Below are 56,551 nucleotides of genomic sequence, written 5' to 3'. Positions count from 1 at the left end.
CCTATTTTCATGGCAAGAAACCAAATGTCCTTCTGCACCCTGACCTTCATTGTGTAGGGAAGGAGGGAGCTACTGAGAAAACGTGATAAGGATTGCCAGCACAGCCTGGGCTTGACACCGGCACCGGGTTTGGTGCCAGCACGTGCAATGAGCTTGTTTGTGCTCAGCAGCAGGGGAGCGGCGAGCGGTGGGTGCTACGGCAGCGGGAACGGCAGCAACGGAGCCAGCAGGATTGCAGCAGGGAGAAGGGCTGGAGGAGAAGGGATCTCCTGGCTGGTGCCCCAGCAGCAGGCATGGTATCCAAAGAAAACAGACCTCGCTGGAGGAGTCAGAACGGGAGAGCTGAAGGGGAAGGTGCTGCTCTGGGGAGCTGCTCCGGGGGAAGTCTGCAGCGGCTCTTCCCTGTTCCCAAACTGGAGGTGCCTGAGCAGTTCAGAGTGGGAAATCACCCCCTGGGGGCTTCTCTCACATAGGACCCTGCCCCATCCCTTGCCAATGGGGTGCAGTGCTGGATTTGGGGGGGGGGTCAGACCCACTTGCAGCACTAGGGTTGGCAGGGAGGGGAGTCCAGGAGCCCTTTCCACACCCCGAGGGCTGGGGGGGACAGTGTGCTGTGCTGTCGCCCGCTCCAGCGTGACAAACGGTGCAATTAGGACCGAGGCTTAACTGAGTGTGCTAATTTGACATCTGGCGATTTGATGGGGCTAAAGAAACTGTTTACATTCACCTTCCACTATGTTTGGTTTGCGATAGGAGCAGAACAGAAGGCGATGCTGAGGGTGTCCTGTTCTCAGCGGTTTTGTGGGGGTTTCCTATGAGAAAAGCAGCGATAGGGCTGAGCCCTGGCAGCTGCCTATCCAGCCCTTCTTTCCCTGATTTCTTTCCCCCCCTATGTTTAGCCTTTACCTCATCTCAAATAAAAAGAGTGATTTAAAACTCTTTGCAATAAAGCAATTCAGACAGAAGTCAGTCTACAGCACTGTATAATGAGGGAGAGGACTCATGTTATTTGCTTAATTACAGGCTTTGTTTGTCGAGTACTCGTGAGTGAATTGTTTGCAAATAACAGGTGAGTTTATTCATGCTCAGAGGTCTGAGCCTTGAGATCAGAGCTGGGCTGGGAGATCAGAGGCTGGAGGGTGCTCAGGTCTGTGGGTGACCTCTGGGAAGTCCCTGCTGCTTTGTCCTGGAGGGCTCAAGGGACCTGGGATCAGGGTGCTGGTCCCTCCAGCTGAGCTGCCCACAGAGAGCCACAGGGATGTGATACTGCTTTGTTGGAGCTGGGTGTCTTGTGCAGTATGGTCTTAATCATGTGCAGTTTATTATTTTATAAATTGCAGATAAGGATTAACTACTTTATGGAGTCCCTGTGTGAAATGTAGTCCATTAATGGGAGCAGATGGAGGCTGCCTCAGCTTTGGGAAGCCTAGATCCAGCAGGTCAATCTGGGCCACTCACACCCAGGTGGCTCCTCACCTTCTGTTTGTCCACAGGAGATAACATCTCTCCCTAGGACTTCTTCCCCAATTTTGATGCAGATAAAGGCATTTTGGGGTGCTGGAAGGAGAAATGCCTCCAGGTGCTCTGCTGATGCAATGGTGAGAGTGGGTGTACTCAAGCTTGGAGGTGTCATATGTTCACAGAGTTGGATGGATATGGGATCTGTGTGACCACAGCTGGTCTTGGCCATTTTTGGGCCATCCTGCTGCTAATGATGTCCCACCATGGGAGCACGGGTATCTCCAGACTGATGGAAACAGCAGCTGCCCTGCATGCGTAGAGCAGGGAAGTGACACCAGGCAGGGGGACGTGGCCCCAGCCAGAAAAAACAATGTGCAGGAGGCAAAACATGTCCCTGCAGCCACCCACCTCCCTCTCCAAGGGCTGCAGAGAGCAGAGGTCCAGCGTACAGATGGGGAAGTGTTCCCAAAGCTCAGCTCAAGCAAAGAAATCCAATGTTTACAGCCTTCACACCAAGGAAGGGGCGCACCTAAAATTGTGACTGTACTTCTAGGGCTGTGTCTGAGCTCTGAAATGGAGACTGAGGCTGAAGTGATGAGGAATAGGTGAACAGGCAGCAGCCACACTTCCACCTCACCCAAGATCTGCCCTGGACCCTGCTCGGTCAAGCCCACATGAGCCCCGCAGCAGTGTCCAAGGTGGGGGAGAGGGGGCAGGAGGCAGCCGCCCGCCCGGTGCCGGGCGCAGGTGTTGAACTGCGATCAGAGGGACGGCTGAGCTGGCGCGGCCGTGACTCAGGGCCAAGTCATGCAGCACCCACTTCACCCCACGGCTCTCTTCAATTGCTGCTTCGCCTAAGTCTGCACTTGCACGTAGTGCTGGGGGTGATCCGGAGCCGGCACGGAGCCACGGGTGATCCCTAGCCATGATCTGGAGTGTGGGAAAAGTGCAATCGCTGCAAACAATCAGAGGCAAAGCCGGCAGCAGCACGCAGCGAGCCAGCCAGGAATTCGGAGGCACATTCCAGCGGGGATGACAGAGGAGGGGCTGGGAGTGCAAAAAAAAACATGCTCCGATTTGTTTTGGTTTTGCTCCCTCTCGGCAGAGCTGTCCCGCCCCGCCTGGCTTTCGAGTAAAGCCGCTGGGTGCTGCGAGCGGGTGGCACGGCAGGGAGCTGGGACACAGGGAGCTGCCCTGCTGCCAGAGGGGACCTGCTGGCGCCGGGGTCAAGGGCAGCTCTGCCTTCCCCTCCCACACCCCAGCCGTGCTCCCCACCAGTGGAATCTGGGCCACAGGGACCTGGTTCCACTGACTGTGCGTGGCCATGTCTTTGGCACCAGCTGCCACCCGGAGGGCGCTCAGGGCCACGGCCAGCAGTCCATGTGCCAGAGGCACCCATGCAGCTCAGCACCCATCCAGCAGCAGGTACAGCAGTGCTGGCATGTTCTCCTCCAACCACGGCTGCTGACTTTGGGCAAGCTGCTTCCCTGCTCTGTGCCTCAGCTTCTCTAGTGCAAAGAAAACACATCTCTGCACCTCAGGGGCCAACACGACTTTGCCTCGGAAGGGGTCAGCTTTGGGCACGGGGACATGCCCACGTGCATCCCATGACCACTGCAGGCAGTGTAGACAGGAATGCTTGCCACGCAGGAGCTGTAGTGGCCACCAGCTTGATGTCACCCCTGCACGTGCTGCAGAGGGGCTGCAACACAGCCTGCGACCTTGCTGCTCCCTCCCGCCCCTCCCAGCAGCTTCTCCTGGCTCTTCCTGATCCACTTTCTACATCACACAATTAAAGAAAAGCAAAATGGAGCAGGAGGAGGGGACGCCAGCAAGGCCACCAGCGCATTGTGTGGTGACCGGCAGCACAGCCCGCTGGCATGGGGCAGGACACGGGTGCTGGGTGCTGTTCAGGCTCAGAGACCTGGGGCTGTAGGGTCTTCTCTTGCCCACAGCCCTGTGTAGGACTCATCTGGGGCTGTGGCTGCCCCAGACAGCCCTGCGCACTAGCAGTCACCAACAGCCCCATTCCTGTTGCTGGTGTCCACTAAGCCTCCTGGGGAGGGAAGGTGTGGGGCAGAGCTGGAAGGCCAAGAGGGGACGGGAGTTTGGAGGGAGCTCTCAGCCCCTCCAGCTCACAAATTCACAGCCACATCTGCATCCTTACTGCCTGTCTTCATCCCACCCCACCAGCATCCTCCTCCTTTGCATGGGGTCCCGGTGGGCAGAGGCTCCTTCAGAAGCACAAGTGAGGGATAATTGCTAGAGTGTGCGGGGTGCCCTGTGCCATATTTCACTCATTGCTTCAGGCAGAGCAGCCATCCGGGAGCTAAAAGCATTCAATTGTTCACTGATGCTTTTCTTTGAAGCCCTCATTCATCCTCCAAGGTCTGTATTGATTGGGGACTCCAGGAAAGCATCTGCCCTTCTCTGCCTTCATCAATGACTTTCCCACATTAATCCACCTCTTCCCTTGATAACCACACTAATTACTCTCAGCTAAGTTGACTCTGGCAGGTCACTGGAGGCTGGGAAGAGCAACCTGCTCCATGATCTGACTGTGCCTTAAAGCTGCAGATCTGTCCAGTAACAGGCCACAGTGCTGAAGGGAACTGGCCATACTGGGAAAATGAAAACTGACATGACTGTGGGGCAGCACAGGATTTTGGCAGGGGCCATGCTGGGGATGTGTACTGCTGAGAGAGTTGTTTGTTTTCCATTTCTGAGGCTTGTGTACCTTCTAGGGAATCACTGATGATTCTGTCTGGATGGGGATCCCAGGTCTTTGCCCCAGTGGAGGGCATATCCACAATCCCCGCCTGCATCTGCCTAAGCTTGGGGTTCAGCTCTGTGAAGGACATACCTCTGTTGTGCCCACCATGGGAGGTTCACACCCTTCAACCCAGGGTGGTCTAGGCGTGAAGTGAGAACTTGTCCACTTTTCCACCTGGGTTTCTTTGGTGGGGGGTAAAGGGAGGGATGCAGCTCTCAGACCTCCTTGCTGCTGTCAGCCGTGGTCAGGTTGTGATGTGGCTCAGGAGCATCCTCACAGGAAGGGGCTGCACAAGGGGAAGCCAGGATGGATTTTGAGGGGCTGATGGCTGTAGGACACAAGCTTAATGTCATGCTGGAGGAATTCCAGGGTTACACTATTCCCAGGAGGGTGAAAGCTGTCTCACTGCTGCTGCTGCCTCAGACTTCACTGGGTGAGGTGTTTCATGGCTTCTTTCACTCCTGGGTAATTGCAACATGGGCTCCCCTTCCCTGTCCCAGTGTGCCATCTGCTGTCCTGGCTGATGGCACTAACACTCCATCCCTGGGTAAGTACCCACGGGTGGCATCTCATGTGGGCAGGAAAGCGGTGCCAGACTGACGGGTCCCACAGACACCCCGCTGACCCACTTCATCCCCCGCGGGGCTGCAGGGCCCAGGTGAGCCATGCCCCAGGTGAGCCATGCCCCAGGTGAGCCATGCCCCCTCAGCCTGCCCCGGCCCTTCCCACGAGGACAATGGCGGCGAAGAGGCCCCAGGCCAGCCACAGTCACCCCTTTGTCTCCCTGGCAAGATGGTGTTTGCCAGACCCCTTTGCTCCTGGCTCTGCCTGGGCAGCAGCAGGGCTGGGGGGCAGCAGCAGGGCTGGGGGGCAGCTGCAGGGCTGGGGGGCAGCTGCAGGGCCTGGGGAGGGTGCGTGGTTTCCAGGCCACCACCCTTCATGGCTCTGCCACCCCACGAGCCTCCGGCCACGGCCCCTGGCGAAGCCCTCCTCGTCTGGCTCCTGCTGTGCACCCAGGCTGGGCTGGGAGTCGGGGCCCCGCTGGGCAGGATGGCCCCGGAGCTTCTCCTCCTCTCCTCCCTCCCCTGGGGCCCCTGTGCTCTCCCAGGACTCCCGCCCCCGCCTCATCCCGGCTCCTTCCCCACAGGCTCCTTCCCCACGGCGGGAAAGCGCCCGCGCCTCACGCAGCCCCCGCGGCCCCTCCTGCGGGAGACGCTGTGTGCGGGGGGTGGGGGGGCTGCCCTGGGCACCCCCAGCCCTCCTGCGGGGCCCCCCAGGCTCCCCTGTGGCTCCAGGGCTCCCCCGGGCCGAGCCCCGGCAGCCGTTTCTGAGCCGGTGCCGCCATCTAGTGACCCGCAGCCCGGCTGCCCCGCTCCCCGCGGGGGACGACGAGGGGCTGGGGGCGAAGGCAGAGCCGGCTGGGGGGGGGGGCACGGGCTGCCCGCCCCGCCGGTTCTTGTGGGGTGAGGCCGGGCAGAAACACCGGCACTGCAAACCGGGGTTGGTTTATTCTCTTTCCCCCCAAAAAAGGCTGAATCCCTCAGATTTGTGAGGAGAACCCGCCCCAACCCGAGCGCCTGGCTGCAGGAACGAGCCGTTCCTTTTCCCCGGGGTAAACCAGAACGCCAGACCCTGCCTGGCTCGCGTTTCCTGGGGAGCCTCATGTCTGTGGACCCTGAATCTCAGCCCTGAATACATTTGTAAGCAGGACGGGACCAGCACAGAGCATCACTTCCATGCAGATGCCCAAAGCGAGGGGCTCGGCCCCATCCCTGCACCCAGGGCCACCTTTACCACATGCAGGACCATCATTATATCTTTAACCCCTCTGCAATGTTCTCTTTCTGCCTCCATCTCTGAAAACCGAACAAAAGCACCCGCTGTCCCGCCGGCTGCAGGAGGGGCCACAGGCCGGCCCGTCTCTTGTCCTCCCTCCATTTTCCTCCCGCTGGCTGCTGAGAAAAGGGATTCAGCCGTGCCCACCACATGTGAAAAGCCCCCGCCTGCCTTGTGTTTTATGAAGGAAAATCTCCTTGGGAGAGCAGCCGAACGTTCCCAGCCTCCTGCTGGGTGTTTCAGACGGGCGCGCTGGAGGATGCGAGGGCACGGCGCTCCTGTGGGTCTGGGGGGAGAGCAGGGGGACAGGGAGGGGAGCTGCTGGGCTCTGCAAAAGCCACCGGCAGATTGTGGAGGATGAGACAAGGCGGTCACTCCCTTGCTAGGGTGGCCAGAGCCTGTCCTGTCTCTGCTGCCTCAAGGGAGGGAGTTTCACCGTCTGGCTGGGGGTGCTGAACATCCCTGGGTAAAGGATGTGGAAAGATGGGGTCCAGCTGCATCTGCTGTGGCCTCGGTGCTGGCTGTGCCACTGTGGGCAGCATCCCGTGTCCCTGCCATAAGACCAGCTCTGCAGTGCTGGGGCAGCCCTGAGTCTGCTGATCCCTCTTCTATCTGGATTTTCTTCTTTATTTTCCCCACACCTCTCCTCTCTGTTTCCTTTCTCTTTCTGATCTCCCCACATACAGCCCAACACCTCTCCCAGACCACACAGCCCCTACGCATTAGAGACCCTTCAGACCCAGCAACTATTTCAAAAGCAACCAAGAAACCCCCAGGGCTCCAACCCACCAAATCAAACTCGAATTTGCAGCTTATATGCAACCATAATGTATCTGGACGTAGGAGCGAGCTCTGCTGGCACACAGAGCAAATAAACAGAAACACATGGGTGAGCCTGGAAGAGCAGTAACCTCAGCTGCAGCTGAGAGCGGGGGTTTCTGGAAGGCTCTTAACCAGCAGCACCTGAAGTGAATTAATTACACCTGACTGTAGCTCCAACAGGCACCACCTGGCCATGAGGGCTGCACTTCAGGGCTCATGAAGAGAAGCTGGGGGGAAGTGGATGTTTTGACTCTGTAGCTGAAACAAAAACCACAAGGACAGAGTCAGGCTCCGACCCAAAGAGAGAGTCTCTGCTGTGTTTCCTTTTCTGGTTCATTCTGCAAATGTTGCGCTCGACATTAAATTAAAACCTCCCTTTCTTTCTTGGGGGCCATTAATATCCTTTAAAGACGTTTTCTTTTTAGGCTGGGGCCAATTTCTCAGGGAAAATGCTGCTTCCCAGAAGCACGTTTCATGTCTGAAATGGTGAAACAAAACATTTAGCAGCTCCAGAATTAAACTTTTTATTGGCAAGCCCTGGTGCAAAGTGTTTCAATGTTTTTATTGCATCCACCCCCCCTTCCCTTTTCTCTTAAGAAGCTGCCGCCTTAATTTCACCCACGTAAGCAGACAGCTTTACTCATTTTTAAACTTTGAACCTCTTATTTGTAAAAAACAGGGAAACCTCTGCTCTTAAATCGCCCACCTCCTGCTAGCATGGCTCTCCCACTCCACCTTCCTGTCACCCAGAGATGCTGCTCCTCCTTGCCTTATGCAGTTTCATTTTTTCTAAGGTTTAAAAACAATGTGTAAAAAAGCCTCTGGACCTCCAGCAGCTCCTGCCTGCTGCCCTTTGCAGCCCAGACACTGTGGTGAGGGACCCCGAAGTGGGGACCCATCTGTGCAGCGGTGGCAGAGGTTGAGCAGCAGCTCATGACATTTCTTGGAGAGCCATGTCCTGCCTGTCTGGAAAGGCAATGGGAGACACTGATTTTCCTGCACAAAATCACACCCCATTTCCAAACTCTTTCACCCCTCCGAAGGGCACACGGTGAAGGAGGGAAAACCTCCTCCCAGCAGCCATCTCCTTTCTTCCCTGCTGCCTCTCCCTTTGGAGAGCAGGGGCACCTGAAGGGCAGCTCCCAGCCCCTGTGGGGTTTTCCTGCTGGAAAATCCCGGAGTCCCCTGGGTGATTTGCATCAGGAATTGAGACTGCTGCTGTCCCACTGGAGATGACTGGTGCAAACAGCCCTCACCAGTGCACGAGCAGCCACGGTGGGGTGTGCTTTTCCTTCCTAAGCGTGCTGGGAGCGAGCGAGGGCAGGCAGATGCAGGCAGCATGTACAGGCAGCTCCTCTCTGCCCAAGGAACTGCACGCGTGTCTCGCCTCATCCCGACTCCTGCTTCCTCCTCCTCATCACATAATGGTCTATATTTAGTCCCAGACTTCAAACCCTTTTGCACGACTCCCGGACAGTGCCTGGCAGGCTCAGGGCTGGGATTACTTATGGTAATTCTTTGGGCTGGGAACACCCCGTCCAGTATTAATAACAAATAATGAGGGCAGTTTCTGGAGCACAAGATAATTATCCCTACCACGCTGGGGGCTTCATTAAAGGTTTCCCTCCATGTGAACAGGCAGGCTTTCGCCCGCACAGCCGATGAGAACGATCCAAGGCAAACCTCCCAGGGCCACCGGAGGGGGGCAGGAGGAGGCAGGGGGATCGGGGCCCCTTGGAGCCTCCTCTGATCAGCCTGTGTGTCCCAGCTCTGTGTCTGAGCTCCTGCGTGGCCCTGGGGACGCGGCTGGTCTGGGCTGACAGGGGGGTGCTCTCAGCTGTCACGTAGAGCTTCCCCGTGCACAGCTCGCAGAGGGCTGGGGCTGCAACCTCTGCCCCCTTGTCCTGTGGCTCTGGGGTACCCGGCTCCCTGCCCAGCCCCTTCTTTCCAGGGATGACCTTTGGAAAGTGCATTTTCCCAGACCACTCACTCACACCAGGGGCAGAAGAGAAGGGAGATAAGAGGTTGCACGGGGTGGCTCCCTTTCCCCTCCACATCAAAGCCCAGTGTTTATCACCAGGTCCTGGCTGGGTGCAGGGCTGCTCACTGGCCCCTTTTAGACAGGTTGGGGTCAGGGTCTGTCTCACTTAGTGACTTGGCCGAGGTCTGTGGTTTAACCACAGAGCAGCACTGCCTGCAGCCCTGTCATAGCTGCTCTGCCCCCCGTGTCCCCTGGAGTGACCCAGCCTCGGCACGCAGACAGCCAAGGACACGCTGCCGGGTTGTGGGTCCAGGCAAGGTTGTGGTTGTGAGTGAAGCTCTTTCCTCCTTGATATAAGATGGACTCATGGGAGGACCTGGGGGCCTCCAGCTCCAGTGGCCCCTCCAGCAGCAGGGAGATGGATGGGTTCAGCGCAGAGGGGAGGCAGCTGGGGAGTGTTCAGCACCTTTAGGAGGAGGATGAAACACAGCAGGGGGTTAAAAGTCAGCCTCTTTCCCCCTTCAAGCTCCTACAGGTCAGAGGAAACTTTCCAAGGTTATCAGCTGGGATCAACTGCTGGGAGGAAGGCAATGAGGGGCTGGGGGGCCTGGGGTGCCAGGGTGGCAAGAGCCACCCTCCTGACCTGGCTGCTGCCTGCAATGGTGCAAGGCCAGACAACGGCCTGACCTTGGGGTACAGATACCATAACAGACATCCTTATGCTGCTCCCCAATAGCCTCCTGGGAAAGGGCACACACAAGTTCATGGATATAGAAATACCAAGGGGGGAACTAAACCTCCCAGCTGGAGCAGGGAGGACGCAGGGCTCTGTGCAGACTGTCCTGCCAGTGGGTTCTTTGGTGGATGGGGCCCTGGCCCCCTTGTGCACAATGTTGTACAAATGCCATCAAGGCACAACTTGTGCCTTGAGTCCTTTTGCATCCTGCCCAAGTTTTTGCACTGCAGCCGATCAGCCCAACTCCAGGGGAAGCTCTGCAGAGCCCTCTTGGCTCTGCGGGTGTGAGATGAGGCCCAGACTCTGCTGCAGTTGCCCCGTTTTGATGTTGTTAATGTGACAAGTTGAATTAATTAAGTGCATTTGGAGAAGGCTCTGGCATTCCTCCCCTTCCAAGGGTTTTTACTTCAAAGGAAGGCAAGCAATGAGAGCATCTCCCTCCCTGAAGTGCCTCAGCATATTATGTCAAGGCAGCCTGTCTCAGCTGACCCTGGCCTGGGATATGTCCTGCCCTTCCAATGGCCACAGACAAACAGCCACAGCAGAGCCACAAGTTCTCCCATCAGTGTGCTAGGGGCTGGCTCGGGCCCTGCACAGCTCACAGCCCAGGGAAGATGCTCCAGGATCTACAGAAACTTCAGAAACATCAACACTCTTTCTATGTGGGAAGCTACTAAATCTGAGGTCTGCCTCACAACGGCCATGTCAGAAACATGCCTGAGGCTTGTCTTCTTCCCACACGGGTGCTCCACATTGCGCAGTGGACCTGCTGTCCCCCCACCTCTGCCCCAACACAGCCAGCAAAACACAGCCCTGTGCCAGTGACCAGCTTCTGACTCACTTTCTCCAAAGAGCTTGACCCATTGGCTGTGACATGCAAGTCTGGAAACTTCAGGAGAACAAACTGGGTTTCTTTAAGGGCCCCAAGAGGCTGAAGAGATGTTTCACACTCTTGCTGGGTTTGTACTCACAATGTTTTGGAGTGTTTGGTAGCAAAACAAGGCTGTTACAGGGCTCCCTTTGCATCTGTTTCCTTTGCCTGTGTATCTTTCAGAGTCTCTTGCCCCAGCTTGCTGATTTTGTGACCATGGCCTTCAAAGCCCCTCTGAACAGGCCAGCAGCTGTGAGAGGAGCACTCATTTGTATTGGCAAAGGGTGAAAGGATTTCAGAGCTGGGGGAAGTGCTACTCTTTATATCCAAACAGCACCTGGGAACATTGTCCCATGGCCAGGGAGAGAGCCCTGCCCCAAGGAGCCTCCAGTCTCCCCAGGCAAAGGCAGATCATAGCTCACCTGGAGACACAGAGGTGTGCAGCAGGGATAAGTGCCCTCACTGCTCCCTCCATCAGCCTCTTGCATGTTGGGGATGATGAGTTACCAAATCACTGCCCTCCTTGGTGCCTCAGGATGGACAAGAGTGGCTTATCTGTGGCATTTCAACAGCAGCTGTTTCATGTGTGCTGGCAGGTCACTTAAAATGCATGGAGGCAGCAGCAGGTACGGGTGGAAGCTGGTGGGGCTGCCATGCAGCATCCCTTCAGCAGGGCCTGCACGCTGGCAGCACTGTGTAGGAGGTTTGATTGATATTAAAGGTAAAGAAAAGTAAAAAGCAGAAGCAGGAACAGTGAGCAAAACCTCTCCCCTCCCTTCCCCAGGGAGCTCACTCCTTATCTATCCCCACTCCTGTTTCCTTCTGGGATAAACCAGGAACGGGTGGATTTGGTTTCCTTCACTTTGCAGTCGGTGTGGCCAACCCAGACCTCCCTGCAGCACTGCAGCCCCGGGCAGATGGGGAAGAGCCTCCAAATCTTCTGCCTGGGGTGGTTTGAGAATCAGCTGCCACTGTGGCACAGGAATGCTCTGGAAAATTCACTTACCAGGGCCTCTTCATCTAAAGAAAAGTGGAGGCACTGGGGGTCCAATTACAATGTATTTAACATTTCTGAGCTCAGTGGGGCCTCGCTGTCTCACAACTGGGTCATGCAATCAGCCCAAAGCTGCAATGTCAAACTGGCTCAAGGATTAAGTGTGTTGTAACTGGAGCCGTGAGCTGGGCGGGGGGGGGACTTTCATCTGGCTGTGATTGCAGGGTGGGAGCAGGGGCTGCTCTGCCGACCCGCGCTTTGCCAAGCGCGCAGCCCTGTGTGCTCGGACGACATCTCCGAGGGCTGCACTTGTGTGGCAGCGTGTCCTCACGTCTACGTTGTGGGAGCTGAGCTCTTTTGCAGAGCTTTGGATGATGTCTCTGAAGGATGGTCTGGTGCTGCTGGGTGGTCTGCCTGAGCAATGTTGGGTTAAAAGAAAATCTGTGCTTGCAAAGCTGCCCTTCAGCCCCGAAAGAACTGATTGTCGTGGGCCCTCTCACAAGTGCTGGGTCTGTTTGGTGCTGACTCAAGAGTGGTACCCACTGCCCTGCTACATTCCCTATGCCGGAGCCCTGCTCACATTTCTTGCTTTCTGGCTTGTCCTTGTTGCAGTAACGTCTGTGTGGGGAGTTTCCTCTTCTGCAGCCAGCTGGGAGAGAACTGTCAGAATTGTCTGGGGAGGGATTTCTGACTCTTGACATTCCCGTAGTAGATGGAAAATGAAACAAAACCAGCACTGAAATGTCACGTTAACCCAAGAGAGTGAAAAAACACGAGCTGATCAACATTTATTTTACACTTCAAAATTCTGAAAAGTTACAATAGCATCATTTCCTAGCAGGGACAGGAGGTGGTGCCTCTCCAAAGGAGCTGAAAGGCAGCAACCTGCCCTGGCTGGGACATTTCCTTACACACGTGTGTCCATGAAAGTCTGCACAGCCCAAGGCAGGAGTTTGGGAAGGGTTGCTTTCCTCTGCTGTCACTGAAACCTTACCTTCCTTTGCTTGACATTTTGGGAAGCCAAATCTCCTTGCTTGTGCTATGGGGGAATTATGTGCTAGAAAGGGAGTTTGGAGCCAGTAGTGCACAGATCCCTTCTGCATGTTCAGGGAAAGCAACAAGCTCTGAGCTTTGGTCAACCTGGCTCCATCTGCTAGAGACAAGCAGGGGTTCTAGCTGCAATTCTGGGGAAATGCAAGTGAGAAGACAACCCTGTTGTCTTGCTTGGAGAGGGAAAAAAAAAGGTTTGAATCAAAGGCTCAGCTCTGCTTTCCTGTGCTGGCCTTTCTTTTGTTCTGTGGCTCTGCTTTCCCTCCTTGGCTATCAGCTCCTCTCCCCAGGGGAAACTGGCAGCCGGGCCTGCTCTGGAGGCATCGGGTGGCTATTGTGTCTGCACAGATGGCCAAACAAACCGGCTGTGGGCCAGGGGTGCACGGGGCAGCCCCCAGCCCTGCACACCTCAGGTTGGGGGTTGGTTTGTCACATCCTTTCTCGTACCGGTCCCTGGGGTCAAGGACTGTGGGGAAGCGTAATCCCTTGTAGAAGGAAAACAGGAAACTGGGCTCGTGGCAGGAATTTGTTTCGTTTGGAATTTCAGGTCCCCAGGAGATGTGGGACTGAGGCTCCTTGCATCATGCTCCTGGAGGCTGGGTCTTGAGCAGCCACACACCGGGCAGCCCTTGTCCTCCTTCATTAGCTAAGGTGTCTTTGTGGGGAGTCCTTGCACCCTGTATGGGACTGGGTGCCCCAGGATCTGCTGTCACCCCTGACATGCCTGCGTCCAGCTCCGATGGGGCTGGGACACTGTGGATGCCACCGGGGAGTGGGTTAGGATGTACCCAAGCACAGAGCAATGCCTATTGCACATGCTGCTGCTCCAGCTTCAAAATAAACATGTCCTGCTGATGCCAGTACCCCAGGGAGGATGCACAATGTGGATCCTTGCTCCAGACCATGCCACTCATCTGCCTGGGGGTCCTGGGCCCCCAGTTCACCACAGGGATGGGGAGGCTGCAAACCAGACCTAATCGGGACACTCCATGCAGTGCAGAGCTGCTCTCTGCAGTGTGTGCCAAAGGAGAACGAGCCAAGGGATCACTCGCATAGCCAGTGGCCACAGTGCCACCATGGGGAGCAGCACATGGCGAGGTCCAGCAGGACACCCCGTGTTATCTGTGCTCAAACATCTGCCCTGCACCGTTACCCAGTGTTTACTCTCTCGAGACGCCACGGCAGCCGCAGGGTTTGCCCGGGATGCCTTCCCACACCTCAGGAGCTTGAAATCCCCGCTGCTGCTAGGCTGCTGTGGGGGGAAGTGCCAGGGCTGGATTTCTGGTTCCTGGCTCTGAATCTCTACCTACAGGTGTGTCAGACTTTCCCAGGTCCTGACAAACTGCATCTGGGGGAGCAGTGGCCACTCGGAGAACCGCCAGGGCCCCTGTGGCTGCTTGGACCCGAGCACTGGCCCTGCTGCTCGTGCAGAGCGGCCGTGGCCTCTTTGGGGCTGCCAGGAGCCACCGCCCCGAGGCCTGGGAAGCCCTGCCCTTCACCCCCTGATCATCTGCCAAGTGAACGTCGTGTAAACTGTATTTGTGTTCCCGGGGGAAAAAATGCTGCTCGCATTGTTTAGGGCTGAAATAGTGTCCTGGAGAGCCTCGGAGCACTTGGAAGACTCTGGCTTTCTATAAATACAGAGAGGCAGCTGGGAATGGAGCTTGCGACAGTTGGGGGAAGGAGGGTTTCTGCTCATCTCCAGCCTGTGTCACACGTGCTTGTGGGCCTGGGTCATCTGGACCACTGGGAGCCACGGCCAAGGTGCTAGCCTGGCATCCTCTGCACGTTGCCAGACCCGAGCAAGCTGAGAAAGGGCTGCGCATGCCCAGGAGGACCTTTTTGGGGCTCCTGGTTGTGACCTGCAGCCCTCCCCGTGCACACACCCGCAGGCACACGCACACGCTCCCGGCCCGGCTCGCACCGGCTCCCGTTTCCTCCCCGAGGCAGCCGCAGCAGGCGGGATTAGTGATTTATTAATGGAGTGGAGTGACTGTGCTGCTGGGGCGTGCCAGGCGGAAATGTCTGCTCGGAGAGATTGGATAACCCTCTGGCCCGTTTCCCTTTGCAGCCTTCAAACGGCCGCAGCTCCCAGAAGCACCATATCCTTTTCCTCTTGCTGCCGGCTCCCTCCCTCCCTGGGGCAGGCTGGGGGGATGCAGGGACATCCTCACTCAGCCCAGAGGGGCAGAACCCTGTGGGGGGGATGACTGAGGGAAAAAGGACAGGTCCATGAGTTGATTTTGGAAGTGATGAGCAGGGTGATGTGAATCCTCCCTCCTGCACCCATGGGATGTGGTGGTCCCACCACTTCCACCAGCCTTTTTCTGGCTCCTATGCCTGCACCCAAGTCATGTGGACTCGGTTTAGTTTAGGGGATGTGGGGAATGGTTTTGCCCTTGATCTGGGCAAGGTGGCAGCTAACCCAGGCACATGGGTAAGGTGTCAAAAGGGAAGATGCAAACATAGTACTTTTGGAGACGTTTCTTGGGGAATAATTTAATTCAATGTGTCTTGTGCAGCGTCCATCTGCTTTGGACTCATAAGCATTTGCACAAACATCCCAAAGCCAGTCAAAACCAAACTGTATGGACAGTTTTTGCAGCCTTCCAACCTGAGAGACCTGAGCTTTGCTTTGCACCCACAAACCTCAGACCCCAGACTGCACAAGGTTTTCACAGGGCAGATAAATGCTCCCTAAAGTCCCTTGTCTGAGTGTTCAGCCTCGAGCCATACAGGGGCAGGCAGGACCTGTGCTCTCTTGAGTTTTGTGTCTGATCAGTGGCATCAGTTACAGGATCATTTTATTATTTTTTTTTTATTGCCACAAGATCCACAATTGGTTTCTTATAATAATTGGTGAGAATAGATATTTCCATCCCAGTTGCTGTAGGAATAAAGCTGTGTTTAACTCTGGGGAGCTCTGAAAGTAAACAACCAGGGAAGAGCCTAGCTCCATCAGAAATCACTCTTGGGCTGAAATCTTGCCTGGGAAAAGTGCAGGCAGGAGCAAATATTTATGGCTGAACTGTGTAAATGCCTCTGAGAAGGCTTTTATACCCAGAGCTGCTGACTGTGCTGGGCCAGCGCACGCTCTGCTCTGACAGCGGGTGAGCTCTGGGCTACGAACACCAGGACCTGTCTGCAAGGTGCTTGGGCCTCCACTTTATGATAAACATAGAAGAAAAGTCTTGTTCCAACAAAGATCCATCACTGGGGGTTTCCAGGCATGGAGAGCTGGTGGCCAGCAGCATTCCAGCGTGTCCCCAGCTGGGCCACTGAGCGTGGAAGGAATGTGTGTGCACCCGCACGCACGCAGCCCCTGAGCCCCGCAACAGCTACACTGAGGCCCACAGCCAGCTCCTGCCATCCCCTGTCAGCACAAACTGCTTCCAGGAAATGGGATGGGAGAGGAAACAAATGCTAATAAAGAATCCCTTGGTGAAAAATGTGTTTCTACGACTGCTAGATTGTGATGTCCTTGAGAGGCGGGGGAGGGAGGTAATAAAACAGCCTTGTTGCGTTCCAGCCTTGGCTTTGGGGATGGTGATGCTGTGCTACCCCAGGGCCCTGTCTGGGGCTGTCCCATTGTCCCCTTTTTCCTATCAAGGCTCCTCTTGCCCCACATTGCTGCGGGAGCAATCTAACCTGCTGTGGGGCTGTTCCTCCACAACCACATGCTGTCCCCGCAGCTGGCCTGCCCTCTCCTGGCTTTGGGGCCTGGGGCTCCCATTTTGTCCCCATCACTCAGTGTCCCCAGCAAAGTCACCCCACCCTGGTCCTTGGCTGGCAGCAAACACAGCACTGGCTCCATGACCAGCAGTGGCCACGGGGCTTTGGGCAGAGCTGAGCAACCAGATGGTGGTTGTTACCCTGCCCTGGGGAGGAAGGGACATTGACTGAACAGAAACAGGGACGGTGGCAGGATGAGCTGCATCCAAAGAGCCAAACCCAGAGTCCACTTTTGAGAAGGAGCCTGGGGAAAAAACAAAACATAGCCGAATTTACAGGCTGGGCAGCAGGGCCACTCACTGGTTCATGGGCGGCCGGCGGCAGCGACATTCCTTCAGAGATGGGACGTTTCTGCTCAGGAAGGCCTGAAAAAAGCCAGGGACAAAGGGGGGAAGTGATGGCAGCCGTGTCTGGAGTTATCTTGCTGCTGCACTTGCAGGGGCCGCTGAGTGACAGCACTTTTCTGTTTCACTCCTCAGAGTCAGGAAACACTCATCTCCGCCGGCTCCCTTCCTGCCCTGCCTCGCCCCGCGCTGCGGTTCGGCAGCCCCGGGCAGGGGGATGGAGTCTGGCTGCCCCTCCCAGCGGTGCCTGGGCTCGGTGGGCACTGCTGGGAAAACCCCATCAGCACATTCTAAGTCTCCTTGGCTAAAGCATCCAGAAGCCAGGTGGGCTTCTCACACACGGAGCAGCTCATTGGCCAGGGTGGAAATGAAGCATAACTGCCTTTTACCCAAACTGGCTTGCTCCAGTGGGTGGGAAATTGGTCAAAAAGCACCAGTTGACTTAGAGAGCACCAAACCATCTGTTTTCCTCCATTTCCTCACTTGGTTCATTTGTTTAAATGAGATAATTTCTCTGTCTTGGCTTCTCAGCAGAGCCCTGGGTGAGGAAAGCCAGAGGCAGCACCACTGGAAGTTTGCTGGCTCCCGGCCCCAATCCAGCCCCCTGTACCATGGGGTAGGAGAGCAAGGGTAGGAAAGTGCAGGGCTGGTCCCCTGGCTGGCAGACATTTGATCCTGGGATGGGGGACAAACCAGCCTGGCCATGGCATCAAGCTGCAGGTGAGAAATGCAGCCCTGCTCCTGCAGCTGAACTGGCCCCAGAGGGGATCCAGGGACAGCTGTGCAGAGAGGGGATCCCCCCAGCACAGCATTAGTGCAGGGTGCAGGACCATTGTATCATCTTCCCTGAAATGGGAAGTGAAAGAGTAGTAGTAAAAGGATGTTTAGCTTAACCCTGTCTGCTTTGGAGCATCCGGTGCTGAAATGTTGCCTTACAGCATCTTCCAGAGCTCGCTCTGCTCTGGATGCCAGCGATGCACCTGGGACTTCAATCAAAACAAAGGGATCTGTTCTCTCTCCCTTTAGGAGTGGAAGAATTGCAATCATATTTTCAGTGGTTAGGACTGTTGTTTCCACCTTGAAAAAAGTGTTTTCATTTTGCTAATAATATTTAGCACTTCTCGAGCCAAAACCAGCCCCAGAGGTGTTGGCTGGACTGAGCTGTGGCTTCTCCTGCTCTCCTGCTGCCTGTTTCAGCAAAGCATGATCTGCCTGGCCTGGCATCATGGGGCCCTGGATGCCAGTGGTGGGATGGGAAGGAGGATTTCTCCTGCTTGTGTGCTCAGAGCCAACACACAAACCCTAGGTCCTGCCATGGAGACCTGAAGGAGTTTATCCAGTATAACAAAATAATGATGGGAATCAGGTTTATCACTAGATTGGGTCTGAACTCTCACCCAGGCTGTCATGGTGTTTAAGGTCCATTTCAGGATCTTTCAAACATGGTTGTTTTACAGCTCCCTTGTCATGCAGGTTCTTTGCCAGTGCTGCCCTGGCCCTGAGCTCCCACATGGCCCCAGTGTGGTTCCAACACCGCTTTGATTACTTTTACAACCCTGTTTGGTCTCATTTGCTTTGCTGTTGTGAACAGCAGGTCTGACAAGGCACCATTTGCAGCAGCTTCTCCAGCACGTGGGGCTGATAAAGAGCAGCAGCAACAGCCTCAGCCCTGCAAGAGCTGAGCTCCCCTGAGCCAAGGGGAAGAGCAGCAATTAAGAAGCCAGTGGGAAAGCAAGTGATTCCTGTCACTGCTGCTCTGAGTCTCAGCTCAGCGTGAAATTGCAGCAGTCACAGAGGTCAGGGAGCCCTGGGAAGCTGCAGCAGTGAGTCCCCAGGCTGGGGAGGGCAGGGTGTGAGGATCAGATCTTCCTGGAGTGATTTTCAGGGATCTCCATTTCTGGGGCAAATTCAACCAGGGGGTCTGTAGCCAGGCCCTGCTTTCAGCTAGTGAAAATACCATTGCTGGAGAATCCAGTTTCCATTTCAAGTTGTTGTTGTTGTTGTTGTTGTTTTTAATGATTTGAACATGGTTTCCACAATGACTCAGATTTGGAAATGTGGGCATTGTTTTTTCAGTGCTTTTATGGACTTCAGAGGGGTGCCATGTTTCAGACATGAAATGGAGATGTTTGCTGAGGCACAGGCTGGGGTGCACAGCCCATGGCTAACCCCACCACACCCCAAGGTTGAATTTGGTCTCCTCTGCTGCTCCTATGTCCTGGATGGGTCCACCTCCCTCTAAGCTGGTGTCAGCTCCCTGTGGTGAACATATCACACAACTTGGCTGCAGACCTGTCCCAGTGTCTGGGCTGAGCAGTTCTGTGCTACTAACAGATTTGTCTAGGGCCAAGTTCCTAAAGTCCCACAAAAACAGGGTTTTGTCATGGAAATGCTGAGATGACATTAATGGCAGTGTCCTGAGCACAACTCTAATTAAAGAGAGGAAGGAGAACTGAAGCAGGATGTCCTGTTTGGCTGCCCAGGGTGGAAAGCTTGTCACAAATAAAGTGCATTCTCGTACTTTGTCTGTGTCTCTCTGCAGAAGGCTTTCCCAGATTCTGCAAACAGTCATTTTCTTATCTCTCTTGGATTCTTGTTTCTTTTCTTTTGAAATAGCTCCTCACAAGAATGTTTTTTTCTCTGCTGTATTCCCCACCGAGCTCTCAAACACACCAATCAAACAAATGTCATCTCCTCAAACACAAGTGAATGTGCTTTTTATTCCTTGAACAAAATCACTCGAGCACAATAGCTGGTTGGCTCCATGCAAAGAAACTTGCCTATTAACACTGTAGAATAAGCTCTGGCAAGTGAGCAGGGACAGGCAAATCAAAGATGGCAAATGTTTCCTTTTGAGAACAGGCTTGCCACTGAATTAGCCCAGGGAATGTCACAACCAGTCTCTGAGCTGCTTCCTATGATAGCAGAAAAAGGAATAAAAATAAATAAATAAATAGATAAAAAATAAATAAAAGGGGGGGAAAAAAGTAGTTCAGAAGTAGCAGATAAGTAATTTAGTTCACTGTGTGCCACAGAAATCATGATCCAACTGATTTTTGTGCTCATATAGAACACACTGAGTGTTGGTGGCTTTGTACATGGGACTAGTCTCAGTAAAGCTCAGATTTAAGGCTGATGCTTGAGCTCCAACGCTGCCCCAACAGAGCTGCTGCAAATCCAGGCTGCAAAATCTGTTGTGTGAACGGAAAATAAGATGCATGATCCAAACTGAAGTGTCCGTTTATGCGGCAGGAGGAGCTGGGCACGTGACGATGTCCTGCTCCAATGACTTGGTTTCTTTGCTACCAACTGGCTGATCTAGATGTTATCACTCCTGCTGTGACATTGGTCGTGGTGCCTTTGCTGACCTGCTCCGTTGCTCAGAGCACAGACCCTCTGGGCTGGTGCCAGGGAGGCAGCAGCTCCAGGGCTGGTGTGCAGGGTGGATTTCTGTGAATAAAGCAGCTGAAGGCTCCTTGCAGTGTGCTGGGCTGGCATGGCCCCCAGCAGCCTCACTGAGCCCCAGGTCCCCTAGGAGCACAGAGGAAATGTCCTTTTGCTACTCATCAAAGGTTGGGTCATTCCCAGTGTTTCTGTCAAGCAAGTTGTCTCCTCTCTGTTGGGGCACCTGGGACACTGGTGTGCCTGGAGTGGGGTAGAAATCCTGATGTCTGCACAGCATAGTTGGGACTGACTTCAGCTGCCTTCTGATGGGCAAAGCAAGGAGTGGGAAGGGAATGAGCTTTCTCCAGCCCCATGGAGGACGTTGCAGCCCTGCGGGTGATGTGGAGCTCAGGGCCCCTCTCATTGCACCTCCAGCTCTGCCGCTTTCCCTGGCCTTGCACAAACACTCCTGACCCTGTTGCTATCTGCTCTGCCTTGATGTCCCCAGGGGATACAGCCTGCCTGGTCTCACCACTGTAGTGCTTGTCTTCCTGGTCCAGTCTGGAAGCCCAAACCCAGTGCCATGACTTTCCTAAACCCATTCTTCCTGTGAGGGGAACAAAATACCTCCCAGTACCCAGCCTTACACATCCCGCTCCACCCATTTGCTCTTCAAATAACCACTAGGTTTTTCACTGCAAACCTGTGGTGTCTCTGTGTCATCGGCCTGGCTGTGACACAGCAAGTTCCCTTGGGCAACAGGGATTGCCCCACCAGGAAGAGCCAGTGGGTACAAGCAGGGTGAACTGGGATTTGTGTTGTCCTTTCCCTGACGGTGCCCTGCAGATGCCCTCTGAGTTCTCCTGGACTTTGCACCTTTCCCTTGTCTCTTGGCAGCCCTCCCTCTTCCCCAGCCCCTGCTCAGAGGGTGCATTCCATGGAGCTGTGTACACATCCCCTGCACTGCTGCTCCAGGAGCCCAGCTCCAACACCAGCAGGACTGTGAGCTGGCACAGACTGGGGGAAAGTTTAGGCCTCCTCGTTCCTGCAGGTTAATGAATTACCTTTATGCACCAAGGTGCTGACTGGGAGTTCAAGGGGAACAGAAATAAGAATACAAAACCATGGGGATGGCAAATTCCTACCCAGGTGTTGCACTGTAACCCCTGCCTGCTCCATACACTCCCCGCGTTGCTCTTCTGCTGACATCCCAGGCTGGACGTGGATGGGGATGGACTCACCCAGCCTGGCTCCCTTGATGTCAACAGACCCATATGGAGAACCTGAGCTGCACTCAGGCTTCAGCTGGGGGGAGCTTGGTCTGAAACTTTTAGTAGGAAAAGGTAAAAAATGTGTGTTGGAGCTGGTGAGGGAGCAGAACCTGCTTCAGGGAGCTAGAGAGTGACAGCATTTCCTCATGCCATGAGTCATGGCAGCCACTGCCTTTCCAGATGCACCTTTGCTCAGTGCCAGGCTCTGCAGAGCTCTGACCTTAGCAGAGATGATGCCCGACCTGTTCAGAAGCAGTTGTGTTGGTCCTCCTGGCTCTCTGTCAGTTTCAGTCTTGTCCCTCAGTGCTGGCCGAGGCATCCCTCCAGCTGCACGCATCCAGGCTGGACAACTTTGGAGAAGAAAAGTGGAATCCTGCCAAGATATATTTGGAGAACTACAGCTTTAGTGTGGAGAGGTGATTTCATGTAAGCTCAGCCATGAGGCGTCTGTGAAGGGCTGTGAGGGGGCTCCACACCTGGGTTGCTTTGCCCTGGGGTAAGTCACCAGAGCCAGGTGAGCCACTGGGCAGGCACGCTGGCTCTGGCCAAAATCAGTGAGGCTGCCTGCCTGGATAAAACCAGGATGAAGGCAACAAGACAGCACAAAATAATCTATTTAACCATTAGGCCACATTCATCCTTCCTGCAGTGATTGCAGAGGAGCTCCCTCCGGGACAAATTTGGCCCATTTTGTCTAGTTAATTTCTCTCCTGCTGACACTTGCTGACATTTGCTGCTGACGTTGCCCAGCCCCGGCTTCACGTTCTGAGCAAATATTTTGCTTGGATGGGAGAAAAGCTGCTCTGAGGAGCTGGCATGAGTATGTGGGAACCCAAACTAGAGCTGGATCCCCTGTGCTCCCTCAGCCCCCCTGCTTATTACCTGCAGCCCTGGGGGGAAATGGGCTTGGGAAGGCGATGCTCTTGCTGCAGAATGCTCTGTGGAAGGTGTTAGTTCAAGCTCTGGTTTTAGGGCAGAAACCCCTCCACCAGCTCATGCAGGGTTGTGCCAGGGGTTCCACACATGTCTGATTGATGCTGTGACAAGTGGTGGGAAGGAGGGAAGGGTGATAAGTCCCTTTGGCTGCAGAAGGTTCAAAGCCAATGCTCTTCACCCAGGGTTGCTCTGGCAAAGGACTGGGTACTATGGGGAGGGCCCAGCCTTGACAGGCTCTGGGGCTGTTTGCCTCAAATGTCCTCAGTCGCTTAGTGCCCTTGGAGATAGGATGCTTAAGCATCTTTTAAGGTCTCAAGTCATGGATTCTCCAGCTCAGGAGCTTCCTTGGGAATGTGGCTTGTGTGGTGAGGAGAAAGAAACAAACGCGGATATTCAGAGCCCACTAAAATGGAGGCTAGTGGTGAGGACTAAAATGGTTAGGACTCATCTATGAGACCACACAGATAATGTTTTGATGCTTAGTCAAGCCCTTGAGGTCTCAGCTCACATCCACTTTCCAGGGAAGTTGGAAGAGGGTTTTGTGGTTGACTTTCAGGGACCAAAAATGGTGGGGCCAGTGTGAGGTCTTGACCACAGAGCAGGCTGGGTTGATGCCCTGCCCTGCTTGCGCAGGCAGCAGTTTCGCGGAGGAAGGCGAGGGGGGCCCACAAAATCCCATCTGCCACATCTCACCCCACCCACTAGCCTGGCAGTGCTGGGGAAGGGAGGAAGAGAAAAATGGTAAATATTTTGCAAAAAGACACGGGGACTGTCCCTCCTTAGCCAGGAACTGTTGACAGGTTTCGGTGACGCCCTCCACCCAGGCCAGCGAAGAGGGGAGCGGGAGGCGCAGCCGCTGCCGTCGGGCCCGGCCGTGAAGGACGGCGCGAGCGGCTGCCTGAGCCCTTTGTCAGGAAAAAGCCCTTTATGACTATATTTGTGCAGGCAGCTCTAAATGCTCGGACCTTTATTCTTTCAGGCTTTTAAACGAAAGGTCATTTTCTCTTCCCTTCCAGAAAAAAAAAAAAAAAAAAAAAAAGAAGAAAGAAAAAAAAAAGAAAAAAAAAAAGTGAATTCCTCTTGACGCAGATCCCCTTCCCCTCTGGATGGGAGTTCAATTGTTCTTGCAAGCAAACTCCAAATCTGCCTCTTGCATTCACTTCCTTTTTCCTGCCCGAAAGGAAACAGAGATTTCTGACTGTGTGAACGGGTCCTTTTTTTAAGGATACAAGAAAATAGCTAAATGCTAATCCAGCGTGGGGCTATGCACTTTAGCATGCTGCAGGGCAAAACAAAAGAAAGAGAAACATAGCCCCGCCCTTCCCAGTTGAATTGTGAGCTGCACAACTGATTTGAGTATAATGGGTATTTATGAAAGTTCTACTAAAACATTTACTGAAGCCCAGCGCAAACCAAAACCCTTCAGTCAGGAAGTTTTTAGCTACCAAAAATAATCACCAGGCCCTGGCTAATATTTTTAACAATCATGCGTTCTTGGGAATTTCCTCTTCCCTCCATGGAGATAAGTGATTAAAAAAAATAAAGTGGCCATTTTGATATGCTGCGACGTGTCAGAGAAGAGACATTTCAACAGTTCTTTTTTTGTACCTTTTTCCAAAGACTTGACTTCTGCATTCACTGTCTGGCTTCTAGGCTGAATTCCACTTCTCTATTATGTTGCTGAAATCCCGTGAAGTCAGCAGAAAAGCCATGAGAGTTTCCTGGGTAGGACTTTTAAGCCAAGGTATTAGATCCACTAATGGGGAGAGACTTATCTATTACATGCCTTATTAATTTTATAAAAAAGGCACTGAGCTCTGTTCAGCTGCATGCTATTTGGCTTAATCATTTTTGTAGAAGGCAGTTAGTGTAACATCCTGTCCATTCTTCAGATCTTTTCCATGGAGACCTCTTCTGGACTTAGTCCCACACAATCAGGACTCGTCCTTTGAGTGCATTTTTCAATACACCAAGTATTTCTGACATAGAAAGCTTTTAATCAGTTGCAAGTGTTTTGTTCTGCAACTGGACAGCTTTAAAATTTCAATTATTGTTGTCGGTAACGAGCAGTAAGACTTGCTGGGAAAGAGAGGCAGGGATGGAGGACTTTGGTGGAGGATGAAGCAGCCCAGAAGTTGCCTCCACGGCATCTAACACCATTTTGTGCTGTGCAGATAGCTTTGTTGTGGTGAGAGGGAAATGTTTCCCCTTTGGTGCCTTCTTCCAAAAGCCACTATTGTGTGAGCCAGCATGAAGGTGCTGCTCATGCCTCTGGTGGCTTTAGGCACCAGGCAGTTGATGCCTCCACATCCCACAACTTCTCTGGTGTGGTGCATGGCTCTTTTGTCAGACCCTGCAAGGGGGTGGCTTTTGTTCCTTATCCTCTGTTTGCATGATATGCCTTTTCCTCCCAGTCAGTCCTTATGATGCTGCATAAGGATTTCATAGAAACAAACAGTCACTGAAGGTCCTCCAAACCAGGGAGGGCAGAGCACCAAGAGAAGAGCTGAACTCCCAGATGGAGATGGATCTTCCTGGAGAAATCCAGCTCATCCTTTTCAAATACGCATGTATGTCAAGGACATTAAAGTACGTGGCTTGTTGCAATAAGATACAGTTCTTGTTGACTCATCAAAACAAATGCTACTCTTTATTTTCTCTCAAGATCTTCATGTATCACCAAAGCAACCCACGAAGCTTTGAAGCAGGGAGAGAGTGTTTTCTTTTTGCATCCTCAGAATGAAGGCAGGTCTGGGGTGGTCCTTACTTGCTTGATCACTTGGTGTTACTCTGTGGGGAGAATTTGAAATGCATATTTTGGATCTTTGCTGAAAGAAAAGTTCAGCATTTAGGATTTGAACTCTGTTCTCAAAGGATAGTAAAAATGAAAGAATGATTGCAAATGTACCCATCTGTATAGATGCTCCTGGTGCAAGAAAGGGGCAGCTGGATTCACTGAGGGAAATTTTGGCAGTGGAAAATGCTTTCCCATCTTTATGTGCTGGTGGAAGATGTCTCCAAGGCAGGCATCAGGGACATGCAAGGGCTGCATCTCCTCACACCCCAGGGAATCAGGTGGGAGTATTTTCCAGCCCAGTAAGGAGCCCAGGCACTCAGGTCCCTATTCAGTCTGAGATAATCCTTCTCCGTAGGGACTTGCAATGAGAAAGGCCCTGGCAGCCCAGTCCAAGCTGAGGAAACATGCTTCATCCTTGCATGGAGAAGGAGACACTGAGCCCCCCCCCAATGTAGATCCAATCCACCCTGTGTGTCTTTCCATTGCACATGGGTTTCAAAAAGATACAGTCTTGCTCAATTATTTTCTGAATGCCTGATACCTTCCTGCAGCAAGGGAAGGTGTCTGTGAGTGATACAAAGCTGCTCCTGCAGGACAACACTGAAACCTTATCTCCCACCAAAGGGCAGATAAAGGAGCCCTTTACCAAGCTGGCTTAGCAAAAGAGAGGCTCCTTGCCTCTTTCTGCCTCTGGCCTTGATGCTATCACAACAGCAGCAGGAAGGCATGGCCACATCCCTGATCTTGGGTACCCCAGTGGTACCCCAATCCACACTGCTGCAGAGCAGGGGAGTTTGTCCCCCAGCCCAGGGTTTGCTATCTGTGCAAAAGACACCAGCTTGCACAATATTTCATCTCTGCTCCCTGTCTCGCTCACTTTCTCCCCCTCTCTTATCAGGCTTTCCTTGAACTTTTTGTCAAGAGCGGGAGTGAGAGGGGAGGCTGAGCCCCTGGGGCTGTTCGGATGAAGCTCAGTGAGGGCTGGCGAGCTGCTCAGCCTGTCTGCATGGGACCTGCCCACCTCTGCTCCTGCAGGAGTGGAGTTTCCATGGGAAATCCCACACAAGCACCCTTGGTAACGAGCTCGCAGTCCTTGGCAGCTACGTGTGTGGGAGTGCTGCTCAATTCACGCCTGACAGGCCCTGAATAGCGCTGAGCCAGGCTGAGTTGGGGCAGAATTTTGGAGCTGGCTCCATAGCCTTTGGAAAAGCACGTGTCCTGGCTCAGGGCTGCTCCCACCTGTGTGCTCTGACTTTGATGGGTCCCACTGCCATTGTGGGTTACCAAAAGGGTCACCTTGTGACAGGCTGCTGGGGAGCCTGGGCCTCAGCATGAGCTGGAGCAGATGCCAGCAGGAGGTGTGGGGACAGCGGGGAGGTGCAGGCAGAGCCAGCTGGGGGGTGCCAGCACCCTGAGGCTCCCTCTCTCCCTCTCACACACCAGAGCTGAGCCTTAGCTCCTGCCCAGGTTTTCCCCAACAAGAACTTCCACAGGAGGGTAGCGGTGGCTTTGCAAGATGGGAGTGTCATGACTTCAAATTTAAAAATACCCATTCATATAGCCCCAGCTGACTGCTTCCCACTCCTGCAGCTACTACTGAAGACACTACAGGCTGGGTAAACAGGAAGTGTTCTCCACACATCCCTCTTCACTCCTGAGGCTGGGCTGCACAGACTGGAGCCGTCCCACTCCGTGCTCAGCTCCACGTGTGCCGGGAGGTGTGGGTGGCTGATGTCCTGGACATACACCGTGACCTGCGTCCATCCTGGGGCAGAGGACATGGGACAGATGGCATGGGGCCAAGCAGTGGATGCTGCAACTGATTAAATTTGAGTCTAGGGTTTTTCCCAGAGCTCACAGGCTCCAGTTTGAAGGAGGTGGGGAGTGGAGTGAGGACGATGGGAGCCTTTGTGAAGGCTCTGTACACTGCAGGATTGAGGCTGTGTGTCTGCTGATGGTGGAGAAAGCTGGACCTGATTTTCCAGTGTCCAGCATCTCTGATCTGAAAGGAGCAGCCTTCTGACAGGCAGTGTGTGCCATCCATGCAAGCCCTGTAACTTTCCACAGTTGAGCTGCTGCTTAAGACTCAGCTCAGCACTGAACACAAAATTGGACAGTTACAGCCTCCCTACAGGTTAATGTAGCAGGCACACACAAACACACATAACTTTTCATGCACAGCTGAGCACAAACACCTACTTGTGCCTAGAAGAGACTCCTCTGGACAGATGCTCTCCCACAGAGTCCATCAGCTGCCAAGCAGCACACAGGATAAAACCACCTATTGCTGGAGAGAATGATGGGCAGCAGAAAACAGTGTTTAAAAACCTGTCTTGCCAAGGAAAACAGGCAGGGTCTTTCTTTAGCCATGCATTTATATAAATAAACACAAGAATATTTTGCAACTCCCAGGGGACTTGCCCAGAGTAATATTTTGCTGAATAAGGGTGGGAGTAATCCTCTGCTCACCATAAGCCTGCGCACAAGAGCTCTGTGCTGCCCAGGCGTGTGCGGGGTGAGCCCGGGACGTGTTCCCTCTCTGGGGAAGCCCCCGCTGACACATGTCCCTGCTCTGGGGGAGCCCCAGGTGACATGTGTCCCCAGGCCCACGCTGTGCACTCTGCTGGGACAGGGGGGAAGCATATGGGCTGCCCTGAGGGTCTCGCTGCCCGCAACAGCAATCAGCAACGTCCTGACAGCCACGGGCCGCTTGTTTGGTGGCCTGATCTTGTCCTCTGAGAGAATCAATAAATAATTACAGCCCTTCTGTTATGAAATGTCTCCTTTCCTAGCATAAAGTCTGGATCACAGTTTCAGCTTCCAATTAAAAAGGGTACTGTCCCTCCTTCAGCCACTCGGTAACACAAATTTCAAGGGGTCGCAAACACCCCAGGACGTGCTGCGCTGGCACCTAATGCCAGCATGGCCCCCTCTTGAGAGGATGGCCGCTGGCCCTGCCCTGCTGGGCACGGGCTGTGAGGAGGCCCTGGCACTGCAGGGGTCTCCCCTAGCCCCCCTGAGGGGGAACGAGGGGTGGCTGAGGCAGGTACTGCCAAAACGTGCCCATGTCAGTGGGGCGGGAGGGTGGCAGCCATCTTAGGCCTGGTGTGAGGCGCAGGCCGCGAGCCCTGGCAGGCGCCTCGCTCCCTCTTCGTGTCCCCGGGGATGCACGGCTGCCTCGTCTCCCCTTTGGCACCCCAGAGCCATCCCCCGTGGGCACGGCGTGGGGGTGCCGCCCTGTGCTCCCTCTCCCCCTCCGGGCTCGGGGCGGCCGTGTTTGTTCTCCTTGTGGCGCCTGTTATCAGCGCACAACACACACAGGAAGTCCTGTCTGGGATTGTCCATCCCCGGCCTGATTTATACAGGAAGAAAAGCATAAAAAGCCGCCCTTCCACCTCAGCAGCCACCTCCTGCCTGTGCGGGGACAGCGGCTGGCCATGCCGGGGGCGCGAGGCGTGTGCCCGGGCCCGCCAGCGCCGGGGCAGCCGGGTGGGGATGGCCCCCGGGAGCCAGCGGGGAGGACGGCGGCAGGGCCCGGGAACCCAGGACACCGCAGGTACCGTCCGAGCCGTGGTTGTGGCTGCAGGGGGAACGAGGTGGATGGGATGGGATGGGGTGGGATGGGGAGGTGGCACTGGGGGCAGCAGGAGCGTGTCCTCGCCAGGCCAGACCCCGCAGGCTCCAGGTGGGTTTTTTCCCCTGCTCAGGTGGAGACAACGGCGGGAGGCTCAGGGGCTGGTTGAACACGGGGCTGGCCAAGGGCTGATGGAAACAACGGGTTCTGAAGCATCCCCTGGCATGCTTTAAAGAGCCCAGCGAGGCTGGCTCTGCTGTCAGCCACGCACGTGCTGAGCTGAGGAGCATCTCCAGTGCTGGCTCGCTCGGAGCTGAGCCCAACCTGCAGCACTGTTATTTTTAATTCACCCCACTGGCACTCAGGCTGTTTTCCAGGAGTGGAGGACTCAGAGGTTGCAATTTATCTCCTGTGCTTTTAGAAGAAGGCTTCAAACACTTGCACAAATACTTGCAAGATAGCTGGAAATTCTTATCAAATTCCCTTTCTTTCTCTAACTCCTCTTTTTTCCATCTGTCTGCTCTCTGAACACCTCTGACACGTTTTTAATTCTCCTGCCCATGTTGCCCCCATCCCTCTCTCCCCTCTGCACAGCACACAGCTGGCAGTGCAGGAATATGAAGCAGGACCACACCAGTGAATGGCTCTGGATAGAAATTACCTGGCATACCTTTTTTTCCCGGGGTCTGACATTCACGGAATCAATTCAATGGGCAGAGAATCAAACGTGAGAAGAAATAACAAGGCTTTGTCAGTGATAAAATTAATTTAAAAGCAGATTGGGAAGCTCTGCCACCTCTTGCGAACTTATGTGAGACAGAAGCCCAGATGCTGGGGCTGGATACTGAGCCTCCTTGAAAATCTGCCTCTCCTCTGGGTACGGCTCTAAACACTGAGTCTGCCCTGGCAGATTTTGAATGTTATTCCCTGTGATCCAGCATTCATTCTGCCGATTGAGTTAGTCCCTCTCTTTGCTGTTAAATTACCAGCTCTGTGCAGGTTTCCCTGGAGGTAAGGAAGAGAAATTGAATCTGGGCTGCGGGCTCATATGAGCCATTTCCCAGACCCTGCTGCTGCAGATGGGGCTGGCTTGGGGAGACAGATTTACAAACTGCAACAAATTAGAGTAAACGAACCTGACTCACAGTCACACCAGCAGCAGAAGGGCATGGAGAAACACAAGGGAAGATTTAACTTGAAGTTTCAGACAAAAGGAAAGGGTCTCTTCAAGCAGAAGAGGATGATCAGAAGTGCTATTTCACTCTCCATTCTCTTTCCCAAAGCGAACACTTGGATTGATGTCCTGCCCATAGCCTGGGAAGTGACTGCAGAGAGGAGCTCCACTTAGGGCAGGTTTCTGGAGCTGGAGACTTTCTCCTGACAAAAGAGTACCATTGGAGCAAAATACAGCCTCGTGCAAAATGCTCTCTCCTGAGCTGCTCACTGGGAGGGCCTGCATGAGGCACCCAGACATGCACGCAACTCCCAGCTATTTCCAGCACACATTCTGTGCACTCCTGAGGGAGAGATTCACTGGGAAAATGCAGAGGGGAATGGTGGAGTGAGGGACCATTTCCTGCTGACTAATGTCACTTTTTGCCAGGGGAATTTCACAGAAAGCCGCAAAATTCAGTTTATTCCTTGGTGAGATGAATCATTTCCCAGTTTTTACACAGCAGCCATTGCTGCCTCCTCTAAACGTAAATAAGAGCTCATGTCTATGCACATAAGAGAAAATAAACCTGGCTACAGGATGTTGTCCTGTTCATGCATTTGTTTTTACACAGCTACAGCTGGGCTGCTCTGTGTCCCTAGGGTCACCTTAAGTTGTAGCGTAGTGGCCCTGAGACACTTAATGCTCATGAAGCACTTACTCAGACAAAAAAACCCACCACTTTTTGGGAATCAGATCTGGGTGATAATATGCACAGTACTGGGCAACTGGTGATGAGAGACCCAGAGGTATGGGCCAAGTACTTTTCTTGGTTTGACCTGCTTTGATCCCACTGACATCAATGGACTCCTCTAGATTTCCACCGAGATACGTGCTCTGCAGCTGACGCAGCTGAGAACAATATGGGACATAATAGAATAGTGGGAGGTCACTTTCCTTACAGAGCTCTGCAGAACAGGGGCTGCTCCAAAGCCTAAATTTAAGTGTAAGTTTACAAACAGCCTTATGAAACGCCTGAGCAGAAGAGTTTGTCCTAAAACAGGAAAAGCCTTTCCCCCTTTTTTTCAGAAGCACCAAAAATTCCTCTTGCTTTTGCAAATGCTTCCAGTTCTGTGCAAGACCCTTGCAGAGGCCACTGAGAGCCCATTGTACCCAGCGGGTGTGGGGTCAGCCATGGCTTGTAGCAGCTGAAAAGTTTTGCATCTCTGTGTGTGTCACTCTTCTGCCTGTCTCCCCATCCATCTATCTCCATCTGCCACTTCAGCACTTCTGGCCCCAGTTTGGAGAAGTACTTGTGTGCTTGGGCAGGTCCCATTTACTGCCAGGGGTTGTGAGCACTCCTAAGAGAAGTTTCCTGGTGTTGGACCTTTGTGCTGATCTCCCGTTAAGTCTCCTCCATTAATCATTCCTTTTTCATGCCTACAGAGACAGAGCAATGTTGTGTGTCCCCCACCTCAGCCCCAGGCACCCTCACACCTTCCAAGCCCACCTACCTCCAGCCTTTAATCCACCGGTGCTCTCAGGGTGATGTTGGTTCTGGTGCTGCTGCTCAGGGGGGTGCAGTGTCCTTGGCAGGTCTGTGGGATTGGCTGTAGGAAATGGGGAGGTGGGTGGAAAAACTCACCTTCAAAGCCAGGCTGGTTCTCAGCCTCAGACCTGCTCTGGGCCAGCACTCAGCATGCCTCATAGCTCACACTGGTGGTAAAAAACAGTGGGAGACAAGGAGATTTTGACATTGGTAAATCTAAGCAGGAGGTTGGGCAGAAACATTTCTTTCTTGGCTCTGAGACAAGCATTAATATTAGATGTCGTGGGAGTACAGTTCTGGTGTGCTAGGGAGAAAGCTTTGCAGGAAATATGTAAAACACTGGCCCAGGGAGGACTTCAAATTCAGACAGACTTGCAGTTGGAAGCCAGAATCCCTTAGTGCCTTTGTCAGAAGCTCATCACACCGATATTAATGGAGCCAACAGATCTCATCTTCCCCCACTCCCAACTGGCATCACTCCTCTGCTTTCAAGGGAACTTTGCCAAGCTGTGTCCTGGGGGATTTCCTCCCAGCATAATGAATATTAGCATATAAGACACTGAACCCTCCCAGTGAGCGGAGGATTAAATGCTCTTTTAATGGGTTATATGCAGTTCTTAGGCAGTTGACATGGACACTTTCTTGAGCAAAGATTTGAACCAGTAAATGGAACTGAACAGCAAACATTTTGCAATTTAAAAAATTGCAGGATTTAAAACGCTGCAGTGCACTTAAGGAATAATTGTCTAATGGCTGAGAAGGCTCTAGGAGAGACCCTGAACAGCAGTGTTCTTAGTCCTGCACTGGGTGTCATTGTCCCACAAGCAGCTGAAAGCTGAGTGCATGAGGGACACTGGATGTCAACGAGTCCATCCTCTTCCTCACCCTCACATTTACACTTGGGATCTTGGGGACTTGTGCAAAGGTTGCCTGGGCAGTCAGGGGTCTTTGTCCTTAGAGGCGTGTGTGTATGTACTGAAGATGGTAAAACATAGTGTTGAGATACAGCAGGTGGGATGACAGATGAGTCTAAGGGAACTTGGAAACACTCTGGTGAGTTTCAGAAGAAATGGGACAACCGCTTCTCTTGGCTTCTTGGAAAATCCCAGCCTTGGGGCCTGGGAAGACTGTTGGAGGGGACAGCTTGGTGTTCAGCAAAGCCTCAGTGCTGATTTCTGCCTGTACAAGGGGAGTCTAACAACAGGCTTTTTCTGTTCTGACAGAAAGAAACCAAAATGCTCCATAAGGAGAGGATCCCTGCCTGGGAGGAATGATGGAGCATCACAGCTAAGGTGAGCATCTTGGATGTGAAATTAGATCTTGTGCTTTCAGTATGGTCAGATGGAGAAGCTTTCCATTGGCTTCCAACTCTGTTTTGCAGCCATCAGGCAAGTTGAGTATCAGGCTCCGTTCATCTCCCCGTAAACCAGAAAAGACAGGAACACTCTCTGCATAATCAGATAATCACCACCACTCCAGGGCTCTTGGGAAAGGTTACCTGTGCTTCATGCTTGTGAGATTAAGTGACTTGAATTCATTCCCCAGAGGTAGGTTAGATCCAGAGTGGGCAAACCTATTTGTGCCATGTGAGATGCTGTGTAACATGGAGCTGTGCTTCCAGCAGCATCAGGCAGCCTTTCCCTCACTGCCGGCCGGATCCTGCCTCCTGCACGCTCTGTCCTCCCAGCAATGGAGCTCCATCTTCACCAGCTTGTCCCAGAGCTGGTTCTCCTCTGCTCCCTTCCCTAGGGAAGATCTCACATCCAGCACCCATCAGCTTCCCTGGAGGGCGCCGTGCGACCCGAGACAGCTCCAGTTCCATCAGCAGCCTCAGCGTATCCATGAGGAAATGCAGGGGATGGGCCAGTGATCTCAATTGCTCATTTGGAGCTGTTATTGCCTATAACTGCCTACATGCTTTAAAAAAAAAAAAAAAGTTGCAAAGCTTAATGGGAACAAATATTCCCGGGAGGTTGTATCCTGCCATTCATTTGCACATCAGACCCCTGCTATCTTTAAGGCTGGTTCTGTGCATGGGCAGGCGCCTAAGTCATTTGGAAAACAATAACCCTCTGTGCTCTAATTTCCCAGAGAAAAATGTAGACAAAACAAGTGGCAGTTTGGCACAAACCGAACTGCAGAATTTTCTTTGATAAATAGCTGGGTGTTTAACAGGAGGAGCCTGCAGGCAGCTGGGGGATCGGCCTGCCTGGTCTGTCCCCGGGCAGGCATTGGCAAGTTGGAGGAGCTGTGCTCTGGCAGGGGCTGTGTGCTGCATTTGGGCATCTCTCCGGGTCAGTCTTCACACCATTCCACAGCTGGGAGGATGTCCAAGGAATCCCTTAAGCATCCTTTAGGGTTTGCTGGAAACCAGCCTCCCTGTCCTGGCAGTTCATTGCCTGCTTCTGGAGGACTTGGCTGTTGTAATGAGCTCAGGGGGATTAACGGGGCACGGCAGGAGGCTAAGGACCAGTCGGGTGTGTTTGGTCTCTAACCCAGGGAAAGGTGTTGTCTCCTCTTGTAATAACGTGTCCTCTTGGGGAGTGCAGAACCAGCCACAATATTTTTTTAGCATAGAGAAATAAATTTGCTCTGGCCGCTGTGCTGGTGATGGACCATTTCACCTGGGGGCAATTAAGGGATCTCCCGCCCTTGCCATTAATCCCCTGCCCACCCAGGCGAGCTGGTTCGCGGGCGGGGTGGGGGGTCAGGGACTTTGTGTCCTCGTAGTATGGGGGATGCAGAAAGGGCCGGAGGGGGCCTGCGGGGCTCAGCCTGCTGAAGGGGTCTGCAGGTAAGGCTCCTGAGATGGGTGCCAGGGCAGGGATCCCCCACAACCCCATCCCCACTGGGATCCGTGTGGCAGTGACAGCACATGGGGCACAACACCAGCGTGTCCCCCCACCCTGGGCTGGGCTTTTCCGAGGGGGTCCTGCTCTGTCACTGCACATCCCCTCAGGACCGGGCTTCCCTGGGGGGCTGGGGGGTCCTGTTCTATCCCTGCATGCCCCCGCAGGACCGGGCTTCTCTGGGCGTTCCTGTCGTGTCCCTGACTGTCCCCGCAGGACCAGATCTCTCCAGCAGGTCCTGCCCTGTCCCTGCACGTCCCCCGGGGAGCCGGGGCACCTCGGCGGGGGCAGGTGGCGGCCGGCGGGGCGGGGGCGGCTCCCCGGGCCTCGGCGCTTCCCCCCGGCCGGGAGCCTCCGCTTTCCACCCCGCCGGGAGCTCATTGGGCCGGGGCGGAGGGACCGGCTGGGGCCGGGGGAGGAAATGCGCGGGGGGCCGCGGCGCGGCGGCGGCTCCGCCACCGGTGAGTCCCGGCGGGCGGGGGCTCGGCTCGCCCTGGGGGGGCTTCAGCCGCATCCCCCGCTGGAGGGACGGGAGGAGCGGGGAGCGGGTTCGCGGTGCGGGACGCGCTGCCGCAGCGCTGGGGGCGCGGGGGTCCCGGGACGGGTGGGGGCAGAGCGGGAGGGGTCCCGGGGCGGCGGGCAGTGGTCGGGCGGGCAGGGCTCCGCCTGCCCCGGGGAAGGGCAGGTCCCGGGGAGCGGGGCTCGGCCTGCTGCGGGCCGGGGGGAGCATCCCTGCGCCGGCCGCCGCGTTCCCCGCGTCCCTGCTCCGCGGTACCTTCGTCCCTATGTCCTGCTCCGCCGTGTCCCTGCATCCCCCTCCGTCTTACCCGTGTCCTTGTGTCCCGCTCCGCGGTACCCGTGTCCCTGCGTGTCTCTGCCCTCTGCTGCACGGGGGCCGTGCCCCCGCAGTGTCCCCAGTGCCCCCCTCCCTGTGCCTTGCACCGCGGTGTCCCCCTCCCTGCTCCATCGTGCCCACGTTCCCCTGCCCTGCTCCCTCGCACCCGCATCCGTGTGCCCGTGCTCCGTGCTGCCTGATCTAGCCTGTGCGGAGAGCAGTTAGAGGTGTTTGTTAAGAGAAAATCCGTCTTCCTGCTGCTGGTGCTTGACCCTCTCCAGGAGGGTTTGGCTCTAAGGGCACAGACCGGGTCCAGGGGACGGTGGGGAGCAGCAGTTTCACTGCAGAACCAGGCCAGGCCAGTTGGAAACACGCAGCCGTTGCATTCTCCTGAGGGTAACTTCATCCTCTGGAGGGACTGGATTCTCTTGCACCACTTTGCAGACAGGCTCTGATTCCTGCTGCTGCCATCAGCTGGAGTCTGAGCTTTGGTTTCATGGGCAGAGCTAGACAAAGCACTGCTCACCCACACGGTGGGCTCTGTTTTCCCCTTGATTGTTGCAGCAGGTTAGGCAAGAGCAGACTAAGGGCTTTGGATGGTGGGAGAGAGACCCCCAGACTCACAGGAGCACATGGGCAGTCAAGGAGACTCTGCTGATCCCTGGAACTACAGAAGCACAGATGCACCCACATAGTTTCACTTGCCAGATGATGGGGCTTTATATCTTCATTTGAGAGATCAGAAATGCAATAACAAAAAAAAACCACAACATTTTTTTTCTTAATCCTGAGATATTTTCCCTCAGTTATGTGCTTTAAAAGAGAAGTTTTAGAATAGGTAATGACACCAGGTTGGAGGATCTTCAGTGTCTTCAGAGAGGCTGATTTTCATAAGCTAATAAAAAAAGACAAGAATAGGCTACCATAATTTTCACTTTTGAAACTTTCTGCTATGAAGCAACCATAATTCTATGACCCAGAGGGGTAGTCTGACCACTTGAGGTAGGGCAATGCTGCCCCATTCCAAAGCAAAAATCCAAACCATCTATATTTTAGGCTTGTGCCCACAGGAAAACTCCCACAGCAGTCATGGGAATCCCATGGGGGGACAGAGATGGTTGGCAGAGTTAGACTTAGAAATTTTTGGAGATGCACTGCTAGTCTGGGGATCTGTGATTGTAAGGAAAATATGTGTCCCAGTATAGCCCTGGGAAAAGCTGGCTGGCCAAACAGTGGGGAGTTGGTACATCTCTGTATGTTGATGTCTCCAGAAGGGCTGGGGAGAAAGGCAGTTTCTTCACTGTTATTTTAAATTTTTTCCTGCAGGTCAAGAAAGATTTGATTTCCTGCTGGTGCAGACACCACATATTAATCATTAGAGGATGAAATTTATCACTATTTTTGGAGAAGAATGGACACTACAGGCTTTATATCACCAAAATCCTCCCTACAAGGGAGGATTATCCCCAACAATTTGGCTCAGAGTTAGGAATTGTCCCATAGGAGTTTGGGGATGAACCTACAATCCCAAATCCCACGTCACCTGGGGACTTTAGAGTTTATTTGCAGCTTCAAAAGGATGTTTCATTTTGTGTTGCTTCTCTTTAAAGCCACTCCTTTCTCAAGGTTTAGTTAGAAAGACTGATTCTTTCTTTAATTGGCATATATTTAAGGAGGGTTTCTTAATTTCTTCCTCCTTTAACTGCTGCCATCCGGAGGCCAACTGTTCTGTTTAAATTAGATATTGTTTAATTAGATATTGTTATTGACCTTCTTCAGCCTTGTTTCATATTTGTCCTCTGCTAGAAAATCAAAGCCTCTTTATTTGTGACTCAGTTAGTACTGACTCTGCAGACAGTACATATAGCCCTTACAGCACTATTCTCTGGCAAGAACTTGTATTTTAAAGAGAAGATCAGATTTCAGTGTGTTATGTGGTGGGAAAAGGCAGCATTTCAATGCTGTATGGATTAAGAAATTGTGGGCTGTTGTTTTGCCTTTGCTGACTGGAATTGGTCCCTTCCTGGTGCCACGAGAGCATCTCCTGGTTGCCGGGCCAAGTGTCCCCCAGGGAAAATCACTGCCCCAGTAGTGACTCGAGTGGGGCAAAGCAGGTTTGCTCCTAGAGGAGCGCCCACCTTGCAAGGGGTTCATGTGTTCCTCATGTCCCCTCTTCCCCTCTGCTTTGATAAATCACCCTGCTCTGTTTCCAGCAACTGTGCTCCTGCCCCAGCCCCGTGTGCTCTCCACACCCAGCGTTGTCCATCTGACCCTGGGAGCAGGAGCTGGCCCTGTCCCCGCAGCTCCATCAGATGTCCCCAGCCGGGAATGCCACACATTCACACCACTCGTCTCTGGGTTGCAGGGTTCCCCACTGAAAGGCCAGACATGTGGTAGGAGCCAGCACTGCCCACCAGAGAGCGAGACTCGGTCGTGCCGCGCAGCCCAGGGCGCCGCAGGAGGGACGGGACATGTGCCGCATCGGCTGCCTCCACCTGGGACTCCTCTTCATCCTCAGCGTGACCAGCACAGATGCCTTTGCCCGGGCAGGGTAAGCCCCCTTTTTGTCAGCATCTCTTGGGGGTTTCTGTCTGTGTGGCATGGCGAGGTGCAGCCTCTCAGGGTGATGAGGAGCCGTGCTTGGCCAGCTGGCTGCACCTGCACTGCAGCCCACTGGGCTGGCCAGGAGGTGGGAAGAGGCTCAGCCGAGTCCTCCTCAGCAACCCTTAGCTGGTGTTTGGTTGCTTTGTCACTGAAGCAAAGAAACCTCTCAGAGAAAATGCTCTGGATCCGTTTAGCTCCCTCCAGGGGACACAAAGGACATGCTGGGCTTTTAGTCTGAGAGAGTCAAAAGCTAAAAAGGCCCTGAACTGTTTGTGAATGATTGTCTCTTTTGAGCACATTCTTGCACAAAGATACACGTGCAGTCCTGCTCTCACTCCAACCAAACTGCACAAATGAGCCTCCAGAGGAGGATGCAGCCTCCTAGCTCTGAGAGGATGCTCCATCCAGGGCACACAGGCATGGAAAGCCCCAGCACAGCTCATCTCCCACTGGGTCTGAGAAAGACCAGAGCTCAGTGTCCCAGTTTCTTCCCCAGCCAAGAGGAGCTCGAGCTCAGTGCTCATCCCCTGGCTACAGCTCACATTTTCTGCAATTTGTTTTTACACTGAAATACTCTCCTCTGGCATTGAACCTTTTGCATTCTGGTTGTGACTAAACCCACAGGCTGAATTCCTCACTCGCACACACAGGCTGCAACTATAGCTTTGTTCTACATTTTGCAAAGCAAACAATTGCTATTTAAAAATTGCATCTTCTATAACATTAATCAGTGAGGCTGAGAGGACTTTTCTGGAGTTAATGGAAGCCATCTGATGTCCGTGCTAATTCCCAGGCTTTTTATTCTAGTTTCTAATTGGGCTGGGAAGCTGAGACAAGTACATGAGTTCCTCAGTGGGACTGACCTGTTTGGGCTGGAAAAAGTAAAAAGAAAAAGAGTTTTTAACCAAGACCACCTTGGCTGTTAACCTTGGGAAAGTTTTTGACTGGATCACAGTTATCTTAGGAAGACGGGAGGGCAACTTTCGTCTGGCCTCTGCTTTTTTGTGGTGAGCCTGACCCTTCCTGTGAAATGATTAATTTCTTGGTGACCACAGGGGCAACCGTTTCAGGAATGCAAAAGTCTCAGAAAGGAAAAATCCACCCAGAAAGGGGGTGATTTTTTGGGGAAGACAGGAGATGAATGGAAGGAGAACTGCTTTGAGTAAATCACTCTTAAATATGGGCCCCAACAGCTCCCCTGGGACAGAGGGACTGTGCTGGGGTGAGTGTACCAGGAGGCGTCAGTGCCTCGGTGCAGGGCAGGAAGAGCCTGTGCAGCCCGCAGGGCTCCAGCTTTGTGTTGCTGCCCTGAAACAGCTTGAAGTAGCCTCGGGGGTCACTCGGGCAATTAGCCACTGCCATTTCAATAGCTGTCTGGAGAGAGGGACTGTCCTGGGCTGGTGTAAATCAGCCCCTTTGTGGCGAAGGGAGAAGCGTGGGGTTGGTTTTTAGCTGGTGTCTGACCTGCTCCCCTCTGCTCAGCCGCAGGGTCTGTGCCGCGGCGCCGCAGGGCCGGGCGGCCGCCCACGCCGAGTCCCACGTCCAGCCCGTCTACCAGCCCTACCTCACCACCTGCCAGGGCCACCGCCTCTGCAGCACCTACAGGTGAGGGCAGCCACCAAGCTGGTCCCCAAGAGGGACCTGGATCCATCCTGGCAAGGCAGTGACCCGTGGGGGAGTCCTGCCTCAATCTGTGGGGAAGGGGCTCCCAGTCCCTGGGCAAGGGGGTCTGACCCACTGGCATGGGAGCAGGATGGGGGGCTTGGGGCACATTCTCGGCCACACAACTCAGCTTGTCTTTGTGTTGCAGGACCATCTACAGGGTTGCCTACCGGCAGGTGATCCAGGAGCTGCCCCAGCCCGTGGCCTCTTGCTGTCCTGGCTGGAGCAGAGCTAACAGCTACGCACTGGGGTGCAACAGAGGTAAGAAGCTGCTGTGCCACCACCCATCTGTCCCCCAGAGCCCATGGGCTGGGTAGCTCAGGTCCCTGAGTGAGCCCCAGCAGCCAGCTCTCATTTACCAGCACTCTTGCCTGTCAGACAGTTCTCCCTGTAGGAAAGCATTTAAAATGTTGGCGTCACAGCCACATGCAGCTCAATTTCTGATTAATTCCCAGCCTTTCTCTGCTGCCTCGCAGGCCTTTTTCCTTTGGGATTGCTGATTAACTTTATAGTTACCAGAGGATAAATAAAACGAGTTAAGGCCTTTCCATATAAACCAGCAGTAATGGAAGAGAAATGCTTTTAGGAGGCAACTCTGATGTAAAGCACAAAACAAATACAAAACATCAACAACTAGTCTGTCCCCAGATGAGCTCAGAGCACAGCACCAGGGCCTTCTGCTGCCCATCAACCCCCCTGCCTTCCAGCTGTGCTACCTGCAGGCACTTTGGCCTTTTTTCAGGCTGGAAATACCAAAGTCCTGTTAGTACCACCTGTTCTGAGCCCTGTGCACCCTGGTCAGCTCAACCCCACTGCCCTGGGGCTGCTGCAGAGCATCCTGGCCCTGGCTGGAGCTGGGGTGTGTTTTTGTTTGTGTGTTCATGCACCCACGGTGGCAGGAGAGGGAGCTCAGGACCCCCAGAGCTGCCCAGTGATGCTGTGTTCATGTTTGGTCCCACAGCTCTCTGCTGGGTGCCATGCCAGAACGGTGGGAGCTGCACCTTCCCTGGGAGATGCGCCTGCCCACCCGGCTGGACGGGGCGAGCCTGCCAGACAGGTACCAGCCATGCCACTTTCCTCTAGGCTCCCTGCATTTAGTCTGTCTTGGGAGAGCTTCAGGACCATGGGGCTCTGGAATTCCTCTGCCCACACAGTGACCCATCAGTTGGGTTACAGGGACCAGCACTGTGGCTCCTCACTAAGCCTTGGTGCAGACCACAGAGGGAACCAGTGTGTTACCCCTCCACACACATGCACATCTACACCTATTGCTTAAGGGCAGTGAGGCCTGGTGGTCTGGCCAGGAAAGGATGAGAAACTGGGCTCCCAGGGGAGCTCTGATCTCCCTTGTATGGTGTCAGTGCTCTCAGCCATGAGTGCAGCCCTGGTACCCACGTTTTCTTTCTGCTGCAGGGTCAGCGTGAGCAGAGACTATTCTCTGCTTTCTGCAGAGCAGCCCTCACACTGGTGGGGTTGGCCAGAGGTTGTGTATCTCCAAAGCTTTGTAAACTCTTGCTGTAAACTAAGATGCCCTTTTACTGCAGAGATTAAATCTGTAAGCCAAAAATATCCAGAGGTGGAGGGAAGGCCCGGTGATCTCCAGGCACTGAGCTCCTCCTCAGCACCACAGCAGCCTGATGCTCCTCTCCAGAGCGCAGGAAAATCAGGCAGTGTGGAGGGCAGCAGTGCTCTGCAGACCAAACCTCTGCCATGGTGTTTCCCAGCTTATTCACCCTCCCATAAAGCAGACAAGGAGCGTGTGGCACTGGCCCACGCTGGGCCAGGCAGGGCTGAGCACGTTGCTGACAGCTCCGGCTCCAGCGCAGGGGGAGAGGATTTTCCCACTGCCTAAAACAGATTCACCCGGGCGTGGGAAGCGGTTCAGCTCATTTTGCTTTGTGGGAACAGCTTTAATAACTCCCCCGTGTGAGGAGAGGTTACTGGGTTTTGTACACACTTGAAAGGCTGATAGCTCCTCGCCATGGCTGGCTGGAACCAAAACCCTGGTCATAAATCCAGGATGAGAGCTGAGTGCTGCCTGCACACCCTGGCTAGATCCCGGACATTTCTGACCACTGCTTTTGTTTCTGGTTCTGTTGTGGGAGGAGTGGGCAGAGGGGAGGTGGCCAGATTCCCCTCGGGATTAACCCAGGTTTACTCCAGCCAGGTGCAAGAGTCCCAGGTGCTGGCAGGTCCCTGAGAGCACCCAGAGCTGTGCCCAGCACAAACACCAGCTCAATCTGGGCTCCCCTCACATCCCCGCCCTGTGTGAGCCCATGTGGCTCTAGTGGGGGAGCAGGACCTCAGCAGGGCTGAGCCCTCAGTGCCCCTGACCCTGGTGAGCCTCTCCTAGCCCCCCTGGTCCTCACCCAGTTGTACCTGTTGTTTCAGATGTGGACGAGTGTGCCAGCCAGAGCCACGGGTGTGCTCAGCTCTGCATCAACACGGCTGGGAGCTACCGCTGCGCCTGCCGGGACGGCTTCGGCCTCGCTGCCAACCACAAGGCCTGCCAGCCCCTGGTGCCAGCCCCCGAGCCCCCCTTCAGCCAAGCAGGTAACCTGGCCCCTGTTGCAGGGCAGCCCCAGCTGCTCAGGGCCTTTGATGAAAGCTGGGATTAACACTCAGCATCAGAGGGTGGCTGGAGCAGGACTGGCAAGAGACAGGAGAGGGGATGAGAGCCAGAACCTCTCAGCTTTATTCTCAGTGACCTGAGAGTCCTTCTACCACCCAGACAACCTCCCTGTGCACGAACCCAGCCACTTCTCCATCTGCAAGGGTGACAGAGCCCATCTGTGGTGTGTGGTTGTTCTCTCCATCATCATCATCATCATCATCATCATCACCCTTCCTGCAGGACAAGTCCGGAGCCACGAGGAGCAGAGGGCACAGCTGGTGATGGCCCATTATTACTTTTGGTACGCGCTGTGACACTTCAAACTCGTACCGTGAGTAATAATGCGCTGTGGCCAGCACGGGCATCGCACGGGGAACACCTGGAGGAGCAGGGCACCATCTGCACGTGCCCCACAAGTCACCTGCCTTCACCCCCCTGCAGGGCCCTCAGCTGGGATGAGCCTTTGTGGCCAGGGACAGGGCAGACCTGGGTGCTAAATGGCACCGTGGGTGCAGAAGGCCAAGCTTCACCAGATGTTTTATCCCTTAAGCAGCACCCCACTGCCTGAAAAATTCCCTGCTTTGTTGCAGGTGCTCTGGCAGCAAGGAGAGGCTTGTGTGCCTCGGCTGCAGGACTAGATGCCAGTGCTTGCAGCAGGTGTTGGATCCCACTGATGTTCTGTGAGCTGGTCCCAGTGGGGCAGACCCTGGCAGCTCAGTAGGAGAGAAGCAAAAAGCAGCAGAGCTTGGCCTGAGCCCTGCAGCAATATCTCACCCCAGCACCTTCCACTTCACCTCAGGGCTTTTACTCACTGACCTTTTTGTGTTCACTGTTTTAGTTCTCCCCACTGAAATGAAGGACGAAATGAAAGACCTGAAGAGCAGAGTGGAAGCGCTGGAGCAGGTGAGCTCTGTCCTGCTTCGTCCTGCCCTCACTGCCCTGTCACAGCTCAAGGCCACGCTCAGCCAGCTCCCACCCCATGCTGTTTGCAGCCAGGGTTTCCCTCTGCCCCGGCTCTATTTTTAACATCGTGCTGGCCTCATGCCACAGCACTCCCAGCTGTGCTCCACGCTGCTGGCAGCACCCACACAGTAGCGCTTCCAGCCCAGCAGCCCTTGGAGCACAACCCATCACCCACCAGCCGGCTGTACAGCCCACCAGGCTGGGGAGGACACACTCATGGCTCCCCTTCTCCCTGCAGAAACTCCAGTTGGTTCTGGCCCCGTTCCTCATGCCATCTGTGCCAGAGGACGTGGGCACAGACCCCATCAGCCGTCTGTCCCACTCCCTCCAGCAACTGGACAGGATCGACTCCCTGAGCGAGCAGATCTCCTTCCTGGAGGAGCGGCTGGAGACGTGTAAGTGCCTGGAAAAAGCAGGGTTGAAGTTTTTCACTCCACCCACACTGGCCACAGTGAGCAGATGTAGGCCAGTGAGATCAGTAACACATATGCCACTATTAATTTATATCCCCCTCAAGCAAAGCAGCCTGTAATTAGTAAAAGATGAACACAAACAGCCCATTAGCTTTATTTCAAAGCTGTTTCTATGGCTGCACTGACTGCCCTTGTAGCAGCCAGAAATCATAAGATGGGCACGTGGAAACGTGGCTCTGGGGCAGAAGCAGGAGGAGGCCCCTGTGAGCAGGTCATGTCTCATGCTCAGCACCCTCACAGGCTGTGTTCCCTTCCTGTACTGCCAGAACTTGGTCCTTAGAAAAGAAACCTCAACTCTCAGGAAATTAACAGTCCAAAAAGTCAATCAGGAAGGTTTAGGGAGCGTGCAGAAGTTGGCAGATTTACGAGCCTGGGAAGTTTTAGGCATTTCTTTTTAAGGTCTGCAGACCACTCCTTTGCCAAGCAGTGGACCAGAGCAGGTCTCCTCAGTAGCAGCCTCTGAAAACGAGCCACTGGTGAGACCTGTCGAGTGTGAAATGGCTGAAGGTGGTGGGGGGAGTGTTCCTGCCTGGTGTGCTCCCCCCACAGAACCAGAGAGCGAGGCAGCATCCCCTGGGGGCCCTGAGGTGTGTGCAAGGCTCCTCTTGGAGCCCTGCAGTTTGACTCAGGGTGGAGCACAAACCCTGTGGACACTTTACTTTGATAGACAGCTCTCTCTAGCTCGTTTTGCCAGTAAGTAATCCCAGTCAAACACACCCAGAAACCAGGCAAGGCTGGGCCAACTCAAGCTGCTGTGCAGCAGCAGCCTGATGCTTGGAAAGACTAAGGGAAACTGTTTCAGGACATACCCAGTCCCAGTTCACTGCTTGCAGTAATGGCTTGGATATAAAAGACTTCAAAGAACTTGTTTGAAGACAAAGCAGCTGCAAATAGACACTTGAAAACCAGCTCAGAAAGGGGTAATCATCAGAACCACCAAGTGTTCCAGCAGACTGAGTTTCCTGGTAGTGCCCTGTACATATTGTTAGTGACAGCAACGAGGAATGTGAGCAGGATCACAAGGTAACATGGATTTGTTCCAAGGGATGACTCCAAAGTCCTGAAATTAACTTCTGCCAAGCCTGTGCCAGCAAGCAAGAGTTGTGTGTTTCCCCCCCGCCCCTCCATGGTCTTGAAAGTCGGTGGAGGACACGAGACTGCCCTTTCCTACTCCAGGGGCATCCCATGGAGTGGTGTGGCCATCGGTTCTCCATGCCTTGGGAAGCATTTCACAACTAAATACTAAGCTACATCTCCACCCTCCAATTATCCACCCACTGAGGATGTGATGAGGAAAAAAACCCATCAAAACATTTTCTCTTCTTTAAACCACCACTGAAGGTGCCAGGTTGGATGTCTTTAAGCCATAACCATTTTAGCCCCCCTAGGTCTGAGTGACCCCAGCTCAGTGCTGGCTGGGTCGATGTCCGGCTGTGACAATGACAGCAGGGCAGGAGCACAGGAGACTCCCAGCACATGGCCTGTGCCACAGCTGCCCCACCAAGTCCCTTCTCCAGCCCATGGAGCTCCCTGGGCACTGGGGACTTCAGTGGCCAGCAGCACCTGCTTCCAGATACTGTCACACAGAGCCACCTGCTTCATCTGTCCTAGGGACAGGCTGGTCCCAGCTTCCCATCCTAGAGCAGCCAGTGTCATTGTCACTTAACACCCTCCTTGGGATGCTTTGCACAGGACTTCCCTATGGTGGGACTGAGCCAGCCTGGGGTTGTCTGGCAAAGGGAAAGCAGCAAGTGTGGGTGATATTCACAGAGGCTGAGGTCAATCTTGCCCTTCTTGGGGAAAGGAATAAACCAAACCCAGGCAACCAACATGGCTGGATTATTGTTTTTCATCTTCTCAGGTTCCTGCAAGAATGAACTCTAACTGAGCACCCAAGGAACTGGAGCAAGCAGAGTACAGCCAGAGCTCTTACCTCCTTGGTGAGGATGAAGCCACATCATCTACAGGGAAGGCACAGGGTAGCAGGAGAAGGCTGGTTTCTATCAGCATCTCCAGCATTTTCTCTTCCAATTCACCTTATCAAAGATCATGCAGTTACTTCCAAACTTGACTCTTGAGCCCTCAACACCTCATCCCCTTCCTGCTGGAGGGGCAGAAAATAAATGCCTTACCTCGTGCTGTTAGTGCCTGTCTGGCTGTACGTGGAGCCGTGTGGTGCTCAGCATTACCCTGGGGCATCATCTCCCTGTGGAGCACAGACCTGTTCCAGGCAGGACAGCTTCCCACCCTGCCATGCTCCTCCTCCCTGCTCCCACCCAAAGATGATGTATTTGGACTCTCCTGTGTTCAGAGGACTTTGGCCAAAAACCCCTTGTGGCAGAGGGGCAGCCCCGAGCCGGGCATCACGGCAGGGGATGGGTGCAACGCGTCCCTGCAGAGGTACTGAGCTGGCTGAGGGTGCCCATCCCTGCAGGTCCTGTGCTGCTCTCAAGGACCAGCCTCTCTCCATGAGCTCTGGAGGTTGGGATGGTGCTTCCTAGCGTGGCAGCTGCTCTGAAATTACCTGCTCTTGCTCCCAGACCTCTGCACCATCCCCAGGCCCTACGGAGCAGCAACAAGGATGAAGCTTTTTCACTTGCTGTGACAGAGTCTGTTTTCATTTGCTTTAACAGAAAACCTTTTCCTGTGACACTCCCATCATCAGCACAGAGCAGACAGGGACAAACCTGTGCCAACAGGGTGAGGCCAAGGAGGGAGGGACACTGCTCTGCCTGCCTGGACTGGGGACAGGGCCTGGCATCCCTGGTGTTTACCCTGGCACGAGCTGTTGGGGTGGCCACTCTCTCTTGGACCCCACAGCCCAGGCACATGCTTCTGCCTCTCCAGCACTGTTTGCTTGAGCCCAAGGACACGGGTACAGCAGAGCAGAGGTGAGCCCCCTGGTACAACACTCTCCTCCTTGCCTGGAGTTGGGCTACAGGAGGACCCCTGTGGCCAAGGGGGTGCTGTGCCAAAATAAAGCCCCTGCTGCGCACCCTGAGGCTGTGGGATCATTCCTGGCTGGGAAGGTTCTCACTCCAGGGCCCTCGATGACACAGGCTCCCATCCACGCAGGCACCACCTTCCTGTGTCCCTGGGACAGGTCTCTGCAGGCATTTGACCTCCTAGCTCAGGCCAGGCTGTGGCTTGGTGCGAGGCTGGAGTGCAGAAACGTGACCCTTCTGCCTCTGGGACACAGGGTGGGGACAAAGACCTGCCATTCCCCCTCCATCACCAAACCCACTGCTTGCAAGAGCTGAAGGGCCAGCACCCTTCTCCCTCCTGCAGCAGCCCCCCTGCCCTAGCTCCCACACAAGACCAGGAGTCACCTTTATTTAAATAACCAAAGGTGTAATTTTTTTTTTTTTTAAGCACATAACATTATTCTCAACCCAATTAAAAGTGAACAGCAAACAACTGCACACAGAGGCACTGCTCCCTCCTCCCAGGGAAGGAAGCTGCAGGAATCACTCTGTGGACCTGGTTATCCTCCCAGGACCTCCTGGGTTTAACCTCCATGACAGTCCTTTATCTGCCACTCTTCCAAAGTGCTGATTTAGTTCCCATCCTCCCACCCTGACCCGTCCCATCTGGGTCTGACCCCTGAGTCTGTACTATAAGGCCCCTCCAATAAAGTCCCTGGCCCCCACCAGCACCAGCCCAGCCCAACTCTGCTGGCTCCTTGGGAACCCCCCATCTTTCCCAGTTGAGGCTTTCACCCCAAAATGCCACAGCACAGCAATTCCACCAACACAGCCCCACACAGGCTGCGAAAGTGGCTGTGCTGGTCACCTGAGTAGCCTCAGGCAGCTAATTTCAAAGTTTTTCACCCTGTGCCACCAACAGAAGACTTAAGCCTCCCTGAACCCCAGTCGGAGGTGAAGGTCACCCCCTGGGACCGTGAACCTGACCCAGCCATGCTCTTCACAGAGGGCATCAACACTTTTGCAGGTCCCAGCAAGAGATCCAGGAGCCCCACTGGTCTGTCACCCCAAAGCACAGCAGAAACCCCTTTATCTGGATGGGGGAAGGAGCCCGTTTCCCCCCAGGGAGAGCTGAAGCCTTCCCAGCCCTGTCACATTGCAGCTCACCTGCCCTGCAGCTCGGCAGGACTTCTACAAGTCTCACACAGCAGCAACTCCGCTGCCATCAGCAAAGACACGCGGGACAGGCACCATCTTTTGGCCAGTGCTGACCATGACAAGTGGCAAAACAAACACAACGGAGTCCTTTGCATCTGCAACAAGTCCTGCAGGCGCTGCCCTGCCAAGGTCACAGCACAGCAGGGAGCTGGCAGCAGTTTCCCAACACCGAGGGAGCTCTGGGCCAAGCCAGGTGCACATCAGAGCCCGCAACCCAGAGGTGTCCCACCAACAGGTCACACGCTCAGACGGGTCTGCCTGAGATTCCAACAGATCTGTGCAGTTTTTAAAATCAAGCTGGTGGCTCAGAATGGTAGAAAGAAGCATGAGGTTTCATTCAGAAGTTGACTCAACTGGGAAGGCAGGACAGCATTCAGCTAAACTCTGCCCAGATAACATGTGCTGGCTCAGTCAGACTGCAGCTTCCCCCTGCTCTGCTGCACCCCTTGATGAGCAAGGGCACTTGTTCTGACCCAGCAATCAAGCCCAAAGAGGCACTGTAAGGCTGACTGGCCCCACACATTCTCCTTTGCAGCTCAGCTGAGGTTTTGGCCCCAAGTGCTTGCTTCAGAAGTGAAAGACTTGGTTCAGGAGTGCCTGGGCAATACAAAGCTCCAGCTGTGACCCCAGGGTGTCTCTCAAGGTGACAGGCTCTGCCCTAGAGACCACCTGTGAGCTCCACCGTGAAGGATGGCAGAGCTCTGGGCTGCCCAGGGTGGACACTGCACTCCCAGCACTGCCAAAGAGCCAGAGTCTGGATTTTCACTCAATTCTCAGCCAAGTTTGAGCAGCATCAAGGTTGTAAAGATACATACTGCTGCCTGCTGATTTCCATCTGGGACAGCACAGGGCCAGGCCAGCACTATCTGAGCCTGCAGAGACACCCATGTGAGGAAGAGCCCAGCCTCCAGCCAGGCTCTTGCTGTCACCTCACGCCAGCTGCCTGAGCTGGGGGAACTCACCTCTCTGGTCATTGAGCCCTTTGGTAGCAGAAGTTTGATGCCTGAGAAATTCAGAAAAAGGAGAGGTTTCATTGCGAGATAATGAACCCATAAGAGAAATCCACTCAGTGGGGAACCTCAGTGCTGGCTTGACACCTCACTTGTGCCAGTCCACAGTGTTCCCAGAGTTAGAAGTCACTGCAGAGGAAGAGAAGTTCCTTCAGTATTTGGCAACAGACAAGTCCCTTCAGCCACCACCACACGGTGACGCCACTGGAGAAGCATTTAGTCCTTTGCCTGGCTTGGACTGGGACGGCCTGAGAGCCTGAAGAGAGTCTCCCTCATGGTGTGGAAGCATCTGTCAGTGAGGTCAGAGACATCATCTGATGTCAGGCCTTTGGTCTCTATTGGAGGCAGAACCTCAACCTTGATTTTGCCTGGAAACAAGAGAAGAGCCTGTGAGAAACCCACACACCACAGGAGCACTGTCCTCTGCCCTGCCAGGAGCCCTGGGTGGGCCCAGCACAGCCCAAATCTCCTCACAGGGTTGCTCCCACCCAACCCTCCAACTTTTGGCTTGCTCCAGCCATAGGGATCATGGCAAGTGTGGCTTCCTCCCAAAATTGAGAGGTACTGCTCCAAGTTGACTGAAAGCTAACTTTCTGCCCAGCATCTGTACCAACAGACTTCTGAGCTTTGATACCACCAGCCTCCTTGGCATCCTTACAGCGGGGTCCCTGCTTGGACAGGTCAGGAGGCAGAGCATGTTGCTTCTCCCCCATAACTTGGTCTGTGCCAGTTATGAGAGGTAGTGCCCAATTTTTAATGAAAACATCCCTCACTGTATTTAATTACATTATTTCCTGAGTTAACCCAGCCCAGGCTCTGGTGCCAAGTGCTTTGAACTGACTCCACACATCCCCCCAGAGGACAACTCCTGTTCACCCCAGCTCTGCTTCTCTCTTACACCCTTGTGAAGCAGATCTCACTTGGGTATAGCATCAGCCCTGTCTCCAAGTGACTGTAAAGACCCTCAGGCTCTTTGGTACCTGATGTAAATAGATTCTTCTTTGGGTTATAGAAGTTGGTGAAGGAGGAATACACCACGGGAATCACTGGGACCTGAGGGAAGATGAGGAAAAAGAGGAGTTAATTGCACTGCAGCAACTCAGCACAGGCCAGAGACGAGCAGCAAATCCCACACAGCAGAAGCTACCTGGCCAGGCTCTCAGGCATACAGGGCAAACACAGCTTCACAAGCAAGAACCACTTCCAAAGACTGGGACAGTCAGGAGACAAATGGGAAATCACTCCCCAGCAAGTCAAGGCACAGGGACATTCAAGGCACTAGTTACAGTTCAGACTCAGGTCTGCACTGGCTCTTGGGGTTCCTCATCCCAAGGCAGGCTTCAAAACTCGGGTGTTGTCTGACCTTCAGACATTGGAGGATGCCTGTTTTGACAGGCCTTGCTGTGCTTTGGGGCAGGCCAGCTAGTGCCTTCAGCTCCTCTGAAAAGGAGTCACCAGTTACAATCAATTGCAAGGGGCTGTTTCTCTGGTCCCCCACCAACTGCTCACAGATCTTGTCATTTTGGAGGGTGAAGGCATTTAAGAGAGCAGCTGTTTCCACACAGAGCAAGCCCAGGTGTTGCTCTGAAGCATTAGCACTAATGATCCCCAATCAACATGGCACGATTGCAACCTGGGGGATTAAGAAATGCATCAACAGCTTTGGGATTCTCCAGGCAAGCTCACAAAGTGCAGCACCCACTGGGCTCCCTGCCACAAGCAAGCTCCCAGGAGGGACACTGCTCTGACACACTGCCAGGCAGCTGCCTGCAAGGCTCAGAGATGGGGGGGTCAAGTGTGTGTGTCCGCCTTCCTCTGCCTGGGGCAGGCTGGAGAGAGGACAAGGCAGCTTCTGAACTGTCTGCAGCCCCCCATCCATAGGGGTCAAGTCACTCCTGCAAGGGATGGAAAAAGCTCTCAGCTCCAGCTGGGCAGCAATTGTGACACCTGATGGTGGTTTAGCTGAGGAGCTCAGCTGTGACCCTGGAACACAGCTTTCTCCAGAGCAAATAATCACACCACAGTGTGACCCCCTGGCATAGCCACTGCAAAAGCCTTTGGGTCTCCATGCAGAAGCAAAGCACTGTTACCTGTGCCTGGACAGCAAGGTGAAATGCTCCTTTCTTGAACGGCAGCAAATCCCCTGTGCAGTTCCTCGTGCCCTCTGGGTACACCCACACCTTCACCTGCACATGGGGAGACAAGGCTCTGCTCCAACAATCCACTTGCACTGCTTCTTTCCTGCTGGCCAAGCCCCCAGCCAGCCTTGCCAAGAGATGTAGGTGGGTAACTCCAGGAGAGCCAGCACCAGGAGTGCCCAGACACCTGCCTCCCCACTAAACACCACAGCCACACTCACGTTGTCAGTTGCCATAGTCTTGGCCACCTCTGCCATCACCATCTTGGCGCTGGTGGTGCTCTTCCTGTTGATGAAGATGACCCCTCCGAGGTAGATGATGAGCCCCACCGTGCCAGCATACATCAGCTCTTTCTTGCCCACCTGGACACAGTCGTCGGGCAGGACCTCCATCAGCCCTACGTGATGGCAGAGGGTGAGACCCAGCACCACCCCCCTGCTGCACTCAGATGGGACGAGAGACACGACCCAAGGTGGGGAGGGATGTGCCAGGGACAGGCCAGAGCATCGTCTCTCTGCTGGCTTCTGCTGCCATCAGCAGAGCAGAAGGAGACTTGGCAGACAGTGGAATTACAGGGCAGGGTGGCTGCAGGTCACAGCAAAACCCCTTGAGGGGCAGCTCACCCCTCCTGCCTGGAACACTGACAGGCATGCTAGGCCAGCTGGGCCATCAGTGAGGCAGGGGTGTAAAAGGGAGGGAGGAGCACCTGAAGCTGAGAAATACCTGAGGGGCTTCGGGGGGGCGGGGGGTGACTGCTCAGGAAGACCCTCCCTGCAACCAACACTGCTGGGTAGCACAGACCAGCCAGGGCAGGGGGCTGCTTGGTCAGGATAGCCAGCAGCTCTGGGGCTGAGCTTCCTCCCTCCCACCAGCTTCTCACCCATCATGTCGAGGATGCTCTGGTGGTTGGACACAATGATAGCAGGACCCTCCACCTCAAAGTTCTCCAGTCCCTTCACCTCAAACCTCAGGCCAAAGAAATATTTGAAGGTCTTGACCACAGTTTTGATGATTCTGCAAGAGAGAACAGCAGTCAGATAGCAGCAGGGTGGGGAGGTGACAGGGTCTGTCCTCATGGTCCCATATGCTTGAGGTGCTTCAGCTACATGTTAAGCCCCATTCAATCCCAGTATGGGAACTTTACTGGAAGCCTGGGAGAAGCTGATTGTAACTTTGAGGCCAGTACAGCCAGACTTAATGGTCCATGCTTCCTTCAATCTGACAGCATCAGCTCACAACCAGGCCCACTACAGGCTCTCTGGAAAAGGTGAGTCCAGCCTAGCACAGCTGCCAGGGCCTTGCAAACTGGAAGCCCTCCAAAGTCCAAGAGGGAGAGCTGCTGGTTTCAATGCTGGATCAAGGACCACTGCCAGTCCTGCTCATTCAGTGCTGCTTGTTTCCCCCTGTGCTGTGGCTGTGGGTCTGCTCTGATGCTGCCAGTGTTTTCCTTCTGCCATCAGCAGAGCTGCAGAAGTTGTTCAAACACTTCTCCAAGGAGCTCCCACTCCCCACAACGTGGACACCAGCGTGGGGCCCACCTGGCAGGAGGCACCAGCAGGATCCCTCAGCCCTGCCAAGGAACAGAGCAGGCTGCCATGCCCTTGCTGAGCACACCCAGCCCAGGCTCACCAGCCAGGACCTGGACAGCCCATGGGAGCAGGGCCCATCTATGCCACCCCCAGACAGGTGGGAGCTGGGGACGCTCCAACTGGGCCAAAGGACACAGCCAGAAGCTGGCAGCACACCGGGGCTATTTCGGGCAGGGGAGCAGCCATTTGCCAGGACAGGAGGCAGAGGAGCTTGCACATGAACAAAGGCCCCTGGAGTAGCCACCTGCTCTGCTTTCCCCTAGAGCAGCTTCAGGTGCCCTCCAACAAGCACCTGGATGCCTTGCTTCAGGGCCAAACATTTCCCTGGCCAACAGAGGCTGAATCTTTCATCCCTGCAGGAGGAGACAGAGGGACAGTATCAGCTTCAACCCCCCACCCACGACAGGGTTCACTGCATGGCACCATCAGCCTGGGAAGCATCCCTGTTACCCAGGGCAGGAGGTGAACACCCAACTAGCTTCTTTTCCTGGCTTGGCAGCAGCTCCCAGCATCTGTTCTCCAGAAGTCTCCCCATCCTTGCCATCAACTCCTCAACCACATGCCTCACCTTGGCTTGCTCCTCCCCACTATGGGGTTCATATCTCCATGGGAAGCCCCACCACGCAGACTGCCTGGGCCCAGGCATTGACACTGGAGTTCAGGCCAGGCCAACACCTGCAGGTGACACAGCTGCGTGACGCTGTTGCTATCAGTCCCCTGCCATTCCAATTTGCTGCAAAGGTCAGAGCCACACCCAGGGAAAGGACACGGGGACATGCACAGGCTGCAGAGCTCCCGAGCACCAGGGAACCTGGCACAGAGGTTACAGGAGTGCAGTCCAGATGAAGAGACAAGCAGACAGGTGAGGAAAGGCAGGGTGACATGAACTGGTGAGGTCATGGTGGATGCCATGCCACCAGACTGACCTAAATCCCACTTCTCCTCCCTTCTGACTGCCAACCAAAAAAGAGGTCACTGCTCTGGGAGTCACACTGCTTGGTAGCTGCTGGGAGAGGCTGGTTACACATTACTCAACAGCAACCATCCAACTTCCTCCTGCCAGTAAGGAGCCAGCATGTCCTTGCACAAGATGTGGCCTGAGCCACTGAAAGAGGCAAAGGGGCAGAGCTCAGAGCAAGCTAAGAAGAACCAGGTGACCAACAGGGCTGCTGAGCTGGCCACGTCACCTGCAGGGTTAAGAAGATGGGTCCTACTCCCCTCCAGCCCTGGAAGCAGCTGCTCTGCTGGTATGAATGATCCTGACTTGGTGCAGTCACAGCTGCAGAGAGCTGTAAATCTGATGCACTTACTGCCAGACACAAGGAGAGAGTAGAAAAACGAGGGGGGATCTGCTTTTACTGTAACATCTTGAGTCTGAAATCCAGCAGCCCCAGCTTCACGTGCTCTGCTCCACAGCTTGCGACAGAGCCCTTTTTTTAGGATCCTCTGATTTCCAAGTATTAATGAAGCATGCTTACCAGATTGGAAACTCGTGCAAGAGGTTTTGCTACTAGATAGACAGCTCTATCTCTGTCTGACACAGAGGGCAACCTCTTCTAAATCACACCAGCTTGGCACTGGAGCCAGCAGAGTGAGGACAGGGCGTTCTGCACCAGGCAGTGATCACTGTCCACCAGCATGTGCTCTGCTCCAATCCCTTTCTCTGAGCTGGGATAAGCAGACTGGGATGTTGTAGAAGTAGGGAGCTTGCTGGATCACCTCAGCCATAGACCTCCCAGAGGCTGGGATGCATGACCAGGTTCATCAGCCAGTGCTAGTACATGGAAATTATTGGCTTAAGTTACAGGAAAAGGGAGGTTCTGGACCAACTTCAGCTCCGAGTTTCAATATGAGGAGTTGCCCAGTGCAAGTTCTTGTTCTTCCCAAATACTTCCTTTAAGTTTACAGACTCACAAAGTTTGGTTTTTTTGGGATGGGACAGGGGGGGACGAGTGTCTCTGTCACTGATACAATAAATTCCCCTAGCTGTAAAGCTGGCTGAGTACTGGAAAGCTGCTCCTGAGCAAGCCAAGTGAACCAAAGCTGGAGACAGGCTGGAGATCCCAAAGCAGACTGCCACTTCCAGTGCCTGGGGTCACGCTCCACAGTGGAACACAGACCATGGACTCGGGCAGGCAGGGCAGAGACCACAAGGCAGCACCTCGGTGCCCAGTGCCTGCTCACTCCAGCCTGAGCCCTGCCTACCAGGGCCACACCACAAAGCAGAGTCCAGCTCCACCATCTGAGACGCTGCCCAACCTTTGATCCTAAAGGATGTATCAAGGCAACAGGGCTCCCTGTCACCTGAACCCTTATAACCTGGCCTGGTTATGGATGGCTAGAGTAAGTAAAAAGCTGCCTGTGGGAGAGCAAAGCAAGGAGCCCAAGTTCTGTGCTGACAGCAGAAGTGCCTTCACACGTAGAAGAGCTGCTGGAGAAGTGCCCCAGGCACCCTGTCAGAGGACACATGCAGCAAAACCTGGCAAGTGTGCCCCGGGCAGCTGCACGGCCACCGTGCTCCTCACCCCGAGCCCAGGGCAGCCCGCTGCAGGCTGTCAGCCAGCGGGAAGCCCTCCTGCCACAGCCCCCACTTCTGGAGGGGGAAACCCCCCCAAAAACCCACTGCTGTCACCCTGATATCCCCAAAGCCTGCAGAGCCCCTGGAGCACGGCTGCTCAACACCACCCTCACACCTCCCGGGCCCCTCATCCCCTCCCAGGGCGGGGGCACAGCCCTGGAGCAGCCCCTCACCACAGCCCCCAGCCACGAGGCAACCAGGGCAGCCAGCCCGGGGGCTGCTGTCACCGTCCTGAGGCAAAGGAGGCCACCAACACCCCCGCCCAGGTCCCCACACAGAGGCCGGGCCTGAAACCGATCTCCCCAGTTTGTGTTTCACCCGCCCCGGCCCCGCCATTTCCAACCCCCCCCCCCCCCCGCCCCGGCCGCCCCCCCGGGGCTGGGTCACCCCGGCCCCGCCTCGGGCACCCCCCGACTCACTTCATGTTCTTGACGGTGCGGCCGCCGTTGACGAGGAGGCAGACGGGCGCCGTCAGCACCGAGCTGACGACGAACAGCAGGTAGTAGAAGCCGATGCGCAGCGCGAAGTTGACGGCGGGGCTGAGCTCCATCAGGACGTGCAGCAGCAGCAGCACCGCCGCCCCCCACAGCAGCCACCCCAGCTCCATGGCCGCCCAGCCGGCAGAGCGAGCAGGAGCAGCAGGATCCACCACCCGCCTGGGCTGCCCCCGCCTTATGTGGGCGGTGCGGAGGGCCCGGCCCGGCGCTCCCCTCGGCCGGGGCGGGCGCGGCCCCCGGGGCGGGCGCTGGGGGGGTTGGGGGGGCCCGGCGGCACCTCCTGGGGGGCCGGGTCCCCTCACGGGGGGGGCGGGTTCGGGTCCCTCGTGCTGCCCTGTGGGTGTTTTGGCTCCTCGCGGTGCGGGGTCTTCGGGGTGTCCCGCCGGGGCTGTGAGGGGAGGTCTTCGGGGCCCCCGTGGGTGGTGGGGTTTGGGGTTTCTGCTCGTGATGCTGGGTGGGGGATTTTGTTCCCCTCGTGGCGCCGTGTGGGATCTTCAGGTGCCTCATCGTGCCACATGGGGTCTTTGGGGGTCCTTTATGGTGCCCTGTGGGGTCTTTAGGTCCCTCCTGGCATGAGGTGTTTGGGTCTGTCACAAAAGACTCACAACTGATCAAAATCTGCATGGGTCAGTTGTGAAGTTTTTCTCACAGACTCCTGCTCACCACGTTTCCCTGCCGCTCATTTCCTCACCTTCTCTACTGCTGCTTGGTGCTGGTTTTCCAGTGGCACAAACATGCTGAGTGGGATGGAGCTTCCCTCGCTGGTGCTGGGGGTAGGTCAGGATCGGGCCCAGTGGCTTTCTGGGGACAAAGCTGACCAGGGAGATGAAAGCTTGTCTGCTGGAACTGACCCAAACTGTTTCACTGGCCTCTGCAGGTTTTGCAACACTTTTTATAGCAAAACCCGAGTCCTGTGGGTGGTGGTGACTTCACTGGGGTTAAGATGTGGCCCCGTTGATGCAGCCCTGGTGCTGTGGTCCCAAGCATCCTCTTGGCATCTGAAGTTTTGCAGCTTCTGGAAAGCAAAAGGAAAAGCCACGGTCCCTTTCCACATAACCCTTGTTCCCTCAGCTGTCCCTAGACTCCACAGCAGAGGCAGCAGCTGACACCAAAATGGAGAGGGTTTCACTGCATTTTCACGGCCCCTCAGCAGCTTTAAGGTTTGAAGCAGGAGACAAGCTCCTTCTCTCTGCTGGAGAACTCGAGGCCAGCACTCCCTACAGCTGCCAGGCAATGACATCTCAGAGCTGGTCTCATGACTCCTGCTAATGCCACAAAGAACCCTTATTGTATTAGCATCTCGACACAGCATTAGATTAATCCCTCCAGGCCG

The 56,551-nt window shown here is 54.6% G+C and overlaps 2 protein-coding genes across 5 annotated transcripts; one reads left to right on the top strand and one right to left on the bottom strand.

Moving 5' to 3' along the window:
* Positions 1–28,401: 28,401 nt before the first annotated feature.
* Positions 28,402–45,864, top strand: EGFL7 (EGF like domain multiple 7). 4 transcript variants are annotated; one of them, XM_051636268.1, is made up of 10 exons: positions 28,402–28,544; positions 32,488–32,556; positions 37,314–37,499; positions 39,035–39,157; positions 39,363–39,475; positions 40,176–40,271; positions 41,606–41,767; positions 42,667–42,731; positions 43,030–43,186; positions 45,126–45,864. In XM_051636268.1, exons 3-10 carry the CDS (start codon positions 37,420–37,422, stop codon positions 45,146–45,148), a joined length of 819 nt encoding a protein of 272 aa, XP_051492228.1. In that variant the 5' UTR covers positions 28,402–28,544; positions 32,488–32,556; positions 37,314–37,419; the 3' UTR covers positions 45,149–45,864. The 4 variants fall into 4 exon arrangements, with proteins under 4 accessions (XP_051492228.1, XP_051492231.1, XP_051492229.1 ...); XM_051636269.1 differs by lacking the exon at positions 28,402–28,544 and adding an exon at positions 31,650–32,317; XM_051636271.1 differs by lacking the exon at positions 40,176–40,271.
* A 730-nt stretch (positions 45,865–46,594) lies between these two features.
* AGPAT2 (1-acylglycerol-3-phosphate O-acyltransferase 2) lies at positions 46,595–55,415 on the bottom strand. The gene is made up of 6 exons (XM_051636267.1): positions 55,141–55,415; positions 51,435–51,568; positions 50,776–50,951; positions 50,507–50,602; positions 49,397–49,469; positions 46,595–48,784 (listed from the first exon to the last, which is right to left on the bottom strand). The coding sequence occupies exons 1-6, from the start codon at positions 55,326–55,328 to the stop codon at positions 48,633–48,635; spliced, it is 819 nt and encodes a 272-aa protein (XP_051492227.1). The 5' UTR covers positions 55,329–55,415; the 3' UTR covers positions 46,595–48,632.
* Positions 55,416–56,551: the final 1,136 nt, after the last annotated feature.

The sequence above is a fragment of the Apus apus genome, chromosome 19 (assembly GCF_020740795.1).
Source record: "Apus apus isolate bApuApu2 chromosome 19, bApuApu2.pri.cur, whole genome shotgun sequence".
Classification (NCBI taxonomy): Eukaryota; Metazoa; Chordata; class Aves; order Apodiformes; family Apodidae; genus Apus; species Apus apus.
The sequence above is the reverse complement of the archived record's forward strand: the minus strand, read 5'-3'. Positions and strand labels throughout refer to the sequence as shown.

Coding starts and splice junctions, on each gene's coding strand:
- EGFL7 (XM_051636268.1), top strand. CDS start 37,420: ATGTGCCGCATCGGCTGCCTCCACCTGGGACTCCTCTTCATCCTCAGC. Junction 37,500..39,034: donor GATGCCTTTGCCCGGGCAGG/GTAAGCCCCCTT, acceptor CCCTCTGCTCAG/CCGCAGGGTCTGTGCCGCGG. Junction 43,187..45,125: donor GGAGGAGCGGCTGGAGACGT/GTAAGTGCCTGG, acceptor TCATCTTCTCAG/GTTCCTGCAAGAATGAACTC.
- AGPAT2 (XM_051636267.1), bottom strand. CDS start 55,328: ATGGAGCTGGGGTGGCTGCTGTGGGGGGCGGCGGTGCTGCTGCTGCTG. Junction 49,470..50,506: donor ACCTTGCTGTCCAGGCACAG/GTAACAGTGCTT, acceptor ATCTTCCCTCAG/GTCCCAGTGATTCCCGTGGT. Junction 48,785..49,396: donor GAAGAATCTATTTACATCAG/GTACCAAAGAGC, acceptor TCTTGTTTCCAG/GCAAAATCAAGGTTGAGGTT.